The sequence below is a fragment of the Lygodium microphyllum genome, chromosome 5 (genome assembly GCF_053477565.2).
Source record: "Lygodium microphyllum isolate KBCC chromosome 5, Lygodium_microphyllum_v1.1.10, whole genome shotgun sequence".
Classification (NCBI taxonomy): Eukaryota; Viridiplantae; Streptophyta; class Polypodiopsida; order Schizaeales; family Lygodiaceae; genus Lygodium; species Lygodium microphyllum.
Window position 1 is genome coordinate 85376935 of NC_141139.1, and position 72089 is coordinate 85449023.

Consider the following 72089-nt stretch of genomic DNA (forward strand, 5'->3'; position numbering starts at 1 on the left):
GATACATTGTGACTAGCCCGCAAGTTGAATATATTGTTAGAGTGCTAATGATTCTTGCACATTCTGTCCTCATTCTGTCACCCAAGATAATTCAAATTTGCATATATCATATCAACTTGTAGCATATGATTTTAGTGTTGTTTTTCTGAAAGCCATAGTTTTCCTTTAAGACTAATTAATTGAGCGAATAGTAATTATCAATTACAAAACTAATCAAATTGAAGCTTGCAATCATTAGACAAAAGCAAACGAGCAAATTGTGGTAATTTTAAGTAAAACAAGTTTAGTGCTAGAAAATAAGAACAATTTAGTTGTTAAGTGTATTAGTAAACATACACATTTTTCTATTAAGTTTATAAGTACAAATCTTCTATTGTAAACTTAGTAATTACTACCTAACTAATTATTACTATTCAATAATTACTAGCTAATTAGTTATTACTATTCTAAACTTAATAATTACGAGCTAAGTAATTGTATATTATTAAACCTATTAAATTAATTACTAAATTAGTTAATTAATAAATCACTAAATTTAATTTAATTAACACTAATTTCATTAACTAACTAATTATTTTAATGTAATTGACACTAATTAACCTCAATTCACCAAATTAACGTTGATTCACTAAATTTAATATAGTTACTAAAATAATCAACTAACCAATTTTTAAAATTTAATTAACATGAATTTAATTAATTAAATAGTTTTTTTACTAGTTAATTATAATTAATCTACTTAACTAGCAAATCACTAAACTAACACTATCTCACTAGATTTAATTTAATTAGCACTAATTTAGTTAACTAATTAATTGTTTAATTTATTTAACACTAATTGACTAATCATAACGCTAATCAACTAATCTAGCTAACTATTATTAATTTAATTAAGTATAATTAATCCAATTAACCAACTAATCTAATATAATTACTATAATCAATAAATCAAATTATTATATACTTAGTCAACTATTTTAATTAATTATCTATACTTGTTTCTAATTAATTAATTGTATTACTAATTAGTTAATCTACTATTTAATTAATTACTCATTAACTACTAAATAATGATACTAGTAACTAGCATTGATTAGTAGCTAACATCACAATTTGATAACTAATTATACTTATCAATATTAATTAAGTAGTAACTAACATTGTAATTTAATATTATAACCATTATCAATTAGTAACTATTATCACAAATACTAAATACCTTGTTGAGTGAACTAACTACTACCTCACTACAAGATATAGACCTTATAGCGACGTTTAAAGCGACGAAAATACAAACAACAAAATTTGCCCCCGTCGTCGGAAAAAGCGTCGTTATTGACGACGCCATGGAATCGTCGCTATTTGCGTCGCTATATGCGTCGCTATATGCGTCGCAAATGCGACGCATATAGCGACGCAAATAGCGACGCATATAGCGACGGTTGCAGAGAATTTGCGACGCTGATAGCGACGACAATAGCGACGTCTGCAGTAAATTTGCGACGCAAATAGCGACGGTAACAGAGGAAAAAAAAAATTTGTGGCAGGGCAGCAAGCTGCCCTGCCACATATAGCACTGTGTGCTGTATGAGAGCCATACAAAATAGTTTCTGCACTGCTGCATACAAAGCGTTTGCAAACAAAAAGAATCTATACTGAAATCATAAAACTGATAGATGAAATAAATACATGATATCGCATAAAATGCGATTGGTACAATCATAAAACAATATCACTAATACATAGAAAATGTCTACATAGATCGGGCGACTAAAAACTAAAGGTATGTGAGCGCTAAGGATCCGAGGGCGAGCTACAAATCGTCGTCCCCCGAAAGCTCGTCCCTCTGCAAAGGAGCATCAAACGGATTCTGCAGAAAAAGAAACAACATATCAATCCACCATACAATAATGCATTCAAATATCTCATGGTAACTACGGACATGAAAGATGAGAGACTTACTGGGCCGCCGCGTCTGTACAATCGGTCGATCAATGATCTGAGACCGTGCCTCTCTGCATATTGAGTCTCAAGGCCTTGCGGATCACGATTTGTAATGGAGTGCTGCAAAGAAAACAAAATGCTAACTGTTAGAAATATGATTGTCAGTACAAATAATATCTCAAAAAAACAAATAAGCAAAACAAAAGAGAAACTTACAAAGTCCTCCAAATATGTCCTGTGGCCGCCACTCCCAAGATGATGTACCGATCCGGCCTCGATTCGTGCCCTCGCCGCCTCCCGCTGCTGACTCCAACGTCCTGGCGAATTTGTAGCCTCCTCCCTCAGTCGGCGCCAGTCCTCTGCATCTAACCACTCGGGCTTTGGAGCCCCACTCTTGATTGCCTTGCGTGCGTCGGATCGTCTATGTGACATGTATGCACGCATGCAATCCATCATCCAGCCCGTAGAGAATCTATCCACTGCGGCTGGCACCGGGAACTCCTCATGCAAGGATGCTACTATGTACTCCTTGCTCCCCTCCGGTATGTTCCTCCAATGATCCAGGACGTTGTGCCGAAAAACTTGTTGGCACAACTCCCTCATGCGAGCTATCACCCTCCTCCCCTCATCATTCATGATGATAGCTCCTGACCTGCCATCCACTAGGTATCCATAATCCCTAGGAGTGTGCCTCGTATGGGCCCTCTCCCATCTCCGTCCACGCTCCTGGGCATATCCAGGAGACCCCTGAACATCCGGTGTACCGACGGGGGTACCCTCTCCCGGAGTGCCACTGAAAGGGGTGCCACCAGAGGGGGTGCCACCAAAAGGAGTGCCACCAGAGGGGGTGCCACCAAAAGGAGTGCCACCAAAAGGCGTGACATCTGCCGACGGCTGCGCAAAAGCCGGAGTAACTGGAGTGGACGTCCCCACAGGTGTGACAAATCCTGGAGGTGACCGAGCTCTAGCTGAACGACGAGACGGAGACACCGCGTCCGTGTCTCCACAGCAGCACCCCCCTGATCCTCCTGCAGTCGCAGTCCCTCCCTCTGGCCCAAGTCGCGAGCGTCGAGATCGTCTGCTCGAAGCTGAAGCATCTGATCGCACTGAAGCTGATCTAGCAGAGCGCCCTGACGAAGAACGAGACAGCTCCTGATCTGCTATCTCTTTGAATCTCGCGAGCTGATCTGGAGACATACGTGCCATTATCTCCTGAAACTCCTCATCGCTCATCCCTCGACTCATCCTGAAAATAAAGATACCTGCAGAGATAAAAAATAATGTTAGAATAATCAATTGAAACTATACAAAGCGCATTAATATAAATCATTTTTGAAAAATCCATCTTAAAATGCATATCTTATCTACCTTTATGGAAGATCTAAACAACGAATTGAGTAATACAATTCTCCAAGAATGAAGTATTCTATGGTCCCATGTTAATCTCCTGACATAACTCTGCATACACTGGAAGGTCGATAGACATGTCACCACAAAAGAACGAGTCTGCCTCGTTCTCAAAAAATTCTACGACTTCTGTATTTCCATCATTGTTAGCCGATGCGGGCTCCAAGCTTGCGGTGGCCTCCACCCCTTGTAATTTCGATCCCTCTATTTGCATATATTCTTCATCTATGCCTGGAACATCGCTTTGATCGTATACTCTCGCACCTCTAGGAGTTGAAGGTATAACATACCACCATCGAGGTTGTCGGGGATTTGGATAGAAGATTACCTGTTCACAAACACTTACAAACCGTCTTCAAACCATTGTGACATAAAGCATGTCGTATTACAATTAGCAAGCAAATGACTAGAAGATTACCTGTTCACAATGTGCCGGCAACACAAAGGTGTCGCGCAAATCCATCCATTTTTTTTCGGAATCTATTTCGAGAAATCCAGATGGACCTCGTCGAACCGTTGCGCCAGCTCCTCCAAGTACCACTTTGAACCACTGCACATCGAATATTATCATGGAGAAGCTACGGTAATCCACCGTAATAATACTTTGCAAATTCCCAAAATACTCCATCTCATCCCAAAATACTTTGCAAATTCCCAAAATATGATATTTCAATAACCTGAAAACATCATAAAACACCTTGAAAAATCCATCCATATTTACAATAATACTGTTTAAAAAAAAAACAATGAAGTCTGTATGCAAGGTACCTGAATAACTCAGTCACACTCGTATCGCTCCAACCGTATTTCGCTTGCACACTTAAGAGTGCAAGCAATGTCTTCAACCGAGATACTCGGCACCCATCATATAATGGTATGGATGCTTCCTCTCTAAGCGGGTCAGATGTCTCAACATCCATGGGAATCAATGCATCGATCATTGCCTCCATCTCAGGCTCCAAGATTGTAGGCAAGTCGGGAAGGTTGTCTGTCTCCTCTGGCATTGACGATATAGATGGGCCTTGCGAGTGGTCTATTGGCTCCTGCCATCCATCCATCTCACGTCCATGAACTCTTCTAATTGGCCGCAAAGGGTGCTCTCCCCCTTGGGTCGAGACATCACCCCCCTGGACACAAAATTTGCCAACAAGACCCAATCTTATTGTGTATGGTTTTCAATTAGCTTGAGAGTACAATGCATGAAAAATGCTAACTTGAAAATACCGTTTGCTGAAAATCTGCAATCGCCTGATCAATAATCTCAGGTTGAAACTCGCCAAATCGTCGTACGTGTTCTATAGACAATCGACGTTTTCGTCTAATTGCCAACTTGCATTGAGAGCAAGGACATGGGACACGCTGATTAAGATACGACTCGCGGTCTTGAACAATAGGACCTTCTTCGTTTGCCATCTTATCTACATTACAGCAAACGAGGCTTAAATGGATAGCTTTTTGGAGATGTACGTCAACTTGCAAGTTGACCATAAACCTTGCATTGTATATAGTAGTCGAGAGATTTTCCGATGTTATATCTCGGCCTTGTATCATGCTCAACGATTTGTTTGTCCCGGTAGATAATTTTTTGTTATATCTCGGCTTTGAGTATAAGTAATCCATTTTAAAATTAATGCGCGCCATCTATGAAATTTTACAACTATAGTAATAAAATTTATTTCAATCAATTCTACTCATAGTCATAAGACCTGAGAGAAATTATCCTATACTCAATTTAAGGGATCTCCACTTCTATAACAATAATTTTGGGTTAATTTTGATGAAGTACGTGGCCGTATGCAAAGCACATTGCATACCATTATCGATACGTATATTATCTTAAATTTCATTCCCTTCCCTCTCCCTCTCCCTCTCCCTCACCCTCTCCCTCTCTTTCTCTCACCCTCTCCCTCACCCTCTCGTTCTCTTTCTCTCCCTCTCTCATTTCCTCCCTCCTCCTCCCTCTCCCTCTCCCTCCCTCTTTCTCCCTCTTTCTCCCTCTCCCTCTCCCTCGCTCCCTCGCTCCCTCTCCCTCCCCCTCCCTCTTTCTCTCCCTCTCTCATTTCCTTCCCCTCCCCCTCCCTCTCCCTCTCCCTCTCCCTCTCTTTTTCTCCCTCTCCCTCTCTATCTCTCTTTCTCTCTCATTTCCTAAACAAGCAAAAAATAAAGTGATTTAAACATCCTCCAAGCAAAAGGGAGAGGGAGAGATACAATGCACTCTCCCTCTCTTTCTCTTTCTATCCCTCTCTCATTTCCTTCCCCTTCCTATCCCTCTCACTCTCTTTCTCTCTCATTTCCTCTCCTAAACAAGAAAAAAATAAAGTGATTCAAACATTAAACAAGCAAAAGGGAGAGGGAGGGAGAGAGAGAATGCACTCTCCCTCCTTCTCCCTCTCTTTTTCTTTCTCTCCCTCTCCTATTTCCTCCCCCTCCCTCTCCCTCTCCCTCTATTTCTCTTTCTCTTTCTTTCCCTTTCCCTCTCCCTCTCCCTCTCTTTCTCTCTTACTCTCTCGTTTCCTCTCCTAAACAAGCAAAGAAGAAAGTAATTTAAACATTAAACAAGCAAAAGGGAGAGAGAGAGAGAGAGAATGCACTCTCACTCTCTTTCTCTCCCTCTCCCTCTCTTTCTCTCCCTCTCTCTCCCTCTCCCTCTCCTTCTCTTTCTTTTCCTCTCCTAAATAAACAAAAGAGAACGATTTAAACCTTCAACAAGTAAAAGAAAGAGAGAGGGAGACTCACCAATGAGATATGGCGAGCGTGGGCGGCTTCTCTTTGCAACGAGGGCTCCTCCTCTCCTTCGCGAACAACGACGGTGGCGGCGGCGGCGGCGGCGGCAACAAGTCTCTTCCTCCTCTTCTTTCACAAAGCCTTGGCTCTCTCCCTCGCTCTCGCTCTCAAAAGGCGAAGAAAACAAAATGAAAACGGCGCTCTGGTTTCGGCCGCGCTTTTTTTTCCCTGCGGCGTCGCTATATGCGTCGCTATATGCGTCGCTATTTGCGTCGCTATTTGCGTCGCTATTTGCGTCGCAAATAGCGACGCGTATAGCGACGCATATAGCGACGCCGATAAACGCCGTCGCTATTGCCCCAGTCCCTTGTAGTGCCTCTAATTAATTTAGAACACTAATATAATTAGTAATGGTCTAATTTTTAATTAATCAATACTTAACTATGTCTTAACTTACTATTTAATGAATTATAATGGAAGTAATTAGCAACTCTAAATAATTTACTAATTATAACAATTTATTAGCAAATTATAATTACTAATAACAGAATTAGTATTACTCACAATTGAAACTACTAATTAATTAGTAGTATTACTAAAGTTGTTTACATTAATGATGTTAAGTTTTAATTAATTTGCACTAATTAGTTGTTATATAAAACTAAGCAATTAATGAGATCAACTAATTAATTATCTAAATTAATTATTTAACTTTAAAAACTATAATTGATTTAGAACACTAATATAATTAGTAATGGTCTAATTTTTAATTAATCAATACTAAATTATGTCTTAACTTACTATTTAATGAACTATAATGGAAGTAACTGGCAACTCTAAATAGTTTACTAATTATAATTATATTATAATAAATGATTAACAAATCATAATTACTAATAATAGAATTAGTATCAATCACAATTGAAACTACAAATTAATTAGTAGTTTTAAAAAACCACTTACTGCGTTATCTATGAAAGAGTACGTTCATGACCCTGCATCATATCGAGGAGGATAGTGTGCATATCAACCTGTCTTTGCCTACACACACACGAAGGACCATGAATGCATGCCTGCACCTGATGAAGCATGGCCATCATCATTATCATCATCCTTCGCCTCGTTGCAAAATGCCAGAATCCAAGCTCGCCTTCAACAACACAAGCATCTTCAAGACCTTTCACGCCAGTCCTGGACGCAGCAGCAAGGTTTGCTTCTTGAGAGAGAGAGAGAGAGAGAGAGAGAGAGAGAGAGAGAGAGTGTGTGTGTGTGTGTGTGTGTGTGTGGGGAAACGGCGGGGGTGTGGGGCGAAATTTTTGTGCGATGCTTGTTATCTAGAACACCTGTAGTCAGACACGGCCACAATATGGTGGATGATGGGAACACGCTTCGGGTGAGGAGGGCAGCAATCAAAATGGTCGATGATGGGAACATTCTTCGGGTGAGGAGGGCAGCAATCAGCAAATAGTGATAGAAATAGAAGGAGCAAAGCTTTTCCGCAAAGGTCGTATTATGTGGAAGCATGGTCCAGTTCTAGCTTGGAGGCCCAAATTATCCCTGAGACCCAACCAGAATATTTGCAGGCTAAAGAACCTTTGATTTGATGTGTCGACATGTCCCATGCGAAGGAGAAGTAGAGGGAAGAGCAGGAAAGCATCTATACGTAAGGATGTCATTTGGAGTTAGTTAGACTAGCTCGGCCTCTTCAAGTGCAAGATGCGCTTACAAACTCTAATTTCTCTGATGTATGAGAAGATTTTCGTGCAAGGATATTCTTTATTTCATCATCCTGTAGGCAACCATGTCAATTCTGCATGCAGTTGATTCGAACAAGGAGAAGAACATCTCATGTTCCCTTATCATTCTCTGACAGGGATACAATACAAAAATTGTAACGCCTTCAGCAAGTGTATCCAAGCTGCAACATGTTGTCATCACAGGTGGAAATTCTGGTGAGTGCATCGATTGCGTGACTGCCTTAATTGCTTTGAAGGCATCGCATTCACTTAAAGCTATCACATATTTCGGTCATTCTTGCAGGTATAGGAAAAGCAACAGCAACTGAATTGGCCAAACAAGGCATGTCAGTTGTGATAGGTTGGTGCTTTGAACATTGCATATGGTTAAATGCACTAACATGATGTGGAGTTACCCTCTTGCTTTCATCCCAAATGTGGCTTTTTTATATTTATGGAGAGTCCATGTCTATTTTTAAATAGCTAATAGTTGTGGAAATTAAGTACGGATTGGAGTGATTGTTTTGATATGCACATGGGAACCCCTCTCCCCATCGAAGGCAAGGGTGGTGGACCAATGCCGATCTATTCATGAAGGTACTGAAGAATTGGGTAGTTCACTAGTTTGGTCTACGTATTAGTGTGGTTATCAGACAAAGGTACAAACTCTAGTCAGATGGTGCATGGCTCCACCTTCTCTCTAGTAAAGTGGTAGTGGACTTCAACATGCTTTGTCTTTTGGCTCATAATCATAGGAAGTGCTATGGCTCTATGTCACAATAGATCACTGATAGAATTTCACTTGGAAAATGTAGCTCTTCTTTCAAGCTCCTTAAGTAGATGGCCTCAATGGTATCATCATATAAGGTGCAGTATTCAGCCTTGGCTAAAGATGCAGTTATAGTGTCTTGTTTTTGGCTTGACCAAATGATCAAAGCGAAGCTAGAGGAGAATAGGTAACCACCATGGCATTGCCGGATATCCAAGTCTTTGACCCAGTCAGAATCAGTAAATCCTTGCAAGGTTAGCCCTTGACCAAAAGACAAACTGTGACAGTAAGTACACTTGAGATATCTTACCACACACATACATGAAATCTAATGAGACTACTTAGGTGCATTAATGTATTGGCTTAAGGTGGTGATTGAATAAGTTGGATCTAGGGTGGTGTGAATGTGCCTCACAAGTTGTCCCATAATCCATCTCGTCAAAGGGTGGTGGATTAGAGTTTGTGGTTAGTTTCATAGTTGGGTCTAGTGGTGTGGCCATTGGCCATACATTGTAAGGATAAAATTGATCGGCCAATGTAAGGGGCATACTTTTGTTTGTGACATAAAAATACTCTTTGAATGTTAATACATCCTCCATGCCCCAAGAAGTATGATAGAAAACAAATGTCAATTATCTCAAATATGGAGCTTAATTGTGCCTCGAGGTAAGAAAATAGTGGACGTGTGTGAGCTGGTGGTCAATAGATCATCCACGCACAATAGCTACGCCCCTCTGGAGTAGATCATATATAAATGTTGGGGTCATAAGAGGACCAATGGGAGGTGTGTGATTTGAAGAAGTCATCTGTTGGCGGAACCAAGATCTAGGCACTTGCTTCAGCCCATAAATAGATTTTCTCTATTTGAGAATCTTATCCTCTTTGCAAGAATCAAAAACCCCAGTGGCTAAGCCCTATAGATTTCCTCATCTGGAATACCATTTAGAAAGTTGCTTTTGACATCCATTTGGTAGATGTGCATCTGTGGTGATAGGCCAAGGCTAAGGGTAAGTGAGAAGATATCAACCATGCAATGGGAGCAAAGGTCTTTTTAGGCAATACCATTCTTTTATCTAAAACCTTGTGCCATGAGGTGGGCCCTGTACTTGTCTGGGCTCCATTAGCTTTTAGCTTTGTGCAAAAAATCCATTTCATACCAATGGCCTTCTTGCGATTTAACAATCCACCAATGTCCAAGTTCCATTTTGATCAATTCTTTCAAGCTCCTTTTCGATAGCAAGTTGCCAATTTGGATGCTTGAGGGCCTCTTGCCAACTTTTTGACTTGGAATGTAGTACATAATTTGTGGTAAAGACATGGCCAAATAAGGCAGTGGGAGCAAGCCTGGTAGAGTGTCTCGGACTGATGTGGCTTAGATGGGATAGTAGATGATGGAGTAAGTGTAGGTGAAGGAGGAGGAGGATATGATGGTGCAAGCTTAGGGGGGTTGCACGATGTCCCTCTCATCAAATACAAGGTCCATAACTAGGATAGGCGAGAGCTTACTCCTCTTATCATCTTGTATGTACATATATGACCCCTGAAGATGCGAAGGTGTACATATATGTATGATCATCTTGTAGGCACATATATGTATGACCTTGAAGATGCAAAGGTGGAAATGGTTGGATGAGTGCCATGGAATGTCTTGAAAGGGTTTTTTTAGGGACTATCACTATTGGGTACTGGCTCAAAAGGTATGCTGAAGTATTTTATCACTGCCTGGTTGCTGCCTGCCCACACTCAAGTCAGCTCTGATAGCCAGTTTCTATCTCTTCAGCTTGCTGGCATTCCACCATCTGTCCATTTTGGTGCCCTCACTAATACATTCCAGTTGTGTGTAGGGGTTGATTAGGCCACCGTGTATTCAGCTTTCTTTTGCAGTTTAGTTCAATCCTTCCTATCATCTTTCTGCATTCTTCTTAGTCTCTCTTCTCTTCTCTCTCCATGTTTGTGTCTCTCTTTTGTTGTGCACTCTTACACATCATTGCCAAAGGAGAGGACTTGGAGCTGCCCCAAAGAGGTAACCGCACTTTCTTTGTTGTGTTTTTGTGTAGGAACCTTGCAGTCTCAACTCTTTAAGGCTGGGTGACTGCCTCTATAGTTGGGCGACTGCTCCTAATGGGTGACCACAAAAGGCAACCTTTCCCATGCAGAAGAGGACTATTTTGGCTTAAACAGAGCATTTACAGGCCATTGGTTGCTAAACATAGGTTGTGTTGCTAACACCTTCATCATCTCGATCAATCAAACATAAAAAACAAAGCATTTTCTTGTATGCGTTTGTGTTTTTTGCAAACATTTCTGAAGGATAGATGGCTAGTGGGTACAATTGGCAAGAAGCTTTTGATGATGATTATGAGGACCAAAGAAGCCCAAATCGTGATTGTGAAGACCAGCAAGAACATTGGGATGATTGTTGCAAAGATTGTCATGATTAAGAAGATCGCGAGGATTGTTGTGAAGATTAAGGAGATCATAGATCCAATCACTGATCAGATAGAGATTGGAAATATGACAAGGATCAAATATCGGAGCATGTTTTGGACCATAATTGGCCTATCACCTCCCCCCTTACTTTTTGTTTTTATCAGAGCTCCTACTAAGGGACCTCGTTTGGTCATCATGGTGTGAAGATATGCTAGGGTTTGCATTGAGGAAACACAATAGATATGGTCACGATTGAAACACAAAGACTCGGACAATGATGTGCAAAACTCACATCCTAAATGCAAAAGTCAAAACACAGTGTAAAATGCAAAATGCAAAACACAAAAACACGAATACAAACAGAGAAGAAAGAGAACTCTGAAGTGAATGAATCAATGCTGTAAATGAAGGAAATAATGTACGAGATGCTCAAGGATAGAGCTGTCCAACAGCAGGTGGTGTGAATGAATCAATGTTGTAAATGAAGGAAAGAATGTACAAGATGCTCAAGTATAGAGCTGTCCAATAGGTGGTGGCTCTTGTGGGAGTGGGATGAGGGAGGTGTCGAGTGTTATCCATCGGAGACGGATCCTGAGTGCGGTAACCAATAGTTAGAGCAGAAATGACCTGATGTAGATGATGGAAGTTGATCATTGGTAGTAGTGGGAGGTTGGCAACTCTTGTAGACCATGTAGTAGCAATAGTTGGGGGCTGGACAGCTAGTGGAAGAGGGCTAATGGCTGAAATCCGCAAGGCAAGGGTAGGGCTGAATGGTGGGTAGCTTGTCTATTTATAGATGTAGAAGGATCCTCCGAAATTAGGGTTTTGTATGTGGGACACAAAAACTCTAGAACCACTCCTCGTTTGATGAAACTTTTGGTAATTTCTTGTTTTAGGGCTGTTTTAAAGAGCTAATGAGTGGTTAATGAATTTTTAGCTCAACATCCTCTCTTAGGCTCAAAACTAGAACCAAGAAGGGACTGAAAGAGAAGCTCAAGTCCATTTTTAATCCCAAGGCATCCCACCCCAAAGCAGCCAAGGCATCGGACAAAGGGTTATCGGTTGCCAAATGGTGTCTACCAATACTACAAAGGCGATGGTTGTCTTACCAAGGGAGTCTAAGTAACCCCAAAGAGGACATGGTATTGGATAAAGGGTGTGTCTCGGCTGCCCAATGGCTTACCAAGTCTTGCAAAGGTGGATGGAACCACATTGGACGTTTTGTTTTTTTTTGGTATGAGAAGCGATGGTTTGCGGCCTATTAAGTAATTGTGCTCTGCGGGGAGAATGAAAAGAGATGGTTGGATGCAACACATCACAAAACACATAAGCTATCCCAACCACTTGTGGGTGTCCATGACGAGGAAAAAGGGGAAGAAGTATGGTGATGTAGTGGTAAAGAACCACCAGTAGAGACAGTTTAGGATCTATTTAGGGGTGCTCTATACAATGAATGCAATGGAGTATACGACCTAACGAGAATGCGCATGTAGCAAGTGTCACTTGGATAATGTTAGTTGTGGAGAAATTGTTCACTTGCCCAAGTGCCCTTTACAAATGATGAAATCATGCAATGCAAAGGAGAGGTACAACAAGGGAGGCTGATGTCAAAGAGAAGTGCCAAATCTTGTAGAATACCAAGAGGGGTAAGAAACCCCCCCTCTCAACCTTGGATGTCAATGTTGAAGGCGGAAGAGGAGCTTGATGTTTGTCTTTGTATGGTGTTGAGATGAAGATGAGAATGGAGCACTCGATTGAAAGAGCAAGGTAGAAGTCATTGCTATGATAGCATCAAGAGAGATGCTGCACAATCCACCTATAGAGGGAAAGCCTCCATGTTGGTAGAAGAGCAAATCTCCTAGGAAGATGTAACCCCACGAAAGAAAGGGTGTGCAACCCATGTCTCTGGCACAAGAAGGACTAGTGCAAACTTGCATATTAGCCCTACATTGAAATACAAAATTCTGCAAAAGAGATTAGAATTTGCAAAACAAAGGTTAGTAGTTAGATGCTCCAAAGCAAAACAAAAGAGAAAAGTAAAGCGAAATGAAAAAACAATGCAATGATTGTTTATGTATGAGTGAATGCAGCAGAAGACTAAAGAAGGAAAGACTAAGGATGTGGCTATCATTGTGTACGTCCATCAGTAGGTCGCTACCAATGAAATGCTTGATGAGATGGAGCAGTAGTCCTAGATGAAGGTGCAGAGGATAACCTAGGAATGGATGCAAAGAGTGTAATGAGTGAGAATTTAGGAGCTAGCAGACCAATCAGCTAATCCTTTAGAAGTAGATGGGGCAGCAGTGAGAGGCGTAGCCCCACTAGACTCTCTAGTAGGAGTGGAGGCAATCGCAGCAGTTTGTTGAGCTTTCTTAGGAGAAAGTCTTTGGCCTTGGTACGACACTTCTTGTCCACATAGCCCAATCTTTGTGGTACTATGTGTAAAACCTATTTTTCTTAAGGAGTTGTTGCTAGATGGGTTTTGTTTCTTTGTTTTTGTTGGAGGAAGGGGTGACCCTTGTATTGGCTTGTATTCTCATCTTGTGAGTTCTTGCCAACTTTAGTTTTTCCTTGCAAAGAAGAGGCAACTAGACCCCTCTTTGAATAAGAGTATATGGAGGACTTCTTGTGGACTTGATCGTGCAGCCTTGCGTAACGCAAGAATTGACAACTCATTGAAGGCTGGCAATTGGGGCAACAAGATAATGTGCTGAATTAAATGGAACTACTTTTTAGGCAGTTTGTTTAAGAAGAATGTAACCTGATCATTGTCTGACTTTGATGGGCCAGTAAGTTGCAAAGTCAAGATTGATATGCCAAGTGTGATCTCATGTTGCATAGCAGTCAATGAGATGACTCCAATGCTTAGATGTGAGAGGGAAATGCTGTAATTGAGAGTGAAACTTTGGAAGCAACCCTTGTATAAGCTCAACATTGACTGTGGCATTGTGGGCTTTCCATTGATGGACGTGATTAGGGTGAATTGGTGAAGTTTGACGTGTTGAAACGACTCTTTTCCCTGGTGATGTTAGAAGGATATTGTGGGTAGGGTGGGGGAGTGGAGTAGACTTGGAAATGAATCCCAAAGTGGCTACATGCATGCATGAAGTGTGCATAGTGGATCCAAATGTGGGTATAGACTAACTAGGCATGGGCATGGTGATCGCATGAGTAACCCATGGAGGAGAGATGGGGACATGTGGAGCATGTGGAAATCCCTAAAGTGGATCCAAATGTGACCATGGACTGACAGGGCATGGGCATGGTGATCACATAAGTAGCCCATGGAGGAGAGGGACACGTGGAGCAAATGGAAATCCTTGTGTGGGAGTGACCCATGGAGAGTGTGACGATTTATCACAAGCAAAAGATGGAAATCCTTGCGTTTGGAAGGTCGATGAATGGGGAGATGAGTGCCCTGGGGGTAGTAAGGGAGATGGGTTCGGTACACTAAAAGGAGAAATAGGAGAGGGTTTTGATTCATACGATTGAAAGGGGTTGTACCAACCTGACAATGGGCGTGGTTGAGATGAAGAAGATGGATCGCCAAGGGTCCCAAATGTCGTATGTCCTCTATGATGAGAGAGCTAATCACTCTCACCAACCAGTTCGGATGTAGGAGCAAAGCTAGTAGGAGAGGTGTAAATCGACTATATGTGATGTGCAAGTACTCTTCAAACTCCTCTGTCATGTGACTAAAATCTGTAACAAGAGAAGAAAAAGGAGGTGAAGATGAAGGTGGGGTGTGGGGTGTCATCTTTCTCGCCAAGTCCATAATACCTTCTCAAGGCCTCCAATGATGGAGAAGCTTGATGAGACATTGTGGGAACCTGAGAAGGTGTTTGAGACATTATGAATTAGTTATGTGTTGTTTGTGTATCTCGCACAAAATCAATCCTCCACAATACAGGATACTCTTTACAAGAGCATTTGCTTTGATACCATTGAAGATATGCTAGGATTTGCATTGAGGAAACACAGAAAGTACGGCTACGACTGAAACATAAGACTTAGACAGTGATGTGTAAAGCTCACATCCTAAGTGCAAAACTCAAAACTTAAACACAAACAGAGGAGAAAGAGAACTTTGAAGTGAATGAATCAATGCTGTAAATGAAGAAAAGAATTTACAAGATGCTTAAGGGAAGAGTTGTCCAATAGCTGGTGCATAGAAACAGGGAACGGCCGTTCCGGCCTATAGGAACGGTTTAACGCGTTCCAGATCCTTGGAGTAGGTGAAACGGCCAGGGAACGTTCCCTGCCGTTCCCTGGGCCGTTCCCTGCCGTTCCCTGGGCCGTTCCCTGTTTGGAACGGCCATTCCAAGCCTGTTGACCAAAAATTTACATTTTTCCACGTTTTTTCTTTTTGCTTATATCACACTCCTTCTACTACATGTTCACCTATCTCCATTGCCTAATGTGCACACACTAATCTCTCTCTCTCTCTCTCTCTCTCTCTCTCTCTCATATTCAAAGTGTCAAGACAATCCACAAGCCAATTAGGAGTCCATGCAAAGCTCGAATTTGATGCATTATGAACTCTTGCAAATCACAATCAAATTTCAGCCTATTCTCAATTCCAAGGTAATCATCCATTTATATTGTCTAATTTCAAGGGAAACTAGAATAATTGGGGCAATTCATGAGCAATTTGAAGCTGTGGGGGTAATCGAGTCAATTTTGGGACATTTGGGTCAATTTGGAGCATTGAGGGGTATTGGGGCAATTAGAGGGACATTCTTTGGGGCAACTTGATCATGCAGGGCATATTTGGGGCACTTAAGATATTTGCCGTTCCCCCCCATTCCCGTTCCCCCACCTTGGACGTTCCCCCCGTTCCAGGGGGTCCCGCTCCCGTTCCCGTTTCCCGTTCCAGGTAACTATGAGCTGGTGGCTCTTGTGGGAGTGGGCTAAGGGAGGGGTTGATGTGTATCGTCCTTCGGAGATGGATCCTGAGTGCAATAACCACCAGTTGGAGCAAAGGTTGCTGTTGCTAGACACATTTGGAGGCTGCCTTGTTGTGTTCTAGGTTCCATCAATGTACGACACTCTCTCTAGCTCATACTCTTTACCCCAATCCTCGAGACACGGGAGTTCAGGGGTTAGTATTCATTCACTGCATAGTGTGTTTGCTACATTGAGCATTGTATTTTATTCAGATTGTTTCATTTCATTATTCTCTATGTTCATTGTCTCTTAGTTAGCCTAACCCTAACTGTGTTCTATTATTACTTTGTGCTTTGTCATATGATTGTATTTGAGTTTTTATAATAGGGCTTTTTTGTACATGGTATTAGAGCTAGGTACTCTCCAAACAAACCTAGACCTTGATCTAAAATCTCTTCTCAGAAGCCAAGATCTACAATAGGACAGATGACATTGAACACTTCTACACCTATTCAGTCCCAAAAGGAGCCTATGTCAAAAATTGAGCAAGAGTAGCATCAATTGCCAACTCCACAAGGTTCGGATATGGCAAGAGATCCTTCTGACTATGATGAAGATATGCATCATTGTTCCATCACAGATGAGGAGTGCTGCTAATCTTGGCTCATAGAGCTGGGAAGACTAGAGAGCTATGTCAACAAGCCTTCAAACAAAAGGTGCATGAAGAAGGTATACTTGATTATTTCTTGTCAGATGTAGTGCACAAGTTTGATGATGTTGTAAGGCCATTGAGACCCCCATTAGGGATTGGTCCCTCTCTTGGAGAAAGAGATATGGAGTATGTTCCCTATTTTCAGTTTCTCTCCTACTTCGGTGCAAGGTACACAAGTTAATACTTTTGTCCCTTCATCTATTTCTTTTTCTTCACCGCCTTTACAGCATGTTGGTAAAGAACAAGTTGAAGCTAGAGTGCCATATGCTGATCACGGCAAATCTCCCATTGAAGATCCACTCATGTATGTCAATACAAGAAGGGGTGATTATAAGAATAAGATTGGTCTCTCTTCTTCTTCCTTTCCTTCTTTCCATTTTGCTTCTCAAAGTTAGAAAGAGTTTGGTGCTTCATCTTCATTGCATTTTGCATCTTCACGTTCATTTCAATTTCCATAACTTACTCAAACTCAACTTATTGCATCTTGTTAGCCTGCCTTATTTTGTTAGTCTGTTGTCTCGTGGTTGTGAGCTCTGCTCAAAGTCTGATAGGGATATTTGGAGCTCTAACTGTGGCTTTCTTCTCAATTTTGGTGTGTTTGTCAGTTATGTTGCCGTGCCGGATGATTTCTAGCCTCCCAAGGTGATTGCGATTTTTTTTAATCCCTTGGACTACTTGAGTGCCGTGTCAACATTTCTGTGATTACATTAAATGCAATCCACCAATTGATTGCAGCCGGACTGCATTTAATGCAGTCAGCCAGCATCAGTCGGTGAGTTTTTGAGTTTTTCTGTTATATACAGCAGATGCGGTGAGCGGACAAATCATTCACTTTTCTGTCTTCTAGGTTCTTCATGAGGTGGCTATAATCTTCTTCGTTTGTAGGCTGCACACACTATCTCTGTCACGGTCATCGTTGAAGGTGTTGTCATCATTATTCAGCTCGATCCAGTGTGACGCCTTGGGGCCGAAAACTCAAATTTCAGACTGTTGTTCGCTGTTGTAAACAACACTTCTTTGCATTTAAGAGGTGACATTTGACAAAAGAGGGATATCCATAACTCTCTTTGTGCAATTGTTGTTGATTTTCTCTCTATTCCGGCTCTCCTACAACAAAACACAGCAACCTTTGTATTTGCAGGTTATATGAAGATGTTTGATCCCCACTTTACAACCTTTAATGATTCACATGAGAAGGTTTCTCTTCACTTCTCTGAACGGTGGCGTGGTTATCGAAGGTCATTGAGACCTTCTATTTGGTCTCATCGTTGTGAGAGTGGAGGTTAGGATCGAAGCTCAGCACAGAAAACAGTAGACAGTAGAGAGTGAAGCATGACACCCAATGCAATAGATTGAAAGAGTGTAAACTGAAAGTACAAGGTACAACCCTTAAACCTTAGGGTTGTAGGGGGGTGTTCACACCCGAACACGGTAAAGTGCCTGTAAGTGTGTGTCATAAGCACATACGAAATAATACCATAAGTTTGGGGGAAAAAACCTCTCCTACTGAGAGTAAAAAGTGCCCCAGTGTCCTACTGATACTGACACTCTGATGTGAGCGTAGGCGTAAGTGAGGCGTGAGTGAAATACCCAACAAACCCCCCTGGAGTGAAGAGTGATCAAGAGTACAAGGATCATCCGCGACCAAAGGAGATCAAATTTAAAGCATGACGAAATGCTTCCGAGGAAGAGCTTTGGTGAAGATGTCTGCCACATTATTGGTGGTAGGACAATAGACAAGGTGGATATCACCTGCATGTAGCCTCTCTCTGACAAAGTGATAATGTATCTCAATGTGTTTCGTCCATGCATGAAACACTGGGTTTCGTGCCACTGCAATGGCACTCTGACTGTCAATGAACAAAGAAGTAGGCTCTGTAACAGATACATCCAGATCAACAAGCAAGCGTCTAATCCATACGCATTCAACTGTGGTAGTGAAAGCTGCCTTGTATTCAGCTTCACATGACGATGTGGCAACAGTGGATTGTTTCTTGCTAAGCCAAGATATGCAAGACGAGCCAAGAAAGAAACAATTGCCACTAGTGGAGTGACGTGAATCATAATCACCAGCCCAATCAAAATCATTGTAAGCATGTAATTGCAGTGGTCCCCCCTTGGCATAAAGCAATCCAAGAGATCTAGTACCTTGCAAGTAACGGAAGATACGCTTAACAGCTTGCCAATATGACATGCGTGGCTGATGCATATATCTGCTCAGGGCTGAAACTGCAAACTGTATGTCTAGCCTAGTGTTGCATAAGTAAATAAGACATCCAACTGCTGGAGCATATTTGTGTATATCAAACAAATCACTGTCATCATGTAATGATAGTTTAAGTCCAGGTTCCATTGGTGTACAAACTGGCTTGCAATCCTGTAAGCCAAACTTCTCAAGAAGTTTACCAATGTATCTTGATTGTCATAACCCAATACCTCTAGCATCATGTATGAACTGAATGCCCAAGTAATAATGCAAAGACCCCAAGTCTGACAAGTCAAAAGTTGCTGCAAATTTTGTTTAAATGCTGAAATCTGATCAGCATGTGTCCCTGTATTCAAGAGATCATCAACATAAAGACAAATGATTAGCATGGATCCCCCCTCTTTACATACATAAAGGGTAGACTTAGATGAGCTGTTTATGAACCCTTGGCTAAGCAAGAAAGCATCTATCTTTGCATACCAAGCTCTAGGAGCTTGTTTCAAACCATACAAAGCTTTTTTCAACTTGCATACCAAGTGTTCCAAGCCCTCAACTGCAAAACCAATGGGCTGCTGTACATATACTTCCTCATGAAGTTCCCCATGTAAAAATGCAGTTTTAATATCCAACTGATGCACAGTCCATCCATAATGAGCAGCCAAAGCAACCATAGACTTGATGGTCGTCATACGGGAGGTAGGAGCAAATGTCTCCTCATAGTCAATGCCTTTTTTCTGTGCATAGCCTTTAGCTACAAGCCTTGCCTTGTATTTGTCAATGGATCCATCTGCATTCCGTTTCAGCTTGTAGACCCATTTTGTTCCAATAGCTTTTTTCCCAAATGGCGAAGACACCAAATCCCATGTTTGATTCTTAGTGATAGAATCCAATTCAGCTTTCATTGCTGCCATCCAATGCACACTCTATTGTGTATCCTCAAAACATTCAGGCTCCTCATCATCGAAGGTGCTTGCTGCCGTAACAAACTCCATGGTATGTGCAGCATCATGCATACGAGCTTGCCTTCTAGTACGACCAGCCATGGGTGCATCCAAATGACTATCTTTCATAGTCTGTAAACCAGACTGATTTTCAACAAGTGCAAGAAAAGCCAAGAATGCATCATACACTTCTAACTTTTTTACCAAAGAGTAGACCCAACAAAATCGAGTAAAGTCATCAATAAAAGTCACAAAATAGTAACATCCTCCCAATGACTTTGTTTGCATAGGTCCACATACATCTGAATGCACTAACTGCAATCTGGCTATTGCTCTAAAAGCAACATCACGGGGAAACGAAAAACGATGCATTTTCCCTAAAATACATCCTTCGCACAAGTGCTCAGGAGGTCTCTCCAGTAGAGGTAATCCATCTAGCATTTGCGTACGCTGTAAGAGCATCAAGCTGCCAAAGTTCACATGCCCCATCCTAGCATGCCATAACTCTGCCTGTATCATAGCAGGAGTAAGAGTGGATGTCAAATACGCTGACTGATCAACTGAAAGAGCATCCAACTCGTATAATCCATGACATAAAGTGCCTCGGTCATCATCAAATGTGACCTGCAATCCACAACGTGCCAAAGAAAAGATAGAGAGCAAATTCTTTTTTATGCCTGGCTCAAATAAAGCATCCTGTAGGCAGAGAATAGAGCCATCAATAGCTGTGAGCACAATCTCCCCAATACCTCTAACAGGGTAGGATGCATTGTTGGCACACTGTACAGACTTGCCAATTGGAGCTGCATGAACAGATGCAAATAAATCTCTGCGAGATGTAATATGCCTAGAAGCACCACTGTCAAAGAACTAAGCGCTCGCATCCTCAGTAGAGCTAAATGCTCGATTTCCCCAAGAGGTGTCATAACTACATGTGTAAAAACAATAGTCCTTGTCTATAACAAAGGACGCGGACTCCGTAGCAGTGGAAGGAGCATCAGAAACAGACATTCGTGACTCCTTTTTCTTCTCTTTGGCAATGCGCTATCTGCACTCAGTGATGCAGTGTTCTGGTTTCTTGCAATAATGGCATTTTCCCTTTTTGGCTTGCGTGTCCCCTTGTTTTTTGTTTGCCTGGGATGTGCCAGAAGTCCCAGAACTCTACGGAGCATTCTTCACTTGGCTGCCTTTGCCCTACTGTCTAGCCATAAAAGCCTGCTCAGAGGCTATAGCATCCACACCACTATTCCTCCGTGTTTGCTCCTCCTCTAGAAGCAAACTGACTAACTGAAGAAAAGTGATTGACTGTGCGGCAATCCTCATGGTGAGGTTTAAGGCCGTATGAAAAGCCAAGTACAAAGGAGGTAATGAGTTCAAAGTGGTGGATATCATCTGTGCATCCGAATAGTACTCATTAACATTCATGAGTTGCTCTTGCAAGTCCTGAATTTTGTTTAAGTGATCCTGAATAGAATCACCTTCATCCATTTTCAATGTTTCTAGCTCTTTCTTTAAGAAGGAGATGCGAGTCTCATTCTTGCCTGCAAACGTCTGCTCCAAAGTTAGCCAAGCTTCTCGTGAAGAAGCTACTGAACGAATGTGGGGGATGATTGACCGCTGAACTGTCAATGCAATTCGCGACAAAGCCTGTGCATCCTGTGTATCCCATGCTTTTTGAGCTGCTGTTCTTTGGGGAAGTGGCTGAAGTGGAGCAGATTGAGATGCCCGTGGTGCACGTCCTCCTGGAGGAGGAGTAGTTGGAGCCACAACTCCAAGTCGAGCTTCTTCTCCATTGATATAATCCCAAAGATTTTTGGCCACAAGTACATTCTTCATCATGAAGGACCAAAGTGAATAGTTATTTCCATCCAATTTGTCCTCCTTGGATACATAGGTGAAAACATCTCCTCCCTGATTGGCCATGATTTTCAATTACCAAAAAAATGCAAAAGAGCAATGTCGAAGCAAGACTACACTGGAAATCTGAAAATTTCCAGAAATTGCAGGAAATAACTTTCTGCAATTAGTGTATAGAGGTGCACTCTGTCAAAACTGTCTGTTATGCATGCAGTCCAACGTGCAATCAGTGTTCAGCAACACTGTACTAGCAAAATCCCCAAAATTTCCTTGCCTCGGGTTTGTCAAAACAGTCTGTCAGTGACTGTAATTGCAGTGCGTATGCCAATGTTCCCAGAAAACATAAAAGCCCCAAAATTTTTGAAGAATGTGCCCAAAAAATTTGCATCCAATGTGTCCCAGACACGTTTTTGAATGTTATGTCTGTTGTGTAAGAACCCCTGCTTGCAGAAATTGCAAGAGATTAAAAATAAAAATAAAAAACCAGAAAAAAAAACGCAGAGCCGTCAGGAACGCCTTCGATGGGTACGGGTTGACTGGCGTCGGGCGTCGCAGGCAAGCTGGCGGACGTGGCGACTGACGTCGCAGGCGAGTTGGCAGGCTTGGCGACTGACGTCGTAGGGTAGGGGCAGCGCTGGACGTCGGGCGACGAGTTGGAACTGGTGGTGCTCAAGCTGAGCTAGCCAGTGACGTGGGTGCGTGCAGCAGTTGGCAGGCGACGCTGGTGACGGGCACAGGGGGCCGCATTGGGCAAACGGACAAGTTGTGGATGCAGGTTTGAAACGGCGCAGGGAGAGGCAAGCGCCTGACGTCTAGGCGGCAGGAGCTGGATGAGTAGCTGACGAGGCAGGCATTGGCGGGGTGAGAGCTGTCTGGCGAGTGCAAGACAAAGTGTTGCAGGACAGGGCGTTGGTCGAGCTGTTGCAGTCGTGCCGAATCTGACAGGCAGAGTTGGAGCTCCCACAGGCTGAGCGGAGCTGAGCTAAACGGAACCTCGGTTGAACAGAGCCAATGCTGCTCTAATACCAAATGTGAGAATGGAGGTCAGGATCGAAGCTCAGCATTGAAAATAGTAGACAGTAGAGAGTGAAGCACGACACCCAATGCAATAGACTGAAAGAGTGTAAACTGAAAGTATAAGGTACAACCCTTAAACCTTAGGGTTGTTACACCCGAACATGGTAAGTGCCTGTAAGTGTGGTGTCATAAGCACATACGAAATAATACCATAAGTCTGGGGGAAAAAACCTCTCTTACCGAGAGTAAAAAGTGCCCCAGTGTCCTATTGATCACCGACACTTCGATGTGAGCATAGGCGTAAGTGAGGCGTGAGTGAAATACCCAACAATCGTTTGGAGTAGCCTTCTCTTTCTCTTCCTCCCTCTCTCCATGTTTCCTACAGAGTGCGTTCTATTGACTTTAAATTGCCTAACATGGCACCACCTGTCCAAGTGCTTGCCCTTCTTTCTTCACCCAAAGAGGACCAGCTAGATGGTTCCAACTATTCGCTTTGGTCTTGTAAGGTGGAATGCATACTTGATACCTTCGATCTTTGGGAGCTTATTACCCTCCATGTATTGTCCCATGGATCGTGTATCCCTATGGGATTGGCTCAACTCTTGAGCATGATCCTTTCTTTTCATGAGCTTACAGGATTTTTTCCTAGTGCATGTTTGCAGGTTGAAGACAGCAACAGAACTGCAACAGAAGTGTGGAAGAAGCTTGTGTCTTTGTATAATCAAAAGATGTTTGCCCATAGGACTTCTCTTGAGAAGAAACTTTGGATTATTTCTCTTGAAAATGTTTTTTGGATGCTCAATGTTGATGACTTTCCTTCCATGAAGGATCACATCAACAAATTGGAGGATATGAGGGATGAGCTTGTATCCCTTGGGAGGACTATATCTTTAGAGGATATGGGAATGATTCTTCTTAGTCAAGTGCCATCTTTAAAGTTCGATGTGTTCTATATTAATCTTCTTACATTGAGGACCTGAGAGACTTTTCTTTTGGAGGAGCTTGCCCCGCTAGTCTTGGAACATGATGAGTGGCTCAGAGAGGTAGGTGCTAGTGAATGCATGACGAGCTCTAGGCTAAGCCACTTTTAACTAGGTTTACAAGCCAACTCGTATGAGGGGTTGCACTAGATAGGTGGGATTTATCACTAAGATTGCTCATCATTGACTAACCTTCCAAGCTTTTTCTTTGGAATGTTGATGGTAGTCTAGTAGAAACTTACCCTGATTCCGCCCAACCAGCTAAACCTCCATGGTTCAGTTGACATTGTAATATTAAACTACTACTTTGTATAATTGATTGCAACTGGGTTAGTAATCACGCCCTAGAAATCTAAACCTAGGATCATCTATGGATTCTCCCCATCTCTTAGGGGCCGCTCCTCATAAATTACTCCTGTCACCTATAGCGACGGTTTATCTAGGATAGTTTTTGAGACAATTGAACTTTTAAAAGTTTGTCTCAGGAAGTAGATTAATTGATCTACAAGTTTCATTGTTTACATTCTTTGTTATAGTTTTTTCTCCTCCTTTAATAGAAATTAAATCTTTTTATGACATTAATAATAAAGCATTCAGAAGAAACAACCTAGCGCCGAGTAAAAACTATAAATAAATCCCTTTTTAAACGTAGAACCCTGATCTGTAAAACATTGTGCGTCGTTCCTCTTTATGTGATTAAACAATTAATTTATTTTAGGATTTCGAGAACAACGTACTTTCCTTTTTCTTTTCTTTAGCTAGATAGAATACAAGGTAAATAAACTTCCTTTCTCACTCTTAGGTATATATACACATAATTCATTTTATAACCCTGAATGATGCGCCCTAAATTAGAAATTTAAATCTTCGAGCCCTCCTCTCTATTTCCTTGCTTGAACAATAAAGTTGTAATTATTATAAATGAATACACTTTTAACATTTACAATCGATGTTGAGGCTTACCTCCATACCACCAATTTGATGTGAATGGAAATACTATTTTTGAATATGATGATAATTTTGTATTCATGAATCTTTTAAATTATTATTATTGTATAAAATAAATGAATTATATTGACTCAAATATTTACTTTATGCCTCAGGCCAAATACTGTTGTGAACCACATATCGAGATAATAAGTATGTTTCCATCTAATGAACATGTAAAATATGAACCTTTTTCAAAGATTATATCCTTTAAAAATTATTTTTAAAATTTTAAAACTGAAAAATTAAAAAAATGTGAAGCTGAGAAATAGTATTCTTAACATCCCCATATATTATACATATTTTTAATGCACTAAATTTACTCTAGAAAATCTCAAAAAAAGTACATGGACTTCTAGTAGCAAAAAGAACATTAAAAAAAGAATAAGATAAATATGCATTATGATGTTTCTTAAAAAAATTCAAATTGCATTTTTTAGTGGTTTTGAATGTTTTGTGCTGCAAGTGGGAGGATGCGACCAAAAGTAAGAGGTTGCAACTAGTAGAAAAATGCAGGTGAGGAGAGAGAAACTAAAATCGCAGGCAAGATAGTTTGCAGGAGAGAGGAAGACTAAAAACGCAGGCAGCAGGTGAGAGAAAGACTAAAAACGCAGGCAGGACAGCCTGCAGGAGAGAGAAAGACTAAAAACGTAAGAAAAAAAACAGCAGCAGCAGTCAATATGCTGAAATCGGTTCCGAACAGTGTGTGATAGGCTAGAACAGGTGCTAGACTGTTTTAGACAGCAATGGCCAGCTTGGACCGCGATGTCCTCTGCGTCCGGGGTGTGGACAACAAGTTGAAATACCTGAAATCTGCAAAAACGAGATTGTTTTCTGAATGGAGAGTGATCAGCAATAGTCGCTCTGTTGTAAACAGTTGCAAACTGCGGGTGGAAGGTTGGAAATAGGCGCTAGACTGTAGATGACAACAAGGGACAGCTGAGACTGTGATATCCTCCGTGAAAGGGGTGTGGGCAGCAAGTTGAAGACACCTGAAACTTGCAAAAACGAGATTTTGATGCAGCGGAAGAAAAAGAGAAGTGGATGCCGAACCCACGACCGGTCTTTACCTTTACTGGAGTGGAGGATCTTTGCCGCGGTTTGAGCAGATCCAACTCTGATACCATGTCAAAAGATGACGTACCAATGAGATAGTAGGGTTGGCGGGGAGGAACATGGAGTGAACTCGGCAAACATGGAGAAGAGAAGAGAGAAGAAACTCAAATGAATGGAATGATGAAGTTCTGAATCATGGAGTGAATGTGATATAAGGGACCAAGGGTGCCGTAGCACAAGGAAGATGATGAAGACAGCCACGAACCACTAACTGCAATGTCCTCCTGAAGGGGTGTGAGGGTGGTGGAGAGGTTGGAGAGAAGAGGTGACGGACTGAATGAATTAGCCATAAGGAATGAATGAGAGAGTGGCCTATAAATAGGCACAGTTAGTCTAGGATGTCGCTCCTCTTTGGGGTTGCAAACCCTAAATGCAAAACGTAAAAAGGCAAAAATGCAAACTGCGGGTGAAGGGTTTCTCAATACCCAAGATATAGAAAAGTCCAAGAAAAGGGGAAAATGTCATTATTACAAGAAGCCCTGTAATTATATTGAATATTGATGAATGCAAGAACAATTGGCCAAAGAGAAGGACTCCGGTTTGGCTGTCTAGGAGACATCAACCAGCAAATCTATTGATGGTGATGCTTTAGTCAACTTTGTGGAGGAGGGCTATGCATTTCTTACGTGTTGTTTTGATTTTTCGATGGCTGATTTAAGGTTTAATGCTATTGAAATGCAGCACATGGTATGTTGATTATGGGGCGTCAAAGCATATCACTTCCAAGAAGTGTCTCTTCACCTCTTTGTATTCAGCCCCTGCTGGGAAGCATGTTATGTGTGTGAGCAGCAATAGTTTTGATGTATGTGACATTGATTCGGTTACGATTACTACTGCAAACGGTTTCGATTTCATGCTTTTGGATGTTTTCTTTGTGCCTAGCATTACAAAGAATTTGTTGTCTATATCTACTTTTAATAAGCATAGCTTTCAAGTCATCTTTGAAGATAACAAATGTATTGTTAGAGATAGAGAGATGGATTCTGCAATTAGGCTATCCAACACCCAGTATTTCGTTATACGTATGACAAACACTCTCATGATGCTCTAGTAGTTAGTAATCTTTCGTGTGCAATGTAGAATGTGGAGCTATGGCATGCTCGCTATGGACATATAAGTTTTGGTAGTCTGATAACCCTTCAGAGGTGTCAGATGGTTGATGCATTGCCACTAGTGGAGATTCCATCTCCCCATGCATGTGAGGGATGCATTTTGGGAAAAATGCACAGGTTTGCTTTAAAAGGACGGTGCAATGTGTGCTATTCGAACAATGCAGCTTATTCACTCCGATGTTTGTGGTTCCATGAGGACACATGTACTTGGGGGCCAGATCAGGTTGGGGTTACAACCCTTGCACAATGGCATTATACATCCAGCCATTGTATGAATGACACCTCAGCAAAATGGTGCTGCTGAAACTTAAAATTGGACACTTATGGAGATGACTAGTTGTATGTTGAAAAGCAAGGGGCTGCCTGTGAGTCATATACTAAATGGTGCACCCACTAAAGCACTGAAGACGATCACACCATTTGAAGCTTAGCATGGCAAGAAACCCAAAGTTGGTTACTTTTGGGTATTTGGATGCATAGTCTATGTTATGAGTACGGCAAGTGCTCTTCAAGAGCGAGGAGATTGCCCTCACAACTTACAAGAGAAGAACTTGAAAGAGAAATTAAACTAGAACTTGACTGTGAGACAACTCGATTACAAGAGAACTCTCTTCTGAGAAGAAGCAACGAGAGCCCCCTTTGTAGAGATCAAACTATGAAAATGATCGAATAAATGAGCGTAATGCAGTAATTGACACTCAAACTCATAGAAGGTGGGTATAGTAGACTGTGAGCTCACTTGCTGCACAAAATGGAAGTATTTCCTCAACAACTTGTTTAGAAACAATGTGACCTGATTTTGAGGACTTAGGAGTCGATGTGGTAGAGAACTCGGCGAGAAGGCGTTGATACTCAGCCAACTTGACTTTCAAGTCATCCCGGTCAATGATTTTAAAGTTTTGGAGCTCATGATCCAAATTGATATGATGGGTTGTATCTCGAGCCACATAGTGGTCAGTCAAGTATGCCCAACATTGGGACGCTAAGTCAAAATGCTGAAGCTGTGAATGAAATTTAGGTAATAGACCTTGTATCAACTTGACAGTAGCAGAGACATTCCTAGCCATTCATGAGCAGACAACCTCGTATTGAACAAGTGCCAAATTAGATTGGGGTTACAACCCTTGCACAAGATTCCATAGGTTCTGTGAGTCAAGAATATGTCTCATTAAGTTTGACTAAGTAGTGAAGTTCGACCTGTTAAAATGAGTCTTATCATTAAATGCATGTTTGGTTGGTGAGGAGAAAGAGAACCATGAGGTGTCGGATAAGTGGAATAAAATGGAGGAGGGGGATAAGGAGTACCAACTGATCTATACTTGGTGAGGGGTGGGTGGCATTTCCAAGCCTTGAAATCCCCGAAAGTGTTGGGATGTGAGGATGAACCTCCATCATGGAGACACCATTCGATTGAGGAAAAGATGAGGTCCTAAAAGGCATGTCTAAGGGTAAAGGACCCCTTGGTGTGATGTGTGAAGACATGTACAGTGCACTTAATGGAGGTTGAAAGTAGGGTGCAACGGAACTAGTGAGTGGAAGGGGTGGGGTATTAAATGGATTTGTCATTGTGTAGACGTGGGAAATGTGTTAGGCTCCTTTTGTCCATTAAATACAAAAGATAAAAAGATGAATCACTAAAATCAAATTGACCATGAGATGTAAAAGCTGAAGAAAAAGATGAAGGAGCACTCACCCTTGATTCTTGCAATTTTTGTTTGTCTTTTTTTGAGTGCAATTGGAAAAACCTATCCTCTTCAAGGTTAATGAACCAATACTCCTTCATCATGAGCATCACCAATATCTTGCAGAAAAGAGGAAGTAATATCAAAGGCTTGTGAAGTAGTAAGATGCCTACCTGACATAGGAGTGAATGAAGGTGGAGAAGTGTGTGTAAAAGATGAAAGAGGTAAGGATGGAGATGATGGTGGTACGGGGGAAAATGATTTGTACTTCATGCTAGTTTCCACATCAGGATGGCCAATCCATTGTGGAGCTTCCTTCCTTCCTGCAAATTCATTAGACCGGTGCACTGGATCTAAAGCGAAAAACACAAATTTCTCTTCAATTTGTTGTTGAGCTTGATACATGAGGATGAGATTATATTTGGCTCATGAGATCTTGTATAGTTTGTCTCTATGGTAGTTCGAAGACTCTATGGCCATGTTGGATGGAGGAGCAAGCTGTGAAGCCCACTCCATCGCATGTCTGGATGTCCTATGCTCGAGAGCATCATGATGATGTGGTGAAGATGTGTTCGAAGTCATCTTGCCCTTCTATTGTTCCTACTTCTTGCGAAGGGCTTTCAAATCAAAAGCTGAGTTTTCGTGGAAGAGAACCTTGCTTTGATACCTTGTTTGTGTGTTCCAGTTCCGCTTCCGCCGCGCTCCTCTGAAGTTTGGTTTTCTTGGGGCATTTGTTAGCAAGATGGGACTTACTACCACAGATATAGCACTTGAGATCTTTTTTTTGCTCTTGGCCATTGTTCTGAGATATATGGAAATTATGTCAATGTGAGGAAGATCTATGCTTGCCATGTCTATGTGAGTGTCTTGCAGATCTTCTTCGAGAGTAACTGTCATCTTACCTGTCTTGGTGATTGAAATAAGATTTGCGACTTTTGGTTGAATACCACCTGGGTTTGCTATTAGAATAGTTATGTCCACCATAGGAAGAAGAACATGCACATTGCTTACAGCCAAAGTCAATGTCATATTTGCTGGCAGATTTACACACAACGTGCGGAAATCTTTGATTTAACTGTGCCATTTTCTGCTGCTGGTAAACTTCTTTTATGGTCCATTCAATTGTTTGCAAAATCTGACCAACACTGTCAGTGAAATCCCTATTTTCAGCTTTCATCTTTTTCTTATAATAAAAGGAAATGGGCTTAGGAAGAGAACATACTAAATGTTCTTTCATGCTGTTATCATGAGCTCTTAATCCTTCATATAGCAAGTCCCTCATATAGATAAGATATTCTTTATATTGTTTGGGGTCACATAGTTTGGACTTGAAGAAAATTTCTCTAGCTTCTTAAACATCACCTAATTTATTGCCTACCAGCTCACCAAGGAATAATTCAAAGAAAAGCTAGACAGGGTCTGTATGTTGCACAATAGCTAATTTGACCTGTGGATGTATTGAAATCCACCACTGTTTTAAGCCACCGACAAAAGCCATGAGTCATGGCGTTGAGAATGTCGATTCTATTTGTTTGGGGCTTATTAAGTATTTTTTGTCCTACATATGTGTACATCATATATATCAGGAGTTTAACCTCTTCTGGAGATTTTCCATCTATTGACCGGGTAGGGAATGAACCAACCCTTTGTGGTACTCCTATTTTCTTATAGAAGTTTGTATAAGAAGGTTTCATATATGAAGTGGTTGCATTCACAGAAGTAGTGGTTTTGGCTGCATTTACTGCAAGAGAGGGAGTAGTACTTACAGTAGTGTCTGTATGAGCATTCAATAATGCATGAAGGAGTGTGTCTGCAAGGGATTGGTCCCGGTGTGGATTGATAGGAACAAACTCATCATCGACAACACTGTCGCTGTCTTCATCTAAGGATGAAAGAGTATAGGCGGCCTGTCTTTGAAAAGCAGCTTAATCACGGAAATACCATGTAAGTAATTCATGAGTCGGCATATTTGGAGGATGTTGATCAATGCTTTCCCCCATTAGGTGCGAGTCAAGCTGAGCATCTAGACTACGATGAATCTGGCTTATCTGTTGGTCCATAGGTGAAATACATAAGGGCATTTGATCAAGTACCTAATTAGCTTCTCATTGCCTTCGAAGTCTTTCAAATGCTAGGTCATGAATCTGATCAAAAGTGACCTTGTAATCCTGTTCAAACTAGTCTGGAAACAGTAGTTCTAGGTATTCTGCTAAGTCTTCAGTTGTGTCCCCCGGTTGAAGTGTGGGTTGTAACAGACAGGGTTGCTGAATAGTGGTTTCTCCTTTAAGAACAGATGTTAAGGACAATAGATCTCTGGGAGATCTTCGAAAATGTCATTTGGGAGTATACAAAAGCGGACTTAAGTGCGCACAGAACATGGGAGAAATGCCTGATGTATTTACTAATGTCAAACAATTACAACAACTCGGATGCTTAAATTGGATAAATTCCTCTACTCCAAATTTAGTTCTCTATGCAAAAGATCTTTATCCTCTTCTTCGGAAAAACCAATTCCACAGTGAATCTCTCCACACACTTGTTGTATAGAACATAAAGAATTTGATTCACTATTTGCCTCCTCTTCGTTTGCCAATAGGATTATCCTTAATCCTCTATACTGATGCTTCCAATTCTAGTTCGGGTGCATGTCTTTGTGAAGAAGCTGTGGTGACATCTCCGCCAACTCTCCACATCTGTCGGTATGCGTCAGGAATCTTCAATGCCACGCAAAAGAATTATCCATCATATCAACGTGAAATTGTGGCCATGATTAAAGCTATAAAGGCTTTTAGGCTTTTTGTAGAATTTGTGCCTTTTACCATATGGACAGATCTACAACATGTGCCTAGTTATCTTACCAAAAGAGCCCCGAATGAAATAGGGAATAAATGTCTACTTTGGTGGTCACTTTTTTTTGATTCCCTGGATGTAACCTTTCAACACATTCCCGGCATTCACAACACTATTGTAGACCTTTTGTCACGTCAAGTGTGACTTTTTCCTTTCTTTTGTAATGATGCAACATATTCTGTGCGCACTAAGTGCACTTTTGTATATGTCAGAATGCACTCAAAGATTCTCCACTCACACTACAATGATTGTTCTCCCTCTTAGAAGCCTATAAATGCTCCCCTTGTAAGTCTTTGAACACATCTACAGAAGCCTCAATTGCATTCTTTTGTCAGTCTCAAGCTTTGGGTTTCAGTTTGCTTGTTTGTGTGTTCCAGTTCCGCTTCTGTTGCGCTCCTCTGAAGTTTGGTATTAGAGCCCCTAACACTATCCCCTCGAGAGAAGCAAGGTTGTCAGTGATGCATAAGGTTAGCTTGTGTTTAGGCTGTGAGGCTTGTGTGTTGTGGTAAGCCGTATCTGAGCGTATTCCTTCTGTTCCATAAATCCTAATGGCTTCCTCTAAGGTTGGTGGTAGTAATGTGTTTAGTTTTCTTTTAAAACTTTGTTTGAGCGGTATAAATCTCTTGGGGACTCTACTATCATTGTTGATGAAGCACATCCAAGCTCTAAATGGATCTTACCAGAGATCGGTGCTGCCCATATTTATGGAGAAAATCAGCTTTTCAAATTCAAGGCTTCAACTGTCTATATTGAAGATTAGGGTATTCTTACTGCAGGTGATACTTTGTCTGAAGATCAGCATGTTAATCTATTATCCTTAGTACTTCCAAAAATACCAAAACACCAACAAAAGAGAGACTACCTCTACTTGCATTTAGGCTACATAGCTATAGGGATAATTCCCCTCTTTCGTAGAGGTCTCAATGTTTCTTGCATGGCAACTATTTTAGATACCAGGCATGTAGAACTTATGGATATGATCGTAGGAGCTGCAGTATCCCCGTTGTCCAATGCTTCAATCTTCTTTGAATTAGGGCCTAATTATGTAATTTCTATGGATGACCCTTATCTTCCTGAATTACTCATGTTACATATTAGAACCATGGGTTTACAGATGAAAGTCTCTTCGGCTCATTTGACAATCCAATTGATACGATGGGCAGAAATAAATACAAGCTCAGTTAGATTCGTCTTCACGCTGTGAGAACGTCTCACGAGTCGAACTTGAAGACAGAGGCACGAGATGCGTTTCTCCTCCCAACCTTGCCTAGATAGTTGATGGCAACTCCCATCGTGATCCGATTGCCAGCCGTCAACTCTTGGTGAGTCCTACTATTCTTGGACTCTCTTTCATTCTGGGCTCCCCTAAACCCCGTTCGGGTGCCCAAGGCCCCCGGATGGTCGTCCCTCGCGCCTGTTTCCTGTAATTTACCTTAATGATGTAACATATCCTTCCCCTTAAGAATCGGTTTCGTCCTCGAAAACAATACTTGGAAGGTCTAACTGTAAATTGGGAAACCTTTTCCTTAAGGTACTTACTCGCTCCCATGTTGAGCTTTCTTCTGAACAATCTTTCCATTTGACCAAACATTCTTGATAAATAGTATTCCTTGTTCATCTGTTATGAACATTTAATATTCTTTCTGGTTCATGTGGATTAAATTGGTCATCTAATAGCTCCTCAATGTTATCATTTAAGATTAGATTATCCAAATCACCTAGCTTCTTCCTTAGCTTACTTACATGAAAATTTGGATGTATTTTACTACCAGCAGGTAGTTGGAGCTTGTAAGCCTATTCTCCCACCTTTTTAAGTATTGTGAAAGGACCACAATACCTGGGTGAAAGCTTTGGGCATTGTCCCGTTTTCATGGTTTTAGTTTGTTCAGGCACTTTAAGATAGACAAATTCTCCTTCTTCAAAGGAGATGTCTCTTCGATGAGGATCTGCATAAGCTCTAGCTCGATTTTGAGCTTTCTTAATATTTTCTTGAGCAAATTTTAACATACTATTCATATCCTCCAAAAAATCCTTGGCTGCCTAAATCTTTTCCTTATGCAGTCCTACTGCATGAGGAGCTCTAGGCTGAAACCCATACATTAACATAAATGGACTATATCTAGTGGAAGAGTACTTGGCACTATTATATGCAAACTCTGCTATCGGTAGATACTCTTCCCAATTAGTTTGCCTTTTACTTACATATGCCCTGAGCATATCTTCAAGGATTTGGTTAACCCTTTCAGTTTGCCCATCTGTTTGTGGGTGGTCCGCCGTACTCATGCTAACTTTAGTATCCAACTTCCTAAATACCGCACGCCAAAATTGACTATCAAATTTTCTATCCCGATCAGAAACTATATTTGCCGGAAGGCTAATCGGTATATTTTCTCTACGAACAATCTAGCCAATTCTGGTGTTTTAACATCCGTTGAAGTTGGAATAAACCTAGCCATTTTGGTTAACCTATCCACAATCACCCACACAGAGCCGTGCCCCCTCTGTGTTCTGGGTAATGCAACAATAAAATCCATGGAGATACTCTCCCATTTTCCCGAAGGAATCTCTAATGGATGGAGAAGTCCTCCCATTTTCAATCTTTCAGCTTTATTAACCTGGCATTATTTACATTTTGACTATATAGTCAAGGACGTCCTTATTCATTCCAGGCCAATAGAACTGCCTTTTAATAAGACTATAAGTCTTATTAACTCCTGGATGTCCTGCGCTAGGGGTATCATGACACTCAAAGAGTATCTGGCGCCTTATTTCTTTATCTTTTGGGACACATATCCTACCCTTGTAGAGTAAATAACCATTATCAATGGTAGAATTCTTCCACTTGAATCCGGTTTGAGCAATCCGTGATGCTCCATTTCCTTGTTGAACATCCTTAGATATTCCTTTCTCAGTGGAGGCCCTTCCATTTGGATCCCCATTTTTTATTGCTTCCCATGTCACAACTCTATAGAAACAGAATTTGTATCCTTTCTCATTAATTTGTCTATATAATGATTTATTAAATTTATTTCCTTTGCACTAATTAGCTATAAAGAAAAGTGCATTGGAGCTGGCCACTGATGAGTGGTCACAGGTTATGGTGGACCCACGCGGTGGGTTAGAGAAAAGATAGTTCACACTTCCACCTATATGACCCGATTGGGCGCCTGTGACTAGAACTCACGCATATCAGGGTTAGACTCGCACACAAAAAGGATTGATGCCTTGAAGTGTGGGCTAGATCCACCAGAACAAACAGTTACAATCAACAAGATGGCATGATCATGAAATGCTTGTATAATGTGCATGTGTGGGCTGAAAGCTTGAAATGCACATTTCTTTGCATAGGAAAGTCACATGAAGATTCGGATACCATTTTTGCGATGTACACGGAAAAAGCTTTCATATGACACCCATATTGGGGGGGGGGTCCCTAAATTTTAGGAGATCCCTAAATTTTAGGGACCTCTAAATTTTAGGAGGTCCCTAAAATTTAGGAGCCTCGAATTAGCCTAAAAATGCTAGTCCTAAAAAATAGGGATGTCATTCTAAAAATAGTAAGTTCTGTACTCTGACTGTGCTTACTAAATTTGGTTGTTTCTATTCTTGACAGTATTCAACCCAAAAAGGAAGGCCATAGAGAAGAGACAAGTGTCAAGACACTTGTCACACAAGTTTCCAAGTGTCCCACCACTTGTCACATCTCATGACATGTGGCTGGACACTTGTCTTGTGCTACTCCACTTTCCTCTTTTGTACTAGCTCTCCCCTCTCCTATAAATAAGAGCTCGTTTTTCTTCATTCATCATCATTTTTCTTTGCTGTAAACTCATGTACAGCACCCACAGATAGCCAGAAACTGGCCCCATCCATCCCCATCATCATCCCCCACTTCTCCATTATCAAATTCCTCCATATTCCCTCTTCTATCACTGTTTTTTTTACAAGACAGCAAGCCTGTAAATTCATTACAGCACCTCCTTCTCGAGCTCTTTCTTCCATTTTAGCTACAAGAAGCAAGCCCTATCCATGTACTGCTGATCAACGATGGAGAAAGGCTGAATTCCCCTTTTTTCTTCTCTCATACTATAAAGAAATCAGTTCTTATCATTGCATAATAGATAATGCATGTGTGTTTGTACATCTTTGCATGATCTTGTGAGAGTGAGAATTACTTCTTCTCACTCTCAGGTTGATTGTAACTGAGCTCTTCCCTAAGGGACTTGGGTTGAGCAGAAATACATTCCTTCGGGGGGGGTTGCCCATCTTCAACCCTCAATCTTGTCTCCATTACTTTTACATTTTCATGGCTGTAATTTTGTGAGTAATTTTCATTTTTAGCTTTAAGTGTTCATTCTCTTTTATATTAAATCTTGAAAACAAGCGAATATCATAATTGTTAAGCATACTACGTTGTTCGGGGCGTTTACATCCCATATGTTGGAATATGCCGGATCAACCTGGCATTTCCCTTTTAAGGATTCAAGCAAATCGGAAGTGAACTGAGTAAAACTCAATTCATTTATGATGGGCATTCTGCTGAGTGCATCAACCACTATATTATACTTTCCTTTTCTATATCTTATCTCATAGTCGAACTCTTGGAGGAGTTCGGCCCATCTGGCTTTACGCCCTTGTAGATCCGGTTGGTCATTAAGCTAATGCTTTCATGATCCGACAAGATCAAAAGTTTGGCACCGTACAGATAGTGCCTCCATTTCTTCATTGCATGTACTATTGCATACAGCTCCCTCTCATAAACAGAATAATTCTATTTTGCACGGTCTAATTTCTTGCTTTCAAAAGCAACTGGTCGACTTTCTTGTAATAAGTCCGCGCCTATCGCCTTATCACTGGCATCAGCTTCAATCACAAATGGTTTATTGGGATCCATAATTAATAGTACTGGAGCTGTAGCAATAGCTACCTTAAGTTTTTGAAAACTTTCATTTTGGTCTGTTCCCTAATTAAAGCTCTTCCCTTTCCCTTTAAGTTGGTCTATCATTGGAACAGCTATTTTGGCATAATCTCGAATGAATCTACGGTAAAATCTAGATAAACCTAGGAAGATCTGCAGCTCTTCCAGGTTCCTTGGAGATGGCCATTCAATAATTGCTCTTACTTTTTCTGGATCCATTTTGATTCCCTCTTTCGAGATAATATGCCCCAAATATTTGACCTCTTGTGCGAAGAATTCACATTTAGTTTTCTTCGCATAGAGGGAATGTGTTCTTAACAGTTGGAATATCAATTGTAAGTGCTCCAAACGTTCTTCTCTTGATTTACTAAAGATCAAGATGTCATCCAAGAAGACTACTACAAAATGTCCTAGATAGGGCTGTAATACATTATTCATTAGCTTCATAAAGGTAGCTGGTGCATTAGTGAGGCCAAAAGGCATCACCAAAAAATCATAATGCCCGTATCTAGTACGAAATGCTGTCTTAGGAACATCTTGTGCCTTAATTCTTACTTGGTGATAGCCTGATCTTAAATCTATCTTTGTGAAGAATTTTGCCCCTTGTAATTGATCAAAAAGATCTTCCATTCTGGGTATAGGAAATTTATTCTTTACCGTTATCTTATTAAGTGCTCTATAATCAACACAAAGTCGCATAGAACCATCTTTTTTCTTTACCAATAAAATTGGCGAAGCCCAAGGTGAATTACTGGGTTGTATAAACCCTTTATCAAGGTAATCCTTAATTTGTCTTTCAACTTCTTGGTGTTGTGTTTCACTTAACTTATAAGGTGGTTTAGAAATAGGGTGTGTATTCTTATTTGTGTCAATTGGGTGATTTATATCACCCCTATCTGGTGGAAGGCCACTTGGTAAATCAGAAAGAAACACATCTTTAAATTCATCTAACAGACCACTTAATTCATTATTTACATTCAACTCACAAACATAAGAAAATTGTTGCTTTATATTACAGAAAGTAAAAGTGTTTTGTACAGGAAGAGACCATAACATATATACCTCACAAGCTTCCTTCTTTATCAGCTTTTGAACCTTAGTGGAACACAACAAAGGATTATCAGATACTTCATGCTCACCTTGAATCACAAAAGTCTTACCATCCCTTTCAAATTCCAGTGTATTATGATGATAACTACGTTTTAAGGATGGTTCCAATCCCCATAGCCACTCCCTCCCTAAAGCAATATCGGCTCTTTCCATATTCATAATTTGGAAATCAAGTTTATCTTTATATCCTTGGATCTCAATTTCCAAATTGGATACCATTGTATCCCATATTTTATTATCTTGACCTTGCATCATACGAACAACATATTGATGCCCACTCTTTTGTTGGGGAAGTTTCAATTTTTTGATAAGTGCATAATTTATGAAATTGTGGGTAGCAGAGTCATCAATCATGACTCTAACCCTCTTTCCAGCTATCAATCCATGCACTCTAACTAAATCATGTGGCCCAAAGGTAGGCTGCCACATAGAAGTTGACATACAACACCTGTGTTGTACATCCTTGTGCAAAACCTATAAAGATTTATACTTTTCATGCCCCTTTAATTCTAGAGTCTGCACTACATGGATTTGTTTTTCTTTTCCCTTGCCCTTGTCCTTATCCTTTCCTTTATCTTCCCCCTTTTTCGTTTGAGGGCAATTCCAGGCAGCATGGTTAGGGGATAGGCAATTGAAACATAGCTTTTCTTTTTTGGCCTTATCAAAGTCATCTGGACTTAACTTTGGCCTTACATATTGTGTCTTTTCAAAAGGTTGTTTCTTGCCCTTAAAAAATGGCATTTTCCTTTTAAATTTGCCTACAAATTTTGAGGTTTCCAATTTCTTAGTCTTGGGCTCTGTATCGGTGAGACTAGTGAGTGTACCTGGACGCGTACTATCTTCATTGATTAATGCAAATTTAATTGCCTCTTCAAGTGTCTTAGGTGAACTCCTTTTTACTTCCTTTTTACAGGTCTTATCTAGTCCCCTAATGAATCCTCTCGTCTTTTGAAATTCATCTATTCCTTCCAATTTGAGGATTATCTCACGATATTCCTCCAGATATGCCAGCAGGGGTCTTCCCTTTTGTCTGACATAATCCCAATCTTCCCAATTTCTTTCCATTTCATTTTCAGGAAGGAATTCTTTCAAAAAGACCGATTCAAATTGAGCCCAAGTTTCAGGTATTTTATTTGCCTCCTTTAAAGTTCACCACCATTTATACGCCTTTGGCCCCAAAGTTAAACTGGCCTCCAGCGCTTGGAGATGTGGTGGAGTATTTTTAAGTTTGTGTAAATCTTCCAATTTTTGGAGAAAATTAAAGATAGTGTCTTTATTTCTATCTTTTTCCTCCCCATGAAACTGAGGGGGTTTCATATCTTTTAAAATTGGATTATCCCTCAACTTGTGGTGGGGTTCCTTAGGATCTCGTATAGTCACATCCAAATCTTTTGATGAAGATGGGATATCCGAGGTTTCTATCTTATTTTTATCCCTTTCTAGTAATAAAGTTAATTGAGATTTTATTTCGGTGAGTATCTGAGTTAAAAATTCCATTTGAACCCCCTGTGCCTGCACATGAGCAGTTAGATCATCAAATTGTTCTTGTGTGGCAAAAAATTATTCCCACTGTTCTTCTTGTATCTCCGTTTCATGGGGATCTACCATAGGGTGGTCCCCAGAACTAGAACCCTCAATTACTCCCTCTTTCCCTTTCTCTTCCATTAATACACTGGAATTGGAAAGCAAATATAAGAAATTTGCGTACAAAGTAAAGTACTACCGTGGTTATAGTGACATGGCAACTGTTGCTGGCTTTTAATAATAACCCGAAGAGTGAGGGATAATTTGTCTTTCCCGAACTGAGCCAGTCACGCTAGAAATGAAGCTTATTGGCAGAAACACCTAGTAAGGAGGGGACTAAATACACCCCTTCCTAATGGTCACGTGAACCATCTATACACCTTCTACATGTGAAACTGGTTCGACTGGCTTTGTCCGGCTGGTGACGCCTTCCCTGAATTCGTTCCTTGCCAAACTGTACTTGTCACACGGCTATTTTGCAGTCGTTAGACGGTAGCCTGTAGCCGGAGCTGGTCATAGAGGCGCCAGCCGATATAGTGCCGTTTTTTATTTATTGCGCCTCACGAAGTCAATCGTGTCCAGGACAAGGGCGTAAAGCGTGTGGGGCACCGTCTTCACGCTGTATGACTCACTGCGGCCAATAAGACGGATGACGGGTGACGTGTCGGGTATCGTCTTCATGCCAGATCCGTATGACGTGTCGTGTGGGCGCCGAAAAGAGAACTTCGCGCAAAAACAAATGGAAGCGGGACCCAGCGGCTCTAAAGGAGGACTCGACGGCTCTGAAGAAGGACCCGACGCCTGCTCTGATACCAGTGATACAATGGGCAGAAATGAATACAAGCTCAGTTAGATTCGTCTTCATGCTGTGAGAACGTCTCACGAGTCGAACTTGAAGACAGAGGCACGAGATGCGCTTCTCCTCCCAACCTTTTGCCTAGATAGTTGCTGGCAACTCCCATCGTGATCCAATTGCCAACCGTCAACTCTTGGTGAGTCCTACTATTCTTGGACTCTCTTTCATTCTAGGCTCCCCTAAACCCCGTTCGGGTGCCCAAGGCCCCCGGACGGGCGTCCCTCGTGCCTGTTTCCCGTAATTTACCTTAATGATGTAACACTAGTATAGAATGGTGTTTAGATGCATGTCCTTAGTAATCCCCAGAGTAGTTGAAGGCATAAACTCTTCAAAAGATAAGGGTCAAACAATTATTATGAAGTTAGATGAAAGCATCCAACATTTTCTTCCTGATTGTGTCAAGTGGTCTGACATTGAACTTCCCTATGAATGGCAACTTGATATTTCCTCTTTGAAGAAAAAAGAATTACTTCCTTCCAGGATGATCAAGGTGCAAAATATCAAAGGCAAAACATTGCATTTACCGCAGCGCATGGTTCTAGAAGTACTAGAAGATCCTACTATGGCTGTTCTGAAGGTTCCTCAACCACAATTGAAGGTGTCTCCATCACAGAGAGCCAACATATTGAAATTCCACACTCAGCCTTGTACACATGAACAGGTACATCATGATATTTGTCTTCATTGCAAAAAATTAATAGAACAAGCTTCTTCTTCTGTGGTGAATGTCGTACAAGAATTTGAATATGAGCACCACAAGTACAAAGCTGCTCCATACTTGAGACCCCAAAACACTACCTCTTGGACTGCTGAATTACAAGCCATCAATTGGACTCACTTAGCCCTTACAAGACTAATTGAGAAAGTGGAAAATCTTCAAAAACTGTGTGACTCAATTCTGAGCTTATGTCAGCAAATTGTTAAATCACAAATTCAGATATCCACTCCTCACAGTGTTCCTCCAAGTAGCTCTACAAGTCTGCAAGCTACTGCATCAACACTCTTATCTGTCCAACCAGCCACTCCAGATTGGACAACCTTTTCCAACAAAAGACTCCAAAAAGGATGGAGTTCTTACTTTTCCTCACCTGCTCTAGGCTCGTTAAATATGCATCACGTCAGTATGACTAAAGGGAAAGAGAAAATCTTAGAAGATACCCCCTCTGAAGGCCCTTCAAATAGACCTACTTCTTACACAATCCCAGACTTAAATCAGGCCTATCCCGCCATTTGGGAGGAGGAGAATGATGATCCAAATGAAATTTTCGCAGATATCCCAGAGATCTATTGTCCTTAACATCTGTCCTTAAAGGAGAAACCACTATTTAGCAACCCTGTCTGTTACAACCCACACTTCAACCGGGGGACATAGCTGAAGACTAAGCAGAATACCTAGAACTGCTGTTTCCAGATTGGTTTGAAAAGGATTACAAGGTTGCTTTTGACCATATTCATGACCTAATAATTGAAAGGCTTTGAAGGCAAAGAGAAGCTAATTAGGTACTTGATCAAATGCCCGTATGTATTTCACCTGTGGACCAACAGAAAAGCCAGACTCATCGTAGTCTAGATGCTTGGCTTGGCTCTCGCCTAATGGGGGAAAGCATTGATCAACATCCTCCAAATATGCCAACTCATGAATTACCTGCATGGTATTTCCGCGATTAAGTTGCTTTTCAAAGACAGGCTGCCTATACTCTTTCATCCTCAGATGAAGACGGCGATAGTGTCATTGATGATGAGTTTGTTCCTATCAATCCACACCGGGACCAATCCCTTGCAGACACACTCCTTCATGCATTATTGAATGCTCGTACAGACACTATTGTAAGTACTACTCCATCTCTTGCAATAAATGTAGCCAAAACCACTACTTTTGTGAATGCAACCACTTCATATATGAAACCTTCTTATACAAACTTCTATAGGAAAATAGGAGTACTAGAAAAGGTTGGTTCATTCCCTATCTGGTCAATAGATGGAAAATCTCCAGAACATATGTAGGACAAAAAATACTTGATAAGCCCCAAACAAATAGAATTGACATTCTCAACGCCATGACTCATGGCTTTGTTGGTGGTTTAAAATAGTGGTGGATTTCAATACATCCATAGGTCAAATTAGCTATTGTGCAGCATGCAGACCTTGTCGAGCTTTTCTTTGAATTACTCCTTGGTGAGCTGGTAGGCAATAAATTAGATGATGTTTTAGAGGCTAGAGAAGCTTTCTTCAAGTCCAAACCATGTGACCCCAGACAATGTAAAGAATATCTTATCTATATGAGGGACTTGCTATATGAAGGATTAGGAGCTCATGATAAGAGCACGAAAGAACATTTAGTATGTTCTCTTCCTGAGCCCATTCCCTTTTATTGTAAGCAAAAGATGAAAGTTGAAAATAGGGATTTCATTGACAGTGTCGGTCAGGTTTTGCAAACAATTGAGTAGACCATAAAAGAAGTTTACCAGCAGTAGAAAATGGCACAGTTAAATTTGCAATTGAGTAGACCATAAAAGAAGTTTACCAGCAGTAGAAAATGGCACAGTTAAATCAAAGATTTCCTCACTCTATGTGTAAATTTGCCAGCAAATATGACATTGACTTTGGCTATAAGCAATGCCATGTGAAGAAATACCCTAACATAGAAACATAAATGAAAGTGTACGACAAAGCATAAAATAAAAAAAACACAATTAGGGTTAGGGTAACTCAGAGACAATGAATATAGTGGAAATTTGAATCAATGATTGAATGCTGAACATACAATGCTCATGCAGCAAATATATCGTGCAAGAATGAAAACTATACCCCGAACTCTTGGCTCAAGGACCAAGGCAAAAGTGTTGAGCAGGAGAGTGTTGTACTCTTGACGGATCCTGAGCAGCAAAGGCAGCCTCCAGCTGTCGAATAGCAGCAAACACAGGGGTGTGTGGTGCTGGATTAGTGTCGGATAGGGAGAGGAGAGAAAACTGCAAATGTAGCAAGCTGATGATGACGTGGCAGGCTGACGGCAACAAAAATATAGGTATGATGACATGGCAGGCTGACGGTAGTAAAAATGCAGGTATGATGACATGGCAGTCCGTACAACAAGTGCACATCACAAACACAATAGTTCAGCAGGTCACCAGCTGTAGACGATGTGGTAATCAGCAAACCCAGCAGAAATCGATGTAGACTACATGATGGAGGCTGGAAATAGGTGCCTGATGGATGTAGACAGCAACAAGCAGCTTTGGCTGAGATGTCCCCTGCGAACGCGGTGTGGGCAGCGGAGCTAGAGGGCCTGAAACTTGCAAAAGTGAGACTAGGCTGAATGGAGGGCAGCCTACCTATTTATAGAAAGTTTTGGGACCTCATACCACGCCCTGTTTTAGAACTCTCTTGAACTGCACACCATTTTAGGGTTTTCATTAATTAAGCATTTTTGGGACTGTTTAAGTGGCTTATTCAGCATGTAAGGCTTATGTTATCTCAACACTTTGGTCTCCTTTTGTCTCTTTTATTTTTCGTGTTTTCTTGAGCTGAGTTTTTTCAGCAGCTCCAAGCTGTGGGCATGGATGTAGAAGCACTGCCACAATGTCGGTAAAAACAATTTCAAGAGTACATGAGCTCCATGCTATGTTTTCATATTCACAGTCCAATAAGACTGAAGAGGCATAAGAGGGTGATCTAAAGGAAGGCAATTCTACATGAAACTGTGCATTAAATTAATCCCATAACCACATCAGCCAGATGTGCAGCCACATGGATCCAGCCACCATATGCATAGCCAGTCAGCCAAAATGACAAACATGCAGGCATGCATGTTGGCAGACAGGTCTAGCAAGCAGCACTATGTGGCATTGATAGGAAGTCCTGACTCAGCAGGCAAGTCTGTGGTCAGACCTGTCCCAGCCTTTTGGACCTCAGATTTCAGCTTTTAAAAGGCTGTCTTCCCCATGTGTCAAGACTTGGGTAACGAGTGCAAGACCAAAAGGCTTTCCCAGGCAAACCTGGAGCAAGTAAGGAAGCTTAGCAGGTTTTTACTGGTGCAATTCTCCATCCTCAAACGGCTGAGGTCTTTCAATTAAGCAGAGGCAGAGGCTGAACTGCATTGCTGAGCAGGTCCTTTCCAGCATTTCTTTATTACTATCTCTTTGAGTTGCATATCAGGTTTTAAGATACCTTAGTAAAAGCTACCAAGGCACTATGTACCTTAGCCTCCATGGTTGCATGAGTTATCAAATTTCTCTTATGTTGTGATTCATCCTCTAAAATCAGTGAAAACTGGAATGGCCTTCCTGCATCTTTGTAACTTTTGGGTTTTGATGATTAAGATAGCATGCAGGAGCAAAGAGAGAGGAGACATTGCTTGTTCTGAGATCACTCAGCTTTCCGGTAATCCAAATGTCAAGTACGTTTTATGCGAATTGTTTGAATGGCAGATAGCTCTTCTTGTCAATTGTGTCAAAATCGCAATGAATAACTTATTACTAGACATTTTCATCTGATTTGAAAGATCTAATTTGGCTTTTCTTTCAATCATTACCCTGATATTAAGTTTTTCCTGTCAGCTGCAGCCATGCTCATATTTTTTCAAATGATGCTGAATCTTTTTGTACTTTATGAAGGGCAATGGTATGTGATCTTGGATCTTTCAATTCAATACACAACTTCGTAAGAGAATACAAGGAAGAGAAGTTGCCTCTACATGTCCTGGTAAGATAAAAATAACTTTCAAGAAAGCTTGGATGCTGTAGCCTAAAGTAAGTAGTCTCATTCTGTAGAGTAGAACAGTAAAAAATGTGACTGCATTACTGAGGGACCATATTGGGATAGATTGCATTCATGACTTTTTGAAGTTCATTGAAATATGCTGCCATTAAGCATCCTCCATTTATATGCCTATCATGTCCTGAAGAAGGAGAATGTGCGTGTTTCTGACTTGATCAAGGCATGTGTCAAGTGGAAAACCTCAGTCTCTAGTCCTCTCTCAGTCAGGTAGTTGCTGAAACCTAACAGGGAGAGGTACCCTTTTGTATATGCACTTTTGCTGAACTGCTAAAAAAGTCAACTCTTATGGCTGGGAGGTGCTCACCATGGTCCATGGATATCATGCTGGAAGTTGTGGAAGGTCACCTCATGCTCATGAAGATGGTGAATGCAAAATGATCATGAAGCCATGGGATATTGAGGATGATGTCTACATGCGAGGAAGCCATATATAGAGTCCAGTCACAATGGAAAGGGCCCACTGCGATGGCCCGGTCAAAATCTCCACTTTAACTCTAGAAATAGCCCCAGAAAGAATTTAAAAGAAAAATACATTTTGAATCATTTGGTAGGGAAACTGGCTTGAAAAGTTCTAGATAAAGGAGGTTGTAGTCTGTCATCTTCATCCCTCTATCCGTCTTTCCATCATCATTGCCAGCCTTTTCCACCATTGCTATCATGATCTCTGCCACCAGCCTCAGTCACTTCCAACCAGCCTGCATTCTCATCATCACCATGACCTTGTTGGAGAGCTGTGCTGCTTTGTTGCTGCCTGGCCTCTGTATCTGGAGCTGTCGGTGTCACCTTCTGCTGCTGTCATCATCATCTTGCAGTGCCTGGATTCATTTCAGTTCCGTGTTTTTCTGCTCTGCACCCAATCACTGCTGTACCAGACTTCATAACTGCTGGTTACTGCCTTAGAGGTCTAGCCAGCCTGCGTTTTCAGCACCTGGAGGCTTGCTACCGGTTCTGCTGCCGATGCAGCCTGTGGCATCATCAGTCAGCTCAGACTCAGCTGCATTCTCACTGGTTATCCAGCTTGTTGACTCATTGTACTTTGTGGCATCAAGTGGTGGATAAACCCTTAATGGTAGGGGTGTAGATTACATTCTTGAGTAAGTTTACTGTCATTTACTATGTAGGATTCTTTACAATAGGAGTTTACATATGGAGAGCTTGAGGATAGAGAGGATGGAGAGCTTGAGAGTGGAGGTAGGGTGAAGGAGAGCTTGAGGAGTAGGGAGTAGAGAGCTTGAAAGTTGAGCCTGAAATTTGAATTTGGAATTAGGGAGGGAAATAATATATTCTTTGAATGGGATATATAGGGTTAATAAAATAAGTGGCTTACCACTAGGGTAGCCACTTGATTACGAGAGAGAGAGAGAGAGAGAGAGAGAGAGAGAGAGAGAGAGAGAGACAGAGAGAGAGAGAGAGATTTTTTACGAAAAAAAAGAGAGAGAGAGAGAGAGAGAGAGCATTACGGAAAGAAAAAAAAAAAAGAGATTGTGTGCATGTGTATTGTGGGAGAGGAAGCCTAAACAACACCTACATCTACCACAAAAGTAATCCCAAATGATCACAAATTGGCACTTAAAAATAGTTAGACAGTTATGCCATCGGGCTTGATTGGACATGTTACTAGGCATTTCGGTTCGGGCTAGTCCATCCATCTGTCGGATGTGGATAACTAGGTTCACGGATGAGATTGGGGTTAGCATGTAGTTCCCTCTTAACCACCTTTAATGCACAAGTGCCAATATCTTGAACATGAGTTACCTAGCAAGAATTTCTCACCATGCACACCGCTTGCTTGTACATGGTGCACTTGCTTGTACATGCCTCCTGTTTTCATCTCTCTTGCTATTGGCATCCAATACTATCTATTCAAGAGGAAAGTGAACCTCTTAGTAGGCATGTACCATGGCATTCCCATGAGCTTCCTAGTGGTTTTGTGGACATCATTATGTTGGGCATGAAAGAGCAAGTTATTACTTTGATACCAATCAAATATCCACCTTGGATTCAACTTGCATGCGAGACACAAAATAATGTACCCCCACAAAAGGATGAAACATAAGGAAATGGACATCAAAATCACATCCTAGCCATAGAGCCAAACAAAATCACCCCGGATTTGAGAAATAGAGGCGATGGCCAATGGGCCTGCCTAGAGTCCAAGTGCAGTGATTATGTATAAGTTGCACAAATGAGCCCCTAAGTCCTTTTTATAGGACTTGCCGACTGCCCTAGTTTCAAGGATGCATTTACACCTAGTCATAAAGCGACCCAAGAATGTGGCCAAGTACCCACTACCCTCCAGTTGGCAGTTGGATTATATCTAATGTTTTGGGCTATAGCTAACTTCTTGCAACTGATGTAAGATGCCTCAGGTTGCTATTCTTCCAGTTTCATTTCTTTTTCTTGCTTGTAGAACCACAAGCAATTTCTAGCCATCTCTTCGACCACTTTTTAGTGTAGGAGGGATCCCCCAATGTCAAATGTCCATCATGGCTTCTCTATTGGGGGCCATATGACGTTTTGTTCACTGAAAATGTGCTGGCGGTTGCGCATCCTCAAAACTTTTGAGTGTGAATTGCCTCGTTTCAAGCAGGCCCATCTGCTTCTCAAATCTGTCATTTGGTAAAAAGGAGCTTCTTGTTGAAATGTCAAAACAAGATGGAATACTTGAAAGCAGCAGTCTGAACTCTTAAAACAGAATCAAATCGAGGCAAAAGCTGGACAGACTGGCCATGCTTACCCAACAGATGATTGGTGTTGCCTGCAAACAAACCTAGATAGCAACACCCTGCAGGCCTAAGCAGGTGGCCTTCAGCTAAGTTTGATCAGAGTATTATTATCTGTGAGGAAATCGGTGCAAAGTTGCAATATTATTACAGCTTGTTTATTCTATTTGACCAGCTCATCTTTTGGATTTTGGTCATGTTGTTTATAGGTGAACAATGCTGGGATAATGGCATGTCCACAGTCATATACCAAAGATGGGTTTGAACAACAATTTGGGGTAGTTTCAGTGACCTTAGTTTGTGACTTAATTAAAATAGACTTGCTCTAGTCTTTTCAAAGGAAAATTGTAGTTGATCACATTTCCAGCTTCACTTTTATGCAGGTCAATCATTTGGGTCATTTTTTGCTTAGTGCATTACTTCTGGAAACATTGATCAACAGTGCTTCTTCTGGGTATTATCTTGTAGTCCTATGGAGTCGTATTATCAATGCTTGTGATTATTGTGTCTAAAGTTTACACTTGTTGTTCTAGGTCATCATCCAGGATCGTGGTGTTAGCATCTGCTGCAGAGCGCATTGGTAGCATTGATTTTAGTGATCTCAATTTCAAATACTCCAGAGGTAATTGGAGATTGTTTCAATGTTACATCAAGAGAGGCTACCCTCCTGTCGTTGTTTCCTTTCTTTCAACCATTTCATTTCGTGCAAAAAGGTACATTGCTTTGTTCTTTTCTTTTCAACCTTCTACAATGGTGTGAAGAAAAGCAGGAAATTAAAAATTGTATACCTAGCTAGGAAATAAGCTTAGGCTTTGATAGAGGTGTATCTACTAAACCAGCTTTCCTTCTTGGAGAGGGTTGTAATGACCCGATTAATCAACAATTACGGTAAGCATAAAATTCACATAAACTAACAATGCAAATGATACCACTTAATCTTGGACAATGGATAGCTTGTTGGCCCCAAAATTGGTGCCCCTTACAGTATTTTTTAATCTTGAATTGCAATTTGGATGGAATACAATGAAATTCCTTGAATTTCCTTCACTCTCAAATTGCCTCTTGTTGTCATAAATGACCAATAAGCTTTCAAACCAATTTGCTCCTTAGTTTGCTTGAGGATGGCCTTCAATTATGCTCCTTGGGTGACAAATTTAGCTCCAAATATTTATTAGCTGAATGGCCACTTGAATCTCCTAAAATTGCCTCAATCTTAGTGATTGGAATTCAAGTCTCTTGGCCTTCAATTTTTGAGCGTGCTTTGCGAGAGGGTTGTCAAATCCTAATTTTTATTGTAAATAGGATTTATAGTAGAGATTAGTCAAATTCTCCATCTCCAATGGCTGATTTTATTGGAAATTGTTGAGGAAGGATGAGAATAGATTAAAGAATGTGAGTGAATGCTGAAAAGAGAAAATTTACACTTCCATTACGAGAAAATGGAAGAAATTAATTGTTGCCTTGCCTAGACGGCCATGAAAGATGTCTCCATTGATGGAGCATTCCGAGTATGATGTTGCTTGGTTGAAATAGTCCTTAAACAGCTGTTTTTGGGCATGTCACTAGCTCTTGGAGAGTCTCCCATTGGTTGGAAATGGCTTACTAAATGTTACAGGAGCAATGACAATCCTCTCTCTCTCTCTCTCTCTCTCACTCACTCTCTCTCTCTCTCTCTCTCTCGCCAAATGCACTACTGCGAAACAGGAGGCTAGCTCACCCAAAGGGACACACACAGAGAGCAGTGACAGAATTTTTCTACAGAGCTGACCCTACTGACACTACCAGCCTAGCAGAGACAGAGCCACCCCGCCAGACACCTTACAGGCCACACCGTGGAGTCACATTGGATAGAGCCATTTCCCTTCGTCGAGCATGACGACCTCGTCTACCAGGACCACTTCCGAGGAGGCCACATCACAGTCGGATTAGAGCCATTATCACAAGACACCACTGACTCACTACCAGGCATATCAGTGAAGCAGCCAGGGACCGCATCATAGCTAAGATAATGTGCAGACCTTGAGACTGGCTACAGCCCATAGTCTCCACCACACTTTTGTACATGGCTAAATCAGATCTGGTTCTCCTTTCCTTTCCTTTTCTTTTCTATTGATGGAACAACACTACACATGGTTCAATCCTAGTATAGCCCCATCGTATAGTTATTTTCAGTATTGTTTCATAGGCCACCCACTTACTTGTAATGTTATCTTTGCCTTACTGATGAGATGACATTAGACATGGATGTACTTTGGACTTTGTCTCATAGGCCACATTGGCCTTATGTAGACGTTAATATATCTTTCTTTCTTTCTTTCTTTCTCTCTCTCAGCCTCGAAAATGTTTTCCACTTGCATGGGCAAAAGTGTTGCCAAGTGGCGACATTGTAAAACAATTTCTAGCATTATTAAATTAATTTTCAAAATATTATGACTTAGTAAAATAATTTGACTGGCTAATAATTAAATTGGCATGGCCAATTTATCATCCAAGTGATCCTAAGCACTCGTTAGCATGGAACTAACATGAATTAATTAATTAATGCCAAATTTCCTAGTTTCACCACTGACACTAATTGCTAATTAAATGTTCTAGGCAAGTTTTGACACCAAGTACCACTTGGTATATGTCAAGCATAACTTATTATAACTTTTGCCTTTGGCAGCAATTGATATCTGAGGGTCTTGGATCCCAGGAACATTGGGAAATAGTTAACTTGCATCTCGCATGTGCAAGTCACATTTGCACATTTGATTAACTTTTATTAAATGCTAAGCAAAGCATTAAAATTTCACATTCATGTGACACCTATTTGATTTTTGTCTCCTCTAAATGAGTAGAGTAAAGGGACATGCTATGTATTAATGTGTTTGAAATCTACTATGTTGAGGAGTTGATTTTTACAAAATTGTTGAGAAGAGGAAGTGATCTAAGGGGGGCTACAGATTGAGAAGAGATGAGACTTGTGCCTGAAAAAAACGAAGGGGCATAATGCCACACAGCAAAAGCATATAGGTGCTGCATTTTATGGGCTGTAGACAGATTTGGACAGGCAACATTTCCCACTCAAGGCATGACAAATGTTCCTCTCAATTAAAAAATATTGCATCGAATAAGGTTTGAGCTCCTACCAGGCTTTGTTAAAGGCAGTTGACTTAACCACTGGGCCATACACAACTTTTTGATATTGACTGGGTATTTCAATGTGCAAACCAGTAACCCCCAGTTTTTCAGAATTTCAAGTTTAATGGGTTGGTAATCACCTTAAATGTGGTATAATTGTTTTCATAACAACAATAACTGTAGTTGCAGAAGCAAAGAACTGCATGTGTGGTTTCCTAGGAGGAAAGGGAAATATTCCAATTGACTCTCCTGATACACTGCTTATTTAATAAATGGATCAATATGGCTGGGTCTTGCTTCCATGCCACCTTTGAATCAAACCTCTGAACTCCATCACAGTAAGTAGCATTTGTCAGCCAATGTAGATGGTACAAGCTACAATCTTGGTTACCTTTATTGAAATAAACTTACTATATTGCTCATACCGTGTTGGTGTTGTCCAATGGTTGCACATGTAAACTGTCCAATTCTGGCAGACTCTATTTAGGCTGGTTACACACCAAGTGACGGATGGCCAACCCCTGCCTAGAGTGTGGACATACACTTTTTGAAACTGGGCGCGGATATAGGTGTTATACATTTACACACCAAATGGACACAGTTTGTAAAAAAATAAAAAGTAATAAACTTATAAATTTTTTGATTGGTTGCAAATGCAAAAAGTGCACCCTTGTCCGCTACTTTACAAAGTGGGCAGGGGAAACTCCCTGAGTGTGTAAAAGACTACGGACGCCTAACCCTTAAATACGTGTTTTGATTCGCTAAAGCTTACAAAGTGGGCGTCTGTCATTTGGTGTGTAACCAGCCTTAGAACTTCTGTTACAGATCTGTGGACCTATCGTAGCTTCTTCCATCTCCACAATTGATTTTGTGATCCTTCTTTGCAATCCAGGTATGATATGCTTTATCAGGTTCCGTAAACTGCGTTCAAATATAATTATCCATTTATCAGAGGTCAAAGAAAGAGTACAACTTGAATTCACCAAGTCTGTGAGACCTCAAGATACTGACTTTTTTCATTTGGCTCTTTCCTTTAACAGAGCTTCTCAATGTCTAATCCTTTCTCTTGTTGAAAGTCTCTTGTAGGTTTGTGGGATCTCAAGATTCTGATTTTTTGGGCTGGCTCTTAGCTCTTTTCCTTAACAAAACTTCTCAACTCTGATCATTTGTTTCGGTGATGTCTACCTTGGGATGCCATTGACAAGAATGTGCCTTGTTCAAGATTCATGTGTTTGTGATGCATTTACCTCTAGCCCCAAAGGGGACTCCATCTGCAGCCCCTCCAGCTCTCTGGAGGTTATTGTTCATACCAGCATCTGAGTCACAGATCCTAATCTTGACCTGGTGCTGCTCCACTAGATTAAGGATGTATTTGGTGTGAATAACGAGCCAAGGCCATCCAAAAGGAAAAGACTTCCAGCTCCTTTATCCAAGAGGATACCATTTGCATCCCCTCTGATTTCCTTGCATTTGTTGTTTATGCCATCGTCTGGATCACAGGTCCTAACCTTGATCGAGTTCAGCTCTATGCAAAAGTAGATGGTGTGTTGTATGAGCCAATTCCACTCAAAAAAGAATTTGTTCCAGTGCAGTGCCTATGTGGATTTTGTGAGCATACTAAATGCTCTCCTCCTCCCCTCTGAATGTATGAATAATCTCTAGCCAAAGAGAAGCCAGAATGCAGCCAGTGGAGGGCGGCTCCCCTTTCATGGTTCTTCAGCACCTGACACAGCAAACCTGCCATGTGATGACATTGTATTTCCCTTTGGGTTGCTCCTATGCTACCTTAGACTCAACTGCCACAAGGATGCATATACTTGAGCTTTGATGTAATTTCATACCATTGGTGTGAGTGCTTGGGCTCGGAAGGAGCCAAAGCTGAATCCCAAGTGATGTAACCCAGTTTAAGGTAGCCTCATGATCTGCAAAGGTGCTTACCAAATCAGCTAGGCTGAATTGATAGTGTCGGCTAGTCTTTGGTCACAACGGTGCTTACTCATCTCAGCAAGCCAACTACTGATCAGCATGTGAGGCTGCCAATTGGGTGGTCTACAACCTGATCAAAAACCTCTTTGAAAGTTTTTATTCATTGTTGCCCTCTTTTAACTGATTCTGTAGCCATCATATTACTGGTCAGTCGTGGAGGCTGGCAGAGTAGCCAAAATATGGGGCATGGGATGCTCTTGGCCCTGCTGTGCCCCAGCCATTGCCTCGCCGGGTTCCACTCCCACAGGTTCTACCCCAGAGAGTGAAGGTCCTGCAGGCCATTTCGTTCATTGCAAGAGCTTGGAGGTTGTGAATGGTCTTTGACTTTCGCTTGTTTCCAACAAAACCTTATAAATCCTGTACTTTCTTGTGCACATCCTCTTATCTTTGAAGTCTAAATATCTTTATCACATGAAGAGATCTCCCACAAGCTATCCTCTGTGCCCCCAAGAAGGCCTTGAGCTGCCTTCCTAGTGAATTGGACCATTGACCTGGGGGGTGGAGAAAGGGCCAATGTGCTAAATCACCATTCTATCTTTGCTTTTTGAAGACACAGGCTCCTGGCTGCTTGAGCCAAGTCCATTTGATCTAGGATTTGTGGATGCTTGCTCCATTGTTCGACAATCTAGTCTGCCCCAGCTGTCCTCATGCTACAAGCCACTTGTTGTCTTTGCCCTATTATTTGACTCTGTTACCTCTGATGTTGAGGTGAAATTGGGATAGGCCATATGACTGCATGGAGGGGAGGTAGAGGTGAGAAGAAAGGAGACAGGATTATATGAAGTAATAATGTTCTGATTTCTTCAAAGTTCACAGGGTACAATCCTTGGATAGCCTATGGCCAGTCAAAGCTAGCAAATTGCCTTTTCTCGTACGAGTTAAGCAGGCGTTGCAAAGCAGCAAACATCAGAGTGACATCAAACTGCATGCATCCAGGAATTGTTGACACGCAGGTGGCTTTCACCCATACAGTGTCTGTCATTCCCTGCTTCAAATTTATAGCCAACATATTGCGACTAACATAAAACCTGTGTTCCATGAAGTTGATTAGGTACATCTTACCACAGATGATGAGTGAGAAGTCAGTCTTACCTGGGCTTCGCTTGTTTATTCTCAAACTTCTTGGTCTGAAGGTAAGCTCGTTTCCTGCTTCCCACCATGATAACAACTGACACTTTTTATGGTTGGATCAACAACAACTATTGTGAAATAATTTAGTGTTTGTGCGTGTGGATCAATTCAACGAGGGTCTTAACACAGATTGAGTAGAACTTAATAAGAATGTTAATGGGATTAAGAAGCTCTACTTATTTTGAAGCAGACACCAGAAGAAGGGGCCTCGACTGCTGTGCATCTTGCCTCATCAGAGGATTTGGAGGGTATTTCAGGCTTCTACTTTGAGGACTGCCAGATTAAAAAGCCAAGCTCTCAAGCTCAGGACAGTAAGCTGGCATCAAGGCTTTGGGAAGTAAGTGAGAATTTAACAAGAACCCATAAAGTCTTTCTTGAACTAGGTCTTGGCAGTGGATCAGTGCAAGGATCAAAGTCCAAAGGACCAATTGTACTGTGAGAAAATTCACTTGTGAATCTCCCTAATTTGCCCATCAAACACCATTGATTTTGACAATCTGTTGCAGGACAAGGCCTCAATAATCAAGCACTGACATTGTTGGTTAAATATTGCATTGAGCTGAAAATGGGAATTTATTCACTCTATCTACAAAATCGGAAATAGGTGGCTTGTCCTCATGGAGATTAAGATGTTTCATAAAGATACTTCCCTATATGATGATTGTCTCTCTCCTTGACCATTGGAAATAACAAAATCCAAAAGAATTTAGGAGTGTGATAGTAGGAAAAAGAAAACTTTTCAAAGCCCTTCAACAGTTCGAGTAGCCACATCATAGATGACAACCGCTGTTGGTATCATAGAAGCTACTTGCCCCAACATTAAGCCTCTAATGTGTTCAATATGATCATGAACTCTAGCGGAAGAATTGAAGATAAAAGCATTTCTAGTATCTAGATGTGTGGAGTCCAATCAATGCAAGAGATGCAACAAATGAGAACGTTGCAGTTACAATGTGTCAATCCAGGATAATCTTCCCAAGACCCATGGACATTTGTAGTAACTCTTTTGGATGTCAATGAAGTAAAAACCTTGGAAATAAAATCCCAAATCTGTCTAGCAACTAAGTAGGAAACAAAAGGATGCAGTTTCCACACATGTAATCTTAAATACACAGCCACTAGCAATCTTGTGTCGTCTCACCATATCATTAGTAGGGAGGCCTCCAACAAGAACTCTCTAGACAGAGACCATGCCTTGGTACAGGATCTTTGACTTTCATAATTGTAGCAATGTATCTTATCATTTGGTACAGCCATCTCTACATGACCACTCCTCATTAGCTTTTCCAGGAACCCACATCTCTTCCTCCATCTTATGGTATATTGCATTTGTTGAACGTTGCAGCATATCATCAGGATAAATTAAACTTAATCTTGGCAAGGATTAGAATCCTCAAAATAAGGAACAGCAATATGCTTCCTAATTTTCTTCAACCTACACCACACCATCCCATGATTTATTGGTTTTGCAGAAATGTTTACTGCAATAGCTCCTCCAAACTAGACTCTGCACACAATTTAAAAATTTCTTACTCTCGCCTTCACTTGGTCTGTACTCTACTTCTCACCCAGCCAGTTGTCTGTTGAGCCCTTGTATTGAGCCCACCTTTAGAAGGAGCATATCTTTGACTCGCACTGAGAATCCGCTGCCAAATAAAGAGATTCTGCCACCAGTGTCAATTCTATTGTGACGTATTGTTGCTAGACAACAAAAAGAATAGTCTCAACCAGTGAGGAATAGTAGAATCTCCTACGGTCTTTAGGCCTTAAATGTGCCATTAGTCAGTTTTCTTTTTTGAAAAATGGTTTATTTGAATTTTGGTCAATGTAGCAATCTAAAACAATACTTAAGCTCGTAAGGAATTGGAATTTTGTCTGGACTTTGGAGGGCACCTATGAGTGGGACAATATCACCACTCGAATACATATGGGTGGTATTGTCCTTTTGGATGTCAAGAAGCACATGGTGGCTATTCGATTAGCTGTTATTTGTTTAGAGAAGCAGCCCTGGGTGGATATTGTGAAAGCTTTTATTGAGGTGGGGATTCCTAATGACAACACATGTATTTAGATCTCTTGGTGGCATGTCTTGAAATCTACTTAAAAAAATTAAGTGCCTTAAGAATCATGTCTATTATCACACTCAATCTCTTCAACTTAGCTCGCTCACATGCACACACACACACACGTGCACGCGCGTGATGCTGGTATGAATGCTTTGACGTGAATACTCAAATGAATTCTCTGATGTCCTATGTGATGGACTTGCATGTTAGATGGGGAGAGTCCCTAATGCTGTTGTGGACCTGCATGTGATGTGTTGGACCTACTATTGTGCATGTGAGACTGGGAGGCTGTCCTTCATGCTCACATGATTGTTTTTGAATGTGGATTGATGCCAGCACAACTCTCACTGGGCGCAATGCAGTAATACAATAGTGCAGTCTCATGATGCGCACAGTAATGCAGTTTTCGCGCAAATTGTAACACTTGTGATGCAAAAAGTAACGTAGCCATGAAGCTCACAATAAGGTGATTGTGATGTGAACATTAATGCATTTAAAACACAGACTGATGTAATGCTGAATGCCTCTCTTTACAATCAATGTAGTAGTAAATGCAAGCAGTAATGCAGATTCAACTGCAGTCTTGAGTACCCTCTCTACAGCAAAGCAATTGTGATGGTACATTGAATTAGCTTGTACATACTAATGTTATAGTCATAAATGTGACAGTACTGGACAGTGAATGCATTAGTGGAAACTGATTGAAGCCTGGAATCATGAATATAGTTGTTAACCCCGATAAATAAACTTGAAGTGCAATCATAACTAAAAATTGATTGGGAACTGAAAATTGTGATTGTAAGCCATTATTCGCAATTGTGATTGCAATTTGTCGAAGCATTAAGATGCGGGCAACGAAGCTACAAATTGTACACACTCCAATGGTAAGAGGGTACATCTTTGCATGAAGAGTGAATGATAAATATTTGCACACTGACCAAAGCCCCAAAAAGCACATAACATGAAGGAAGAAATTTTGTAGGGAATGGATCACGCCCTAGAAGTGAAGAGGTGTGGGGGAGTGTCCAAGTCAAACAAAGCAGTGTATAAGGAGATAGCATAATGTAGGTATGAAACGCACTAACGTGGGAGAGAGTGATGGCATGTTTATCTCAAAAACGAATAAAAATGTACACCATGCTAAAAATCAATATTGCCTTCTTTGTGGACCATAATCCCTATCGTGAGCCTATATACCTGGTCACATTCTCAGCCATTCACCTCTCTTCTTGGTGACTTGGATCATGGCCCTATATCAGCACCTACAACTTTAGAACGCCCTCAACCCCCTGCAAACACAAGCTGTCTTGTTGCAATATATGCAGGTAATGTAGCCCAACAAGCCCTCAGCCCCCACAAAAGCAAGCTCAGTCGTGCTGCAGTATGTGAAATGAACGTAGTCTGCATTAATGGAAGAATCATGCCTTCCAATGCTTGATGATAGAGCCTTTCTATCTTGAAGAAAAGGATAAGAGATGCTAGAGCCTTGCATGCAATAATAAGGGTGCCAGTAGAGTTCATTTTTTGATGCAATCTCACCAACCTTGTTATCATACATACAAAGTTTTACTATCTCACGTAGACCAAGATGTGTGGCAATAGACCATGCATGCTTCACTTTGTCTATGGGCAGTAAACCATCGAAGAAAAGAAATTCCCACATCACTCTCGCTCACTAGATATCCAACGGACCATCTTACAATAGACATAGTGGGTGTTTATAAGAATGTAGTCTATGAGAAACTTTGGAATGCTACAAAACTCTCTAGGAACTTACAAGGTCCTAGCACTTATGCTATATACCTCAACAACATGTGCGTTTCCACATAGTAGAGCTTCCCAAGAAAGACCTTCATATAGTATTGTCCCTTGAAACAACTAGCATGATTATAAATGCTAGATGCATGAAACCAGTTGTCGTCACTATATACATCAACATGTGCGTTTCCACATAGTAGAGCTTCCCAAGAAAGACCTTCAGATAGTAGTGTCCCTTGAAACAACTAGCATGGTTATAAATGCTAGATGCATGAAACCAATCGTCGTCACTATATATTCCACTTGGTTCTTGTATGCACAAGCAAAAAACAAAGCTCCTTCGACAGTTGACACAGAGAAAGAAGCATAACTACTTTTGTAGGCTTGAGGCAAAGGTTTACAAGCTATTCTTAAGCCACGACAACATAAAGGCTTGGAGAATGTTTCAAGAAAGGGGACTATCCACCTCAAGAAAGGGGACTATCCACCTTGATCATCAAACCTGAGGCATGGTATGATTGCTTACACTTTCTATAATATATCGAGGCGAACACATGTACCACACCCAACAATACATATGACAAATTATAGTTTACTCTTTACTTTGATAATGGTTATGAATGCAATTGATGGATTATAGATAAGGAGACCCTAAGACCATGATGGATTAATAGTCGAGAACTTTTAACTTTTCACATACCCATGATATACTTGTCCGCTTGTGGCACACATGTTCAATAGCATCCTACATGGCTATTTCTAGGGTGACTAGGCAAATCACCCAAAATGTCACTTTCTAGAAGTGAAGATACCATGGTCTCACAAACTATGACAATAATGCTCGGCCACTATCTAGCTAAGATATATGGTTCTATAATTGAGAATGAGGTGAGTAGTTGTATAAAGACATGCTAACATAGGGCTATAGGGTAGGCTAACTTAAGGAGAGGATACACCACACTAGTTTATATACTCACATTCAAAGCTATCTAGATAAAGGTTGTGCACATTGAAGCAAGCTTTTATTTTATAGACTTATATGATAGCCCTTGACACTACCATCAACCAGACTTGTGAGTAGACTACAAGATATCAAAGAGTTGGAAAAGCTACAATGAAGGATGTATGCTTTGTAAGAGATAGTGATACATAGAGTTGGGAAACTTGAGGGATTTCAAATGGTGTGATTAGCACCATTGGAGGGGAGCAGGGATGTCTATTGACACCTACTTTCTTTGGCCTCTATACTGATGAGATAGCATATTATATAGATAGAGTGAGAGGCCATGATACAAGCCGTGTCGGAGTAATAATTCCCATTTTCCTTTTTGCATATGATATCGAGCTTATCTTGAACTTCTCTAGGGGCTTGTAACAGCATCCAAAGGCCCTACAAACCTTTTGTATAGGTAGAGATCTCTCAGTGAGCCTTGGAAAGATCAAGGTCACAGTATTTAACATGGGTAACTAGATCAAAGCATCAATTACTTTGTTAGAAGTCTATTGGGCCAAAGTTCTCCATGCGAGAAATAAGAGGGGCCAAGCTTGCACATTGTTTTGCAACATAAGAGATTATGCACATGTACAATCCCTAGAGCCACACTTCAAATTTTGGCTTTTTGATACGTTGCCACCTCTTTATGATGCAAATATATGGGGCCTAACCTCTACAACACTAGGAGAGAGGCATGTGCAGGACAAGTTGGATTGAAGTTAGATGTCCATGATAGATGGTAGCCTACAAAGAGACAAATTAGTTATGATGATAGCATGCATGGTTAAGGGTAAGTAGTTAGTATGCCATGATATTATTATAATAAAGCTAGGTATTGTATCTATCATTATAGAGGCCCTCTTCAAGATAGGAATATTCATTTGGAGGCTATGGGAACTTCCACAAAAGATACTCCCACTTGATACTTACAGATAACTAGCAGATGAGGGTGATGCTTGATGTTGGTATTGCCCAAATGTTTTGATATGTCTTTTAAGGAATAGCTTTGCACACAACTACAACATGTGGTTGGATAAGAAATTGAAGTCCACCTCTTCGAATAAACTCTTAGGTCCAAACTAGAAGTCAATGGAGAAAGTACATAAGAGCAATCTTTTTCTCTATAAAGCTCCCAAGATTTCATCATGTTATCATGCAATATTCTAAAACAAATGCATTAGCTTAGTTTACAATATAAAAGATGAATGAAGTGAAGGGAGAAGCTCTGAGTGGGAGCACGTGAGTAAGAGCTATGGTGGAAAGAGCAAGAGAGCAAGAGCAAGAGACACATGATGTGGAAGGAGCAAGAGAGCAAGAGAAGGAGACACATGACGTGGGAACTCCAATAGTCACAAGGTATGACTGGCCTTCTCTTATTCAAATGTCATTGAAAGAATAAAGAATGAAGTGATAATGATGGATGCCCGCCACTTGTAGTGTACATGTGTGCAGATATTGTAAGTGTAATAATGAATATATGGGTGGTCAAGCACATGTACCTTTTCCTCCAACACCTCCTACTTAAAGGCGAATGTTCCCCTAGTGAGAAGAGAACAAGAAAAAAAATATACATAAGGTACAACAGGATGAGAAAAGACATCATCTCATCCAATGCTCATTAGCTTCCTAAGGAAATGCAAAATGCTCTGTTGAGATACTTTTAGGGAGCAAATTTGTAAAATTTTGGTGAGTTGAGATCTTGATAAGATTAATGGACTTGTCCTCGATGACCTCTCAGGTAAAATGATAACACACCTCAATATGCTTTGTCTTCGCATGGAAGATTGAATTCTTGGCGAACTAAATAGCACTCATAGAATCCAAATGTAATGTAGAGACTACATTGGTAATACCAAGGTCTACAACCAGGCGGTCTAACTAGAGAGCCTCCTTTGCAAGCATCAATGATTGCAACATACTTTGCCTTTGTATTGGATAGGTAGTGCATTTCTGCACCCTAGACATCCAAAAAATAGCACCTCCAATAAAGGTGAAGACATAGCTAGAGGTGGATATCTTATTGTTCACATGTCTTGCATAATTAGAGTTAGTGTATCCCATGACTCGTGTATCTTGGCCACCATAACAGATGCACATATCTACAGTGCACTTAAGGTACCTCATAACATCCTTTATGGCATTCCAATGCCAGTTTCCATGTGTAGTCATATAGCATGCCACAACTCCCACTGCAAATGCCATGTCAAGATAAGTGGCTATCATAGCATACATTAAAGTGCCAAGTGTGGATGCATAAGGAATATTGGCCATCTCGTCCTTCTGCTCATTAGACTACAGACAATCGACATGACCAACCTTCACCATGAGAAGATAAAGGATAGCCAATAGGCTTAACATCATACATATGAAAGTGCTCAAAGACCTTTTGGATATACTCCTTTTGAGACAAGTGAAGGATCCCCTTAGAGCAATTGCACGTAATGGACATCCCAAGAATATGCAAAGCTTATTTCATATTCTTCATCTCAAAGCTCTTCTTAAGCTGACTTTTCAAGCCATCTAGCTCATCCTAAGTGCTCCAAGCAATCAACATATCATCCATATAGAGTACCAAAATCATAAGGCTGCCATTGTGAGCCTTCTTTTTATATAAACACGGATACATATCACTATGGCTATATCCCTGTGAGTGCATGAAAGCATCCGCTTAAGGCCATATGCTCTTTCTCAACTTACACACTAGATGTTTCCTGTCATTTTTCTCAAAGCCCTTAGGCTACTGCATATAAATCTCATCATGCAAGTCCCCATGCAAGAAAGTTGTCTTAATATCCATTTGATAGCAGTCTAAATCTAGCTACGCAACTAAAGCCAATACCAAGCGTAGGTTAGACATCTTGATGATAGAAGATAAGACTTTATCAAAGTCAACACCATGCTCATATTTAAAACCCTTAGCAACCAATTTGGCCTTATAGGTAGGCTTGGGATGTCTAGGGATACTTTTAACTTGTATGGACACTTGTATGGCAAAGCACGCTTTTCACTAAGTAAATGAATCAAATCCCACATAAGATTTTTCGACAGTGAGTCATACTTTGACTACATGGCCCTCTCCCAAGAATGACTATCGCCTCTGCACATGATTTTATCATAGGTAAGAGGCTCACTAGCATCTATCACCATAACATGCAAACCGATCAGACTGACGTCTATCTCTAGTAAATTGCTACAAAGTAGACTATGGGGTATGTACCTCTTGTTTAATTAATATCATGGTCTTATTATATCATGCCTATGATATAAGAGGCTCCTCTTGAAATATCACCTTGTGCACCTCAATGACTTGCTCACGTTGCTTATGCATTTTCTTCTCATGAAAAACAATATTATGGTTGCAAATGATCTTTCGAGCCTACAGATCCCATAGGCGATAGCCCATCTTATCTACATCCCCATAACCAAGAAAGATGCATTTAACATACTTAAGATCTAGCTTATTGTGTTTGTCCTTATGAATATGGTAGAAAGCTTCACAACTAAAAGTATGCAAATAAACATATGATAAAGATTTGCTAGACCATACCTTCTTTGCAACTTGATAGTCAAGAGTTGTACATGGAGATTGATTGATCAAATGTATGGCAGTAGTATCTGTCTCAATCTAAAAGTACTTTGCTAAGCCTACATGGCTAAGCATACTATGGACTCACTCCTGAATCATTCTATTCATGCGCTCAACTATACCATTCTAGGGTGGGGTGTGCAAGGTGGTCAACTGATGCTTAATATCCATCTCCTCACAAAATTCCTCAAAGGCTTTAGCTACATTGTTAACCCTCAGATGAACAAGGTGGAAAATTTGAAAAATCTAAAGTAGAAGACAAGGCCAAGGCAAAAGTGGAACAGAAGATGAAGACATGCCAAGAAAATGTTCTTGATTAGTTTGTGACATGTCTCTATTTTTTGTCATTATTGTGCGATAGATGGATGCCTTCTACCTTTACATGCTACGACGTCGAGGCTACATGGCCTCTTTACGTCTTCAGGAGGGTGCCACATTACGGCATGATCATTGTGTGTAGTTCTTGAGGCATGTCATTCGTCACTATTTGCCAGATACTGCGAGGGTATTGGAGGCTGGCGAGGAGGCACATTTGAGATCAAGTGTGCAGCGGAGTGTCAGATTTATGCGATGCTTTTTAGAGGCTCTTTGTCCTCATGGAGGATTGGCTTTGGAGATGGGTAGTGGTACAGCCCCTTTGATGCATGCATGCATCGCATCTGGCCGCCCCTGTTATTCTTTTGATAGTGACCCTGACATTGTTGGTCGCATTCTACAACCTTTGGCAGAGGGATCTTCTACAAGTACTAGATATCAGTCCAGCTTAGACGAGGAGATTTCAGAGAGTGAGCCAGTGGATGATGCATATGGCTGCCCTTTCTATTAGTATGGTTACTACTATTGACTTGTGTTTTGTCATGGTTTGTCAAGGTTACTACTATTGACTTATTTAGGACATTATATGCACTCTAGGATGATATGCTTTTGTGTGAGAGTTTTTGCCATGTGCTTTGAAATGTCAATGAAATGCGGTTTATAAAATTCTTATTGTAGTGTACTACCATGTTATGCGGAGGAAGTTGCAAGGGAGATGAGCAAGGATGCCTCCTATGATACAATCAAGACAAAAACCAACAAAGGGAGAAGAGTGGGATGTTGTTTTGTAGATGATGAGTGTGTAGAAGAGAGGGTGTGAAGTGTATTGAGCTTTCAGTGTTGTGTTAAGACAATGACTATTGCGCTAAGACTATGAGTATTGTATGGGTTGTTTGAAAAATTTGATAACCTCGGGTCTTTTAATCTCTATCATATGGTTTAATTATCAAATTTGAGCATGCATGGAGTGTTTTTTTCTCACTTCAAGTTGTGGTGTTGTAAGTAAGGCTTGAGAGTTTTCAATAAACAATTAGAGTAGATAAGAGGTGTGATTTTGGTTCTATAGTGGTTGAATTCTATCACTTCTCTTCGTGTTGCTCTTTTTTACTGCTTTGCTCAGTCTTTGCATGCTCAGTTTCTGTCTCTACTCGGTTTAAATTTAAACTCGCCTATAGGCAAGCTTTCCGTTTCAATAGTTACAAGGATTTTGTACTTCCCTATAAGTGCTTGTGGGTGTCCCCCTTAAGGAGTAAGAGTTGCATTATTTGGTGTGAGCTCTGGTTGGCCTAGTAGGGTCCATGCTTCATAGGTCAAGATATTAAAATCAGCTCCTTCATCAATGAGAGCATCGACATAGTGCTCTCTTTTTGCGGTGAGTTTGACCTAAGATAAGCAAGCGGTACTATGTCTTCATCTTCTGCGTCTTGCCTTATAAGTTCAAGCCTTTGAGTCCCCAACTGCACAACCATATGTGGATTCTCTACTGATGTCTTGGGTCGTCTGTGCAATGTCGTTCAAGGTGCATCTATCGTCAGGATTGTCATGTCTACTCATCCTCGCAGTTGTAGCTTGATGTTATTGCATTCCACTTTGACTAGATGTAATCCAAATGCAACGTATACATGTTTTTGTGGTGTGGCCTTTTTGTCCTTGTTGCCTAGATTGGCCCATTGAGGTTCTAGGGCCCCTTTTTGTCTTTGTTCAGGTATGGGCTTTTGGTTGCTATTTTGCAAGTGAGAATCTATGCTTATGTACAGTCATTACTACACTAAGATCTAATTTGGAAGACCTATCACAGTGCATGTTTTCTCTCTACCCTACTTGGGGGAGGTGCAGTGGGGGGGGGGGGGGGGCCCTCTATGGGGGTTCTTAGGGAGGGGAGGTAGTCCTCCCCGGTCCGCAGGGCCCTTATACTAAATACCATGCACGATTTGAAGGACCGTTCATAGCCAAGTTTTGAACTACTTGCTCTAGATTTCAGCACAGTGTGATAAATCTATGATGTACTTTCGGCTCTATATAGTCTCTGGGTTAGTTTTAGGGGTCTACAGGTTAAAAATTTGAAAAATTTCAAATTCGGCCTAGCAGGTCCCAATTACAGGGGCCGAATGTCCAATTCGGCCTTGTCCGAATGGATGAGGGCCAAATGCAACTGGTCCGAATGTCAAATTTGGCCAGCGTGAATGTGGTTGTCCGAGGGTCGAATGGCTGAACAGTAGTGGGCTGAATCGACTGGGCCGAGGGCCGAGTCAAGTGGGCTGAATGCAAAGTTGGTTTGAATGGTGTCAGCTTGTCCGAGTAACATGGGCCGAATGGTTGATTCAACTGGACCGAGTCATAAGCGTCTGAATGGTGGTGGACCGAATGGCCGAACACAAGAGAATCGAGGGCCAATTTTGGGGTTTGGCCTAGAATTGCCATTACTCAAATGGGCCGAATGCGGCACAGTTTTGGTAGATTCGATGAAGAATCAATCAAATTGTATGATTTAGGTCACGACATATAGCACGCACCTCCATATGAAAGCTATGGATAGAGAAGAAGAGTTGTATATACCTGCAATGTGCAAAATACTCCAAAATACAAATCGGGGACAAATCAAACTCTCTTGCCCTGTTATGACAACAAAAACCCTAATGCTTGTTTTCCTTTTTTTTCTTGTTTTTTTCTACCCTAATGCATCCAAATCACAAAGCAAACACCTACACTACACAAACCTACTTTTCCAAATCCAAAAAACCAAAAACTTACTTGCTAAGGAAATCGAATACCTCTTCAAACACCCTCACATCCTGTCTATCTAGCTCAAGCACCGGTTTGGGGAAAACCCTATTTCAATGCTCGATTTGGAGCGTGCAAGCACTCAAGGTTTGAATCCGTTAGTCCTAACAATTGAACCAAAATGTTGAGAGCTCACGCTCAACCACCAAGACCCACAGACCGCTTATTGTTCAAGCGTTTCAAGCCGAGCACTAATGGCTACCTCTCACATAGTTGACATGCTCTCTCTCTCTACGAGTATAGTGGGCTTACCTCCATGCCCGATCGAGTTGCCTCCTCTCCCGAGCACTCCGGTAACTCCATGATCCAAGTGCAAGCTTCAAGCGAGCTCAATCCTCAAGCTCCATACTCCAAGCTCCATTGCCGTGAGCAAGACAAGATAATAGAAGAGAAGAGAAGAAGAGAGGAGAAGATAGAGAGCTTCTCCACCATGGTCACTCACCCTCACACACTCACTCCCTCACACTCTCGTACTCCCTCTCTCAAGCACAAGCTCAAGCAAGCCAAGAAGAAGAAGAAGAAGAAGATGATGATGATGATGATGATGATGATGAAGAGAGCTACTTTTGGCCACACACAAGAATGAGCTCCTCATTCACTTTTCAATTTTATATACAAAACCCTAAATCCCTTTTGGGCGGTCATCTCCTTTTTGGTCTGGGCAGCTTGGCCCATTCCTCCAACCCTTCTCCTCTTTCCTACTGGCATGGTCTCAACCCATACCTCTAACCACTTACAATTTGCATGGGTGAGAGCCCGCCAACGCTCTTTTACAAAAGTATTGACTTGCGCTTTTCTTGTGCGCCTCTCTCCTTGATTTAGGACTTTTTTGCACTTCTTGTGTTTCAAGAAAACTAACTGTACAATAACCATGTCAAATACCTCTACGGCAATACCCTCAATCGTAACCTCATTCATAAAGTCTAAGTCCTCAACTATGAATCTACGCACAATCTCCACTTCACACCGTGAGGCATATTTCTCCACCCACGAGGGAGAGTCCCCTGACAGAAAGAAATACATTTTAAACATTGACAATTACCTAACAATCTTATTCACAAGTACCTAACTATCCTCTTTACATATTTCTGACTCAAAGAATCACCTGAAATGGAGGCAAGACAAACAACCCATCCTGAGTCTACCAAACAAGCTGCTGCCACTCCAAGTCCATGTCGAATATGATCCTCTGACACCTTGTTCCACAATGGAACACCGTCTCGTCCATGCATAAAGTCCATGGGAAGATCCAAGAGCACAAAGTCAGCAGCCCATGCCACCGTCTTTTTCTTTTTCTTATACTCCACCCCCAATTTATTGATTTCAAAAAAAAAAGTATGGATCTTTGCATAATCCTCATTTCTAATAGAGGATGCACAATCCTTACCCAGAGAAATATAATCTCCACATCCAAACGAAAAGATAGAGCAATCCAAAGAAGCCCCCCCTTGTATGGACAAGAGTGGCACATATTCTTTTTGGGATGGTGGTCTAGGACGTGAGGATGGACCTAAATACAAAACAAGCATAACATACAAAACAATCATAACATACAAAACAATCATGGCAAGTATAATGAATGAATAACAAGCATAACATACAAAACAATCGACTTGCATATATCCATAAAAAGAAGCATACCATTATGAAAGCTACCATGCATACCAACATCAAGTGATGGTGAATTGTCATCAACAAAAATTTCACGATCTTAAACAAAACAAACAAAGAAACATAAATCTTTATTTTACAAGGAAGGTATATAAAGTATCCAACATAGAGACATGAATATGCAAAGTGAAATAAGTAAAAGTCACGTGTACTTTGTGTCTCACTAATTTGAGCTTGCTTGCTGCCTCTTTGAGCATGCTCACCCCTTTTTGCTTCCTTGCCCCTTATTTGATCACCTTCAAAACCACTTCTTTGTTAGAAAAGTGAAGCTTAAGGAAAGAGAGGAGACAGTTGTGGAAGCCACTTTACCTTGACTTAGACAGCCACCACTTGCACCCTTTCCCTTTGATTTTTTCCATTCTTCAAACTTAGCTTTCTCACTTGGCATACATGGGGCAAGGGCATGTCAATCCACCAAGGGCATGTCTCAATCTCAAATGGTGAGAGACCAATCATATTCTCCCCATACATAGTGGACTCTTTGTTAGTGATATCCACCCATGTTTTACAAGCCTTAGGCAAATCATCAAGTAGCTTGAGGTCTCTCAAGTGCAAAAATACGTGGAATATTCAAAGATAATTTATATGGGTCCCCACAAACTACACACTGCAATGTCAAACAAAAGGCATTAAAATAGAAAGCCAACCGATAGAGCAACCGACAAGCGGCTGCATCAAGATGGGACTGAATAGGTTGATCCTCTTTTTTTTTGGACTTTCCTTTAGCACCAATTTTCTTAATGTTGCCAAAAATATGTTTTTTGCCCTCGTATCATATGGATGCGAAGTAAACATGAAGAGATGGCTCATCGGGCAAATTAATTGGATGCTTTGTGGTAGCTGCTATTCTTATCTCTTCAGCATATCTTGCATTGATGAAGAGTTGCGGGAGCTTCAAACTTTATGAATTCTGATTAATCATTTTCTTGGCTGCAAATCCTTCCAGATTTCCACTAACTCGAACCCATGTATTCAACATCTTCCCGTAACACATATTCCACTAACTCGAACCCGTGTATTCAGATTTCCACTAACTCGAACCCATGTATTCAACATCTACCCATAACACATATTCCTAGCCATATACCCAGTTTTAAGATGTAGAGATCCTTTACTTCCATTCTTCTCTGCTGACGGGAAGCCTCACATAACAACTATCATACATCACTCTCGTGAAGAATAGCCCTCTGTTGTCTTTCACTCATATCCATACATAAGAACTGATTTGCAAATTCTCTACCCCACAAAGTAGTAGAAGAAAACAAGACAAAAAGGAGACTCTTATTACCATCATCTGAAAACTGAGAACTTGCATCAGCCCATTGACTTCAGCAGCCCTGCCATCCTGCTCCTCAACTCCAATAACTTCACGGTCCCTTTCTTTTGACAGTTTGTTCTTCTTCTTCTGAACTTTAGATTTCTCCCTTCTTCAACCTGCAAGATTATTCTTCTCTCTCTCTCTCTCTCTCTCTCTCTCTCTCTCTCTCTCTCTCTCTCTCTCTTTGTGTCTCTCTCTCTCTCTCTCTCTCTCTCTCTCTCTCTCACGTTTATTGTCTTGTGTCGAACACTTCTCTTCTCTTAAAAAAAACTACTCACGTTTTTACTTTTTCCCTTAAATTTTCCAGTTTCCCCTTGCTTCCCCTTAGTTGTTAGATGGCAAACATGCCCTTTGCCATGTAAAATTCCACTCGAGGACTCAAAATCGAAAGCAAGAATACATTTTCTTCTCTTCTTGCATGAGGCATGTGTCTCAAAACTGAAATATCACAACCACCTATCGAACATGCATGGTACCACTTGGGATTTCCATTTATCAACCCGACTCCCGCTACAGGTAAGTGTTAGAAAGACAAAAAAATGATATTTGCATGTGTTACCCCACTTGACTTCACGTAGCATCATGTTCCCAGTCACTCATTTTCACTCACCAACGTCTTACCTGTGATTCCTTACCAATGGCCTTGGTGTTAGGCAATATGTAAAAGATCATTGGTAGGCTTTCAGTTTCGATAGAGACTGCTACCTTGCACTTTCCTAGTAGTGAATAAGACTACCTCCCAAATGGGCTAAGTTTAGTATTAATAGGTTGCAATTTTGGGGCTGACCAATGAGGGTCCAATGATCGTGTATAAAGTCAGCTCCCTCGTCAATGAGTGCATCAAAGGCATGTTTCTTGTGGGCAGTGACTAATATGCACAAGTAGGCAGGTGCTACTACTTCCTCATCCTCGTCCTTCTCTATCTCAGTGATAGTGGATACTCTTACATTCACATGTGGGTCCAACATTGGAGGCTCGTGGAGTAGGTGCATTGGAGGGTAGTACTTCTTGAGGCAACTTCCATTTTAAAGAATCCTATGCTCTCTCCCTCTAGAGTCTTGCTCTCTACTTTGTCAATTTGGCTAATGTTGTGGACCTTGAAAGGTCCCAATCCTCTCAACTTCATCTTTTTCTTATGGCCCTTCACAGAGTATAGGAGCACTAGGTCACCCTACTTGAAGTCACGTTTCTTGATATGTTTGTCAAACTAGCTTTTGCGCCTTGCCTTCTCACAAATCAGTGTATGGGTCGCTAGGAGTTGGGTCTCAGGTAGGTGTTCTAACTCTATGAGGCATTTTGCCCATGCTTCTTTTCCATCCCATCTCTCTTGGACTGCCGCTCTCAAGCTTGGGACAAAGAACTCCACTGGAATGATTGCTTTAGTGCCATAGGTCAGTTTGAATGGTGTTTGCCCTATGGCCATCTTATAAGTTGTTCTATAGGCCCATAGTGCTACCATGAGTTTATTGTCCTAGTCAGTGCACGAGGTGGAAACTATCTTAGTCAGGACATTTACTAGGATCTTATTTGTAGATTTTTCCTGGCCGTTAGCTTGAGGGTAATATGGTGAGGATTTCCTATGGATGATCAAGAAGGTGGATAGTAAATGTGCAATCACTTCATTAATGAAGTATGTGACTTGATCACTAACTAGTTTGATGATGAGGCAACTGAATCACGAGATCACCTGCTCCCAAAGGAACTTAGTCATGGTCCTAGTATCATTCTTCCTAGTGGCCCGAGCTTCAACCCATTTTGTGAGATAAACCTCACCACTATTATATACTTTTCTTGTGAGTACTATGTTGCTTGCAGGACCGATTGGCCCAATGAAGTTGATTCTCTACTTTCCAAAGGATTGTTGTGCTACTATCGGGGTCAACTCCATTTTGTCCTTATGGATGGGGACTTTGGTTCTTTGGCAAATCTCGCAATGCTTCACGAACTTAGCTACATCATGGAATAGGGTGGGCCACCACAGTTGAGATTGTAGCACCTTGCGTGGCTGTAGTGTCTCCGCTGCTGAAGTGTCCCACAATAATTCCACCATGCACTTCAGCAAGTACATCATGTATCTCATGCTCACACATACATCTTCGTAATAACCCATCGTGTCCTAGTCTATAGAGCTAGCCGACTATTAACTGATAGGGCTGAACCTTGAGGATAAAGTGTTTTAGCCTAGCCTTCTCTATAGGTCTCTTAGGCAATCCATGCTCTAGGATTTGGACTGTGTCATCTGCTCACTAGGGTGTTAGATCGCATGGGTCTCTCTCACTCGACATGCCAAAAAGGTGCAATCTAGTAAGTCATCCATGATGCCCTGGTCATCCTTCTCCTGTGGGTATGCAGGACATATGGTCTGTCATGTAGTGTTTCTTACCCTTGTGTACAACCCAAACTCTAGAAGCAGAGTAACCATCTAGCTATGCGTCCTATAGTGCAAGGTTTGTTTACCAAATAAAGCAAGGTGAAGGGCATAGCTAAAAGATAATGACATAACTTCTTCAGCAAACACCATAGCTAGGCCTTCCCTCTCCATTGTGGAGTAATTTATCTCCATATCCATGAGTTGTCTCCTAGCAAAGCTCATAGGATAATCAAGATTATGTTCACCAACTTGGCACAAAATAGCTCCCTCGGCAAACTTTGATGCATCAATGTGCACGTGGAATGTTATGTTCCAATGTGGGGCTCATAGGATTGGTGCCATCGTAAGAGCCTTCTTTAGTTCCTCATAAGTGTATTCGCATTCCTCAATCCACTCAAATACAATTAGAAATTTGTAAAGGGGTCTAGCAATCAATGCATAATTTAGAACAAATCGCTGATAGTACCTTGTGTGTCCCAGGAAGCACTAAACTCTCTTATAGTTTGTGGTGGTGATAAATTGACAATGACCTTGACCTTGGATAAGTGGGTTGTAATACAGCTCTTAGACACCATGTTCCCTAGGGTACATCCATGTTTTATCTAGAATTGGCACTTGAGGGGGTTCAAGGAGAGATTATACAGCCTACACTACTCAAAGTTTGCACAAATTTTATCTAGGTGTTCCCTGGAGTGGACACATAGATCATCAACAAATACCTCCAATTTCTCGCTTAAGCATGTCTTTGAAGTTGGTGCACATGAGGCGCTAAAAGGTAATTGGTGTATTTGTCAGCCTAAATGGCATGACTATGTAGACAAATATGCCCCATTTGATCACAAATGTTGTCTTATGTCTGTTAGGGTGTTCTTGCACCTGGTTGTATCCTGAGAAGCCATACAAGAAGTCGGTAGCTTCCTTCCCCACTACTCTTTTGAGCATGTGCTTTGTGTAGGGTAGTGGATAGTTGTCCCTCTTAGTCACAACATTGACATTTTTATAATCCACACACACTTGAATCTTCTTGTTCTTCTTCAAGACAATCACTATAGGTGAAACCTAGTCCATGTGCTCAATTTCATAGATGAATCCAACCTTCAACAGCTTATCTATCTTCTCCTTAATGGCATGTGCATGCTTCAAATTCATTGGTTTGGTCACTACTTAACTAGCGTTGTATTAGGAGTCATAGGGATGTTATGAGTCACGACCCTTGGATTTACTCCTTTTAGTTTGTCTAAGAACCAAGAAAAGTCTCAATTAGCTTGCTCCCTTTTGGAGTAGTAAGATGAGATAAGCCTTAGGTGACCACAAGTCCAGCATCATGCGATGGGTTCTTAGTTCTGTCCTCTTAGACTTCTACCTCTTCCTCTACCTAATGCCATTACATCGCACTATCTAAAATCCATCAAGATGGGGTTACCCTCTTCATTTTACGAGATGTAAGGGTTCACGTATGCTTCATACTTGTTCGGCTTCTCTACGTAATGTATCAGAGTGTCACTTAGTGGATAGGTCACAAAGGGTCCAGGTGGACAGGGTGTCCTTGTTGTAGGATTGATGTCCATCCTAGGGATGGTTGACTTTGAGTCATTAGGTGTTGGGGGAGCTAATGGAGCTCCCCTCCCGAAGTGCAGTGGCCTATTTCCTAGGTAATAATGCTAATTGTACAGTTGTGGGTATGGAAATCATCTTAGCAATCTATAATGTATCGCATCGTGGCCA

General features: G+C 41.1%; 1 protein-coding gene across 3 annotated transcripts; it reads left to right on the forward strand.

The window, feature by feature from the left end:
• The first annotated feature begins 7055 nt into the window (after positions 1-7055).
• On the forward strand, positions 7056-54525 carry LOC148036067 (uncharacterized). Of its 3 annotated transcripts, none has more exons than XM_087678074.1 (11): positions 7141-7283; positions 7949-8027; positions 8116-8172; positions 44089-44161; positions 44379-44466; positions 47474-47542; positions 47648-47718; positions 47798-47886; positions 53190-53326; positions 53417-53506; positions 53695-54523. In XM_087678074.1, the coding sequence occupies exons 1-11, from the start codon at positions 7158-7160 to the stop codon at positions 53941-53943; spliced, it is 1128 nt and encodes a 375-aa protein (XP_087534200.1). In that variant the 5' UTR covers positions 7141-7157; the 3' UTR covers positions 53944-54523. The 3 variants fall into 3 exon arrangements, 2 of the variants coding, with proteins under 2 accessions (XP_087534199.1, XP_087534200.1); XR_015690890.1 differs by having other exon boundaries at positions 7152-7283; positions 53425-53506; positions 53695-53832; XM_087678073.1 differs by lacking the exons at positions 7949-8027; positions 8116-8172; positions 44089-44161 and having other exon boundaries at positions 7056-7283; positions 53695-54525.
• Positions 54526-72089: the final 17564 nt, after the last annotated feature.

Excerpts from the sequence above, each read along its gene's own strand:
- LOC148036067 (XM_087678074.1), top strand. The coding sequence starts at position 7,158 with ATGAAGCATGGCCATCATCATTATCATCATCCTTCGCCTCGTTGCAAA. Across the intron at positions 7,284-7,948 it reads GTCCTGGACGCAGCAGCAAG|GGATACAATACAAAAATTGT; the intron begins GTTTGCTTCTTG and ends ATTCTCTGACAG. Across the intron at positions 47,719-47,797 it reads ATCAACAGTGCTTCTTCTGG|GTCATCATCCAGGATCGTGG; the intron begins GTATTATCTTGT and ends TTGTTGTTCTAG.